The sequence below is a fragment of the Streptopelia decaocto genome (genome assembly GCF_964273445.1).
Source record: "Streptopelia decaocto genome assembly, chromosome: 2".
Lineage (NCBI taxonomy): Eukaryota > Metazoa > Chordata > Aves > Columbiformes > Columbidae > Streptopelia > Streptopelia decaocto.
In genome coordinates, this window is record NC_138655.1 from 122,233,544 (window position 1) to 122,305,632 (window position 72,089).

A 72,089-nucleotide genomic window follows, 5' to 3' on the forward strand; every position below is an offset into this window, starting at 1 on the left:
ATCTATTTACTGACCTAGGCATGAAATGTGTGTCAGGTCTCCTCAGGTCCACAATTACATACTGTCGTGGTTTTAACTGAGGTAGTTTCCATGAAAGACCTTTCCTCCACCCCTTCAGAAAAGCCTGAAAATTTAGAGCTTGTTCCTTCCAAGATAACTTTTTTGCTCACCTCCACAGTGGTGCTCGCAGAAGACACAATGGTGCAGAACAGCAGTAATTGTGGAAAAATACTGGAATACAAGCATTTAAACAATAATGGTGGTTGTTTTCCAGAAGCCTGCTGACTCCAGCAATTTTGCTATAAAGTAACTTTGTGGGTGATGCTGGCTGAACAGTGACCCATTACAGGAAGCTAATAACATCCAGTGAATCCACTTAAATACTGTTATTTTTTTACACTGAAGAGGCCTGTCCTCATACACACACACACTTACAGATTCCAGAGAAGTCTATGTACAGCCAAATACAAAAAGACACCATCTGTCTTTTATCAGATTAACAATAAAAAGTTAAGACAATTGTAACTGCTGTGTGCTGCCAGCATGAGGAAATGCTAGTTCCCCATTGCCACTCCGCAAGTCTGAGGGTGTATCACTGCAGAGCTGGGTGATGCCATTATTTAGAGGTTAAACCCACATTAACCCCTTCAGTACAAAAGCAATTGCCAAAACAATCACTCAGTTCACCCTGTATTGAAACCACATTTATTGCAGAAATGCTGATCCCACGGTAATGGCAAAGCTTCTGGTTTACATAAAGCCCAAAGTGCATTCCTGGATTTGGGAAGGAAGTCTGCTAACAAAGAGCACAAATTCAAGTTCAGTCAGGAATTTTGGCACATCACAATGTGAGAACCCAAGACAGAGACTGATTTTATTATTTTAAAATGGGTTTTTTTTTTTTTCAGCTTTACAATTTGCATCTAGTATGATCCTTCCAACTATCATTTCAGGGTTGCCACAGCTTTTGAAAATAAATAAATGGTTCAAAGAACTGCAGAGCTTGTCTTTTGAAGGAATATCTTTATACGTTACTTCACCCTTCCAAACAGATAGTCTTTTTCCACTTCAGAACTTCAAAATAAAATACAGTCAATTCCACTTTGTTCATTTATTGATCAGCCATTTTTTAAAAAAACCTTGTGTATACACATACATAATTTTCTTTGTGAAAAATCTAATATACCAATCAGTTCATGAATACTGTAAAAACCGTGAGAAAAGACCAAATCTATTCTCACCTATGCACATTATTTCTCAATGAGGTCTACCACTCATAGCAATAGGAAGGAAGAGCTATGAAGGTTATTCAACCACAAAGGTAATATTAAACAACAAATGGCTAAAGAGAGGGGAAAAAATTCTAACATTTTGAGTGTAGTTATGATGTGGTTAGACACATGTTCTTGAAAATTAAACCAGTTATGCATTTTTTTTTTTCTGTTTATAGTACTGCAGAGTCTGATGTCTCAAAATCAAATTGTGTCATTCTGTAGAAAAGTAGTCATGAAATTGGCTCACCCAGATAATTGGCTTCATGAACAGGTCAGAAAGAAAAAAAAGACAAACGCCCTACGGTTTTAAGGGATGAGCTGCCTGTAACCCTGAGCCGTGGTGTGTCTGCTACTGGTGGCAACACAGTTACGTCAAGACGGTTCCCAGATCACCCAAACAGCAGTTTCCCTCCCTTTATACATGGTCTAAAATGATGTGGGACTCCAAGCAAACTGCTTTCTGGGTGGCATTTCCCAGGGATGGTGTTTCCCAAAACACTTGTCGTTAGTGACTGCGCGAAGAAAGAGAGAAGAGGTTGTTTGCTCTGTAACAGCAACCAGGCCTGTAGCTTCTGAAACAGTGTAGTAAAAAGGTGTCTTGATTACTCCTTACTCAGGCCCAATAAGAATATAAAATCCCATATCTCCTTGAGAATCTGAAATAGCTCCAGTATTACCTTAAGTCAACAACTCTTTTCCTTTGCCACTAAATTTAATTAACAGAGTATAGAAAGATTGTCTAGAGAGCTTATTTGTTGCATTCACTTTTTCAGCCAACTTGATACGCCTCAGTATTTTCTGTTGCTAAGAACTCCATTTATAAGAGACTTTGCTGAAAGTGAATGTTAATCTGGCTTAGGTACAGTAATAAAAATTGGTAAACCATGAAATGCAGTGGTGAGCACAAAGCTAATCCTCAAAGGATGAAAGAAAAATAGGTTGTGCTAGGGCTTTTCTTCTTCCTTTTTGTCCAGCTTTGATTTATGAAGAGGACCTGAAAGTTCTGGAGTCTGTTTTCCCTTTCCAATTTTTTCCTTGCTTTTTTACATTAAAAACTTTCAGAACATACCTGAAAGAGCATGGTCTCATAGCCACATCTATGTAAAGAAAATGTAAAATTTTTAATATATACCTAAAAATTTTTAGGCAGTTATGCAGACAGGCATACAAACAGACTCAGTGCAGATGAGGTTTATCAAATATGTTAAATTTCAATTGCCTTTTAAACACAAGTATTGGCAGGTCAGATACTACCACTGTGAGGGCAGATTTGTCTAAAAAGAGGTATTTTCCCAAGTTAAGATGGAGCTATGAAAAAATCTAATGATCAAAAACTCCTTAATTATGAGGCAGAGACTGAAATTGTGAAGGATAAAGATATCCAAACAGGCTGTTAAACATATGGACTTTGTTCTCTGCCCCCCACCCCCCCCATGCTCAGTTTAATCAGTCACTAACAAACAAGCTTTGGATATTGTTGCATCTTTATGAAATCTGCTTGCAGACTGCCCCACCAAACCAGTAGGATGCTCACAATGTGCATTTGAAACCTCAAGGCAGCATGAAGAATAATACAGATGTTTGAATTCCCAAATACTTAACTGCCTCTCCCTTAACAGTAGGGAAAGCTTAAAACCATCTCATTTTTCATTCTGGAGCTTTTGTTGGATTTAGCTGCTGTGTTCGGACTCAGAACCATCTCAAGAAATCTCCTCCAAGGGGCATAACTATCTCCTAGGAGAAAAACACAGCCAAACACACTGCAATGCCAAGAACCTACTTATTAACAAGCGCAGAAGAGAACAGATCCAAGGACACTAGTCACATTTGCACATTTTACAAATAGGACTGTTTCTTATGAGCTGAAAGGCATTACATCATCTGTCTAACCATTTTTCTTTCTAGAAAATCATATTGCTTTCTGTGAGCTGGAAGGAAAACAGAAGGTTGTTCACAAAGGTCTGTAACAGCTTTACACGGTAACCACTGGATTTGAGTAAGGATCTCAGAAACAGGCTGAGCTGCGCCAGTGTCACCCTGTTTTCTGTCACGTCGTGTGCAGCTGGTGCTGGGACCAAGTGGGCACTGAAGGGCTGAGGATGGAGGTGTACTTGGCTCGGGAGGAGCGTGAATCATGGCTTTGAAGCAACCTGTTTCGTGATTAAATAGGGGAAATGAAAACACCCAAAGGAGTTGCTGTTTCATCTGCGTCCATGTGCGTATACATACCTGACACACTCATGCACATGACTAACTGCAGAGAATTACAAGTGAATTCAAGAAATATATGGTTGACCTGCACACACACATACTCATGTATTTATTGGCATGCAAAAAACACCTACTTCATATATTGCCATGGTATGGCATGTATACTCTGCATTTAATGTTTGTTGGTTGGTTTCACTCCTCAAATTAATGGACTTGGGCAAACCAAAACTAAAGATGACAGGGCATTTCCCTGCCATACATGGCACCATGAAGTACTCACACTTCCATTAAGTTGCCATGCCAGTTTTCACTTGAAGAAACAGACAATGATGAAGGGATTTCTTTGTGAAAAACAAGTCTTTAGTCTTGTTTTAATGAAGAACCCATAGGGAAATCCTCATCCTTTTTACCTGAACCACCAGGTGAGCAGTAAGAGTAGCATCAAAGCACCTCAACGTGTCACCTTCCCATAGGTGCCCAGTGAAAAGCTGTCATCCCTTTAGTTAACAGAGTCTTGGCACGACTCAGCACGGAGCGCTTGAACCCTCCCCACAGTGAGGAGACACCAACAGTTTAGTGTGATTTTGCTTTTCCTGGGCCTCATTCCCACTCCACGGATGTGAAACCTCCTTGTCCACACAACAAATGCCCCCTCCTGCCCCACAGGGAGGGCAGTGCAGCACGGTATGCATCCCACTCAATGCGTGAGAGCAACAGTGACATAAAATCAAGCCCACCTCCCCTTCTTCAACAAACACCTGCAGCAGCACCTCAGGGAGAATCAGAGCAGCACAGACTTGTGAACCTTTCCTAGGGAAACTATCCCTGCTTCCTGGCATGAGCAGGGGCTTTCCTTCTTCAGAACTATATATCAATGTTAGCAGCATTAAATAATCTCTGGCAACTTTGACTTCCATGAATTTGTGAAGTCCTACCTTTGAATGTGTTTTTTTTCCTCCACAGTATCCTGTACTTTATAATGAAAATGCATGCTAACAAAAAAATATGAAAAAAAAAGCAAACAAACAAAAACAACAAACAAAACCAAAACACAACACCTGCTGCCTGGTATTCTTTAATCAGAACTGCTCTATTTTCTGTTCAAGAAATGAATATCAGTCCTTCAAGTTACCTTTTGTGTACTACTCCTGTTTTTATGATGCTGTCTTCTGGCTTCTCCTCCCCATGCTTGCGGATGTTTGAAGTCTTCTCCTATGGAAGCAACTTCATATCCTTGATTATCTTTTTGCCTTTCTCTACATCTTCTGTAGTTTGGAGGCTACAGATCTGCTTTTTGGAGGGAGGAGGAGAGCCTGAACTGAATGCAATGTTCTAGATATGGGTTCATCAGAGATTTTATTCAGTGGTTTACCAAGCCGTTCCACCACGCTGTTTGGTTATTTCCCTCCCAATAATTTCTGGTGTTAGTCATCAAAGAGCTCCCAATGTGCCTCCAAGATGTTTTTTTCCTTTTGATTATAGCCAATTCAGAGAACATCCTTGTGTTCACAGCTAAGGATGTGCCATCTGTAGTGCTTTTCAATTATTCACACCAAATCCAACCTTCGTTTTATCATCATCTGCTAACTCAGAAACGTGAGAACCTGCTACATTTCTTCACAGTTAGCTGTAGGCTGGACTGCCCTCAGTAACTGTTTATCATCCACAAATGTTATCAGTTCATTATTAACTGCTTTTTCCAGGTCATCCAGAATTAAGTTGCACAGCATTGGTCCCTTTCTGAGATCTTTGGGACACCGTTTCAGCAACCACCCTCCTTCAAGAAAACAGATAATTTCTTCTTCCTTTTATTTCTTATCTTTTAACCAGTAACTGATCCATAGGATTATTTTTCCCCTTCTCACATGCTAGCCTAGTTTCTTTCAGAATATTTGCCATATCTGTCCACAGCTCCCCCTTAGTACCTGATCAGCTCTTGGCCCTTGCTAAGGAGGGATTCCTGGTTCTGCTTTGCTTAGAAAAAAACGTTCCCATTTGTTTTTGCTTTACATCTAACCTCCCACAATTTACACACTCTTCTATTTTCCTTCTTCAGATTTCAGTCCTACAATTTAAAGACTATGTTTTTAACTCCTGAAATCTCATTTACTCTTGTTTAGCAATGACAGCTTTTCTCCCAGTGTGGAAGTAGAAGGACACCCTTTTAAAATCTATTTAGATTCACTCTGAGACCCTACTGAACATCTAAACATGCGGCCAGACTCCATGATAACTTCAAGCATTTTAACTTCCAGCTGCTCTTTTCACTTTCCCTTCTCTTGCTAGCTTCCTAATGCTTATGATTTGCCTCTTTCAAACTGAAAAGCACTGTGGTGAATATCTGTACTGCACCTCTTTGGTAAAACAGAATTCTCCTCTTTACTTCCTGGGAAGACCAGAACCTACACCACCACATTTTCTATTTGTACACTGTCCCTGAAAATTATGGCAATTGCTGTGCAAAATCTTGCTGTTGAAGACTTATAAAACACAATATACATTATTGGTGAAGATATCTGTATCTAATTCTGTACAAAATCGAGAGCAGAATAAAAGTACAAAGCATGAGCCTGAATGCACACAGCCCAAATGCACCATCACAAATCCTACCCACAGACCATAATAACACTAGAAAATGAGCATAGAAAAATCAGTAATAGTTTTAAGAAAAAAAAAACAAAACAAAACAAAAAAAAAAAGGAGGCTTATCCTTTACCTTTTAGAAACAAAAATTAGGAAGTTTTTTTAAAAAATTAGGCTAGTGAAATGAATCACATCTAACCTACTGAGGCCTAGTTCTACTTTTCGTGAAATATCTTATAGATAAAAAATTAAGAATCACTGTGCTATGCATTTCCCTCTTTACTGTCTATCATATACTACCTCCTGTGAATATGGAAAAATCTATTTCCTTTCATCGTATTTATATACTAAGGTATCACAGCAAAAAATATACCAATTCACCCATTTTTGAGCAAAACTCTTTTAGTAATTAAAATAATTCCTTGAAGTATTATGCAATCAAAATTTTAAAAATGTCATTGACTTCAAAGGGTACCATGTAGGCTTTTCTACAGGCAGTAGTTTTGGACAGAAAGGTGTGCGGTAAACATGATAAAAACAAGTTCTTTCATATGATAAAGGTCTTTATCTTTCTTTTCTGTTTCTTTTTAATTAAACAAAGAGATGCAGTTCAAGTATTTGAGCTGTCACTAATACTAGCACTGTCAAGTCCACAGAGCTGAGGGACAGTGATTTAATTTATTTTCTTTGTCGTCAGCCAAATTCGGCTTGACGAGTTTACATCTATTGGTTATTAGAGTATTACCTTGATTCTCAGATTTTCAACGGGCATGTCAGTACTGGCTTTAAAAGAAGAAAAGCTTTGTGAGGAGAGATGTCTGAGAGAGCATCAATTAAAGAAAACCAGTAGACTTGGAGAACTGATATGAAACCATCCCTCCAGAGCCTTTCTACAGAGTACTGCTTAACTGGGTTTGAATTGGTTTTGGGCAGGATCTAAACACATAAAGAGTCAGAAGCTCAGTTGGGGCAAAACTGTACTAGCTCCAGATCCAGGCTTACAGATCAAGTAATAAAGTGGAAAAATGAAAAAAATAAAGATAAACAAGACTTCACATGTTTTAAGACTGTCCATGTTTTTCTAAATGTTATTTAACTAATTTTGTCCAAATTTTGTGGAGAAAATTCCTGTACTTATTTGTGAATAAACAGCACTGGATTCTTGATTAAGTTAGCACCTCCAGCTCAGTCCCTTCTTTTAGCTAGTCCCCCTTGCTTTTTTCAAAAGTAGCATAGCCAGGATCCAAAATATCGCTTGGGGAACATAGCTGTAGAAAAAAAAAAAAAGACCAATTTTGCACTGAAGGAGATTTAAGAGAAATTAGGAAGATTCTATCAGGAATGAACTTGGCTCAGCCTACACAGAGGCACTACATGTCCCACTCAGTAGGGTTTGTTATATTGCCAGCACAATATAACATTTTATCTGCTCTCTTCAGATTCATGTGTGGATTTAGCCCTACAGCTTTTGGCTCCTGCAGGAGGCCACACAGAGCTCGGGGAGCTGGAGGTGGCACTTTGGCAATGCTGGAAAGTTCACCAAGATAGAGCTCGAAAAAAGGAGGGTATAAAATGCAAACTAAGCAGGATGCGTAATGAACAGCCTCCTTGCCTTAGAAAGTAATTTTTTTTACTTAATGGCAAAGGGAAAAGGCAGAGGGACACACACACACACACACACACACAGAGAGAAATATCAGATAACAGATTTTTTTTGATAGATTGCACCCTTTACAAGCATTAACATTCTTTTAATATGCCCAAAACTGTTCACTGAGATAGGAAAATGTAAATAGCTAAGCTGGTCACAAGAACTGCTACTCAGGCAGGACTTGGCCCACAAAGATAACATAAGATGTTGACTCTATGCACATTTAAAAAAAAAAATAAAATGTTGGGTATTTCTTTTTCCCATTCTCTCACCTGTTTTAGAATAAATTTTAGATATTCTTTTAACAACGTGCTGAAAGAAGTAAAATAAACAAGCTTGTGCCCTCTAAAATATAGAAGAATATCATTGTAACAGAAGTAATGAAAAATCTGATGGGAGATAACAGTTTTTTGAATTTTTTCAGGCTGTCCTTTAACATTTGTTTTTGCAAAACAGTGTTTCATACAGTATTTAATCCACCCTTTTGCAATCCATACTTCAGTGTCTATATGAACCCAGAGACAAGTATTGTTTTATTATAGTAATAAAGGACAAGAGGAATACATTCTTGTGAATTTGTTCCCTTTGAAAGGAGAAAACCATCACATTTTTCAAGACAACGGAGATTTCAAGTATCCATTTCATATTCAAAACTGAATTTAACTGCATGGACTTTGTATTTTCCTAAGCATTTATCCATAAAATCATAAAAAAACCACGCAATAGAATATGCCCAGCCTATACATTCACTTATTTCATTCACCTTTTTAAAAAAGCACCCTAAAAAATAAAGCTACTTTTAGTTACGAACCAATATACAAATTAAAAAGTCTAATTTTATTTAACCATTTTATTTTTCTTTTCCTCTCCACCACTAGTGGTACTCTAGTTTGAACACGACACTAAGTTTGCTGCTGCTTTCTCGCCTTCCTCCCCAGCGCTGGGGACACCTACCTGAAGCTCCTGGGACACAGTAAGGGAGTGTGAGATGAAAACCCACCACGTTACCCCACTTACCTCTCCCTGATGTCCTGCAATGCAGCTCCTTCGTGTTGGCTCCTCCCCAGTGCTGCTGAGATGCCCTCTGGTTTTACCCAGGCCTTGGTCCCTTGCACCCGGAGTCAGGGCACTCTGCTCACCCCACACTGTGCCCCTCGCCCATCACAGCGAGTGGCCCCAAAAATGTGCTACCATCCACCAGCTCTTCACCTGGCACCCCAAGGAGAGAAGTGCCCCTCAGGGACCTTCCACTCCAGGACCTTTCACAGCCACTTCGTCGTTGCTTCTCTCTTCTATCTGATCAAACCCAGTGTGCTCTGGCACTGGACAGGTTTCTGATCAATAAATTACTCTGTTTTACATGGTTCAAATTTAAGCTTTTATTTGTTTTTTAAATTAAAAAAATAAATTTCGTTATTAAATAGTGGAATGGGTCTAAACTAATGTTTACATATTAATTCACTTGCTTTAGGATACCACCAGAGAAATAATTAAAGTATACCACCCGGACAAAACTTTCTGTTAGAAAGCTCAACAGTGGCGTAATTTAGTTAAACAAGGAAAAAACAAAACAAACAAAAAAAACCCAAAAAACAAAAAGTCTTAATGTTTACAATGAACGTTAGAAGTAAACCTCTGGTTTTAGTGTCATCCAAATCTAGTTTCCATCACAAAGGCAGTCATTGTATTCAGAATACTATACCACAGTGCTAATGTCATCAGCTTCGTCTGGTTTCTTTTGCCTGCTTGGCAGGGATTTCAAGTACTCAAGGTGCCTCCTTGCATCCTCCTGATTTTGCCGGACATAATAAACCACGTATGAGATCACCATGGTGAACCAGCCAAACATGGTGACCAGCATGGCGTAGTCAGTAGTCTTTTTAGGAAGGTTGCAGAGGTCAGCATCGTTGGCAGCATTGAGGAACGGTCTCCCAGCGTGTTCATCCAGCACAGAAGTCTTGCAGATGACGTTGTTGGCTGTCTCGTGGTTGGAGGCCATGCTCCTCAACACCTGCTGCAGCGTGCAGTCACAGTGCCAGGGATTGTTTGCAATTCTCGCTCTGGCCTTTAAGTTGTTGAAAGCGTTTTTGTGCACGCTTTGAATCCGGTTGTCAGACAAATCCAGAGTCTGCAAGGTTTCTGCCACCCCTTTAAAGGCGTGTTCGTCTATAAACTCGATCCCATTTTTTGACAAATTGAGGACTCTCAGTTGGTGCAAGTCCTTAAAAATTTCATTGGGGATAGATGTTATCTGATTGGAGTCCAAATAAAGTAAGACTGTTTCTGGAGGAAGATCTCTGGGTATTTCCTTGAGGTTCGCGTTGCTACAGCTGACATTCAGACCTCCAGAGTGAGAACAGAGGCAGCCTTTCGGGCACATACTGGCAGAATGAAAACACAGTATCATGAGGACAAAACTTTGTAAGAGCAGACACATGGAGAGGGAACGAGTTAACCACAGGTCTACCAAATTCATGCTGGGGTGTCAGCATAATCACACGACCATTTCTCATTCAGCCAACAGTGATGGGAAAAGGATCGGCGAAGTCGAAATGTGGCTTCATCTTCTTCGGTGAGATTAGTAAAAACTGACTAACATGCGGGCTTCCTCATGGTCAATAATCTTCTTAGAAGCACACCTACAGAGAGGAAGGAAAACAAATCCCTCTTACCATAAACTCCAATCTCAAGTTTGTTTTCGTTAAAAAAATAATAGAAATAAAATGAAGTCAACATGAAGTGCAACACTAAATAAATGATCTATTATCCCATCAGTGCACCAATGGATTTATTTAGGTAACTCCTATTAGCATTAATCTGAGTTTAGTACATAAATCCTCAGTACAGTTTTATGAGGATAGACTACACTTATTACAAATTGCACAGGTTTGGGCTTTAATACTTTTTAGAGGAGGCACTATTTTGTTTTTATCACAGACTTTTCTAAAACAGCTCTAAAACTAAATTACATTTTCCCTTACTAAAGTAGAAGATGCATTAATAGGAACTAAGAGTTGGACCTCTGGCAACAGTGACAGGTAAGTGAGGAATTTGTAGTGGTCAATGCAAACATCTCAAAATATTTTGTGCTATTTTAAATCCAAATCAAAGTACTTCAGTAGGGAAATATTTTTGCTGTATTAAGAGCAAAAATTAAGTAAACCAAATGCTGTTGAAAGACACCACAAACATCCACCATCTCCTTGTTTGCCTTCCCCTCCTTCTCTTCTGCTTTGAACCACTGGATTTCTTGTACCTCCCAGCATTTTGTGAGACACTGCTGTGAGACCCACAGAAATCATTCCTACTTGCAGTTTTCTTGAAAATTTTCTATGAACACAGAGAAAAAGAAAGAAATGTAACAATTGCCAAAAACCTCACATCCCCCCAACCAAATAAAACTCTCACAAACCTACGTACAAGCCAAACAAAAAAACCTCTTATTCATGGCATGTAATTTGCTAATAGAACATATGAAAAATATTGTTTCTGCTTGTCCCTTCTAAAGTTGGCTTAAAAATAGTAAATATCCAGAAGCTTTTCTATTTTTTCCTTTAATTGGAGCACAAACACAGAAGCCTGAAATGCTGACCCATAAGCTTTCAAAGACAACCTAATTTATTTCTTCCCCTATTATGGTAAACTATGAATTTTCTAACCACAACAGGTCCATTTGTTTTCACATACATGCCCTCTGTCTTTGTAGCAGTTTGGATATTTGCAGCCTCCAGGTTCTATTCACATATAAATTATTTTCTTTTTCCTGAACGCACAGTATCGTCCACTGAACAACAAAATCCCTGCAGGAAGGATACATGTGATTCTACAGGAAAAAGAAGAAATTACATTGCAACCACTTTTGCCTGTAGAACTCACATACTAACTGTAGTTTCTGGCACATCACAGTAATACGGATCAGATGTGTCATGCAGTATTTCAAACCCACAGCTCATGCTTTATTTAACCCTTTTGCTGAGGCGCAGCATGTCGGTAACATCACAGAAAACAAACAAACAAACAAACAAAACCCCAAACATCTGAATAACATGTACATTATGTGTGATTGCTCCATGGCTATGGCTCAGGAGCAGAAAAAGCTCAACACGCTCACTGCAGCTCTGCAAAGAGCAGTAGTGTATCACCACTACTCTTCAACTTATCTGTTGATCAAGAGAGAGATAAGCCCAGGAACCCACACAGAAATTTTACACTTGGACGCCATAACATGGAAATCTTCTAGTGTAAAATTAAAAAGAAAGGAAATTGTTGGCAACAAGATAGTGAAGTTAACCCTGGAATTGTGAACCATTAAGAAGAGAAGTAAACAGAGCACAAAAAGCTTCCTGTGCGGAAATGCAAGTGAGGCAGCATGTCTAGAACAGAGAGTCCTGCAGGATCTCTGTGGAAGAAACAGGGTTTCCATGAGAGAAGCCGGTTGCACTGGGTGCATCCTTGCCATTTCTCCCTGCCACTCTTTGGTCACCACAATGCTTGGCCTTCAGATCAGACAGAATCTCCTACAGAAGGAGACAAGTTACAGAAGTTGTTTCTTCCCAGCCTGCCCAGAAGTGCTAAGCACTTGCTAAAACATGCAGTGCATTTGGAGGCCAAGCTGGAGCTGGCAACCTACTCCTCCCTCCCATGGTGCCGGGTGCTGCTGCAAAGCCTGTCCCTGGAAAAACAGCCACCTATCTTCCCTCCATGTTCACAAGTCTCACTACTGTGCTGCACAAAGAGAGCAGATGAGTGGTCCAGCTCATCACCACAGAATAAGCATCTCATCACTGACGACTACTATACAGTGGCTTTCCACCAATGACACTGGAGTCCTGCCACAGGAACCGATGGACTGGGCTGAAGGAGCAAAGACCTGAAGCAGATGCTTAATTTTGTAGAAGCATAAAAATCACACTGTTCTCACCAGAGTGTGACAATTAAGCCTCATATTTGAGTCATTACAGGCTAAAAAGCGCCTGTCAACCTGAAATTACACCATGGATCCTGCCAAGCCCTCCATAGTGCTGCTATGCCACCAGAGATCACGTGTCAAAGATGCCCCATGCACCAAAACTGATGTGGAACTTCTTCATCACACTGAAGGCAAACAAAGTTCTTTTACTTTAATGTATTAATGTGTTCAGAGTGGAAGAAGAAGGATCATTACAGACTAAGCAGGAAAGTGTTTAATGAAGCAATGCCTTTTCAAAAGAGAAAACTAAGTAAATGGATAAAGAGGGAGAAAAACTCCCAATCTTTTAAGTAGTTAGAAAGTGCAAATACAAGTTTAAAACCATAATTAACAACCCCGTCAACAAAACTTAGCTGAGCAAGAAAAAAGCTCAGCGAATTCTCAGTAAATTAACTGGAAGCAACCCAATGGGACTGAGCATCAGTCAAGGGAAACAGAGCTTTGTTTACTTCTATAATCAGAATATCTGATCCAAGGGATATCTGAGGTTTGGGTTTCACCAACAAACTTACAGCAATAACTTTCTTGACTCACAGGCAGCTTAGTGACTGCAACAAGAGAAAAGAGAACTACGATCCGCACATTTGAAATGCCAAAAGGAAGATTTTTTGCTTTCTGAGCATCTATATAATTTTCTCTGCTTGGAACACAACGAATAAAGAAGGTAACAAAGCTGGAATAAAGACAAGAGATACATACCATGTGGAAACACTAAAAGACTACAGAGAAAGGAATGACAGACTCAGAATTAAAATAAATATATGAATTAATTAGAAAACTGCCAATAAAAAAAAAATTAAAAATAAATTTAAACGTAAATGAAGACACAGGGAAATGACAGCAATACCAGAAGCACAGGTAACAGCATGGTATAAAAAGGCTTTTTTGTGTACATTTCTAAAATAGAAGTACAAACATAGCAAACCTAACATACAAGTCAATATTGCAGGGCAATAAAACTGCAGAGGGAGGATTGCACAAAAGAATTCTTTACAGTCTTGCAACTGAAACTGGTTTTCAAGCTTTCCTCTTCTCATGCTTTCCCAAGATCACTCACTCAGTACAAACAGCACAGGAAAATGTACAAATCTTGAAATCCTCAAGGAAAGCACATTTGCTTTTAATGCACAGTGAGATTTCTTCTGAGCTTCAGGTGTCAGGTATTTGCAGATGTTTCCAGCAAGCAAGGTGTACAGACTGTATCTTAGTACTTGAATGCAATATTACTAAATTAGACATTTTATTAATAACTCCTCCCCACAATAAATTAGTGATGTAAAAAAGCATTTGTGCCTCCAACCACCGATCTGGAAAAAAGAGCCTACAGAAAGTCCACGACAAGACTACTTGCAATATTCATTTATGCTGTTTTGTCTTCAGAGCAAAATATGGGTGGATAGGAAATCCTACAACCATCCCACAGAACAGCATAAATATGACACAGACTGAGACTCTCTGTTGTTTAGGACAAAACTTAGACAACAAAAAATGCATAAAAAAAGAATCAATCACATATATAGTTAAAGATGTCTGACTTAACAAAGAGAAGGGGAAAATCAAGGGGAGTTAAAAGTGGTTTCTACTATGGTGGAGACTTCCAGAGTCCACATGGCAGCTCTTCAGTCATTACCCAAATGCTCACACATGTGTGAGCAGTTCCTCACTGTCCCTCCACACAGCTTCTGACCCCATAAAAAGCAAGAATGGAGCAGCTGCCAGTCCCTTGCACTTGGAGGCCAGCCACCAATCTCAGAGGACTCAAAAGCAGAGACAAAAATCAGCCTTAAGAGGTATTCTGCCTATAGTATTTTAAACACACACCACCCCCTCAGCCATCAGGATCAGCTTGCATCTCCATGAAGATGAATTCAGCGGAGCCACATGTTGGTGACAGTCCTCCTGAAATGTATATCCTCCAAATGGAGGAGAGAGATTCCTTCCTGCTTGTTCACCAGATACCTTCTCCATACAGTGTGTGCCTGGAGTTCAGAAGGGTGCTTCAAAGATCCCTTTCTAGCACTACAAAAATCACCTGTGACAGCCAAATGCTTTTGTTCAAGTCACTCCAGTATCACAACACTTTACTTGGAATTTCACCTGAATTCTCACACACTTTCAGGTGAATTTCCAAACATTTATCTTGAGATCAAGAACGTCACCCTTTTCCTGATGGTTATTCAGCAAGCAAGATCTCATATGATAAAGACAAAACCATGGCCCAATGTATTTAATATAAAAGACTTTATGGGATGATTCCTGTCCTAAATCACAGAAATGAGGGCCACAAATGAAGTCTGCAGAACAGGATCACACAGGTCGATGCCAAAGTAAGAACCCCCGACTCACACACAGCATCATCTCCCATCTTGCTTGTGGTCAGACATTGATGGGAAAAATCAGCAGCAGCTCTCTGCAGTTAGTACCACCCTGGCTTTCACTAGATCACAGACTGTAATGACTCCTCAGTGACAAGAGATGGGAGGGCAGATTTTTTGTTTTTGTTGTTGTTATCACTCGCGAACAAGCAGAAATGAGAAAATGGAGAAAGATATGATCCTAAAAAACATTCTTGTTCCCTAAGGCAAACAGCACAGGCACTGTGCAGAAAGCACTCTTCTAGCAATAACAACTGGTAAATATTGCTGGTATTCTGGAAGATGCTCTTACTTTGGGATGTGATGTCATGCGATGCTGAGAGAAAAAGACTGAAGGTGCTATGGCATCAAGCTGCAGCTGAAGAATGGTCTCCTTTGGGTCGCATTTTGAGTACATGTTTCTTCCCATCATGTTCCTCTTCCTGCTCACTACGCAGTGTTCCCTCTTTTTTCCCTCTTCCTGCCCCATGGACTGATGGGCTGATCACAGCTAGGCTGGTGCAAAAGAACTTGTGGTGTTTGCAATGTTGAAATTTGCCATTTGATATTGGAATAGATTCTTAAATAAATGTGCTTATGTTATACATCATTTTAATGCACTTTTCTCGCTGTATGGGTTTTTTTTTTTTTGCTACTGACTTATTATTTGCTGTTTATTTTATATTTATTTTAGACTATGGAAATGATGCTAGACAAAAAGCAAATCTGAGTGATTTTCTTATTTGAGTTCAAAACGGGTCATAAAGCAGAGGAGACAACCTGCAACATCAACAACGCATTTGGCCCAGGAACTGCTGACGAACATACAGTGCTGTGGTGGTACAAGAAGTTTTGCAAAGGAAACGAGAGCCTTGAAGATGAGGAGTGTAGCAGCTGGCCATCAGGAAGTTGACAACAACCAATTGAGACAATCATCAAAGCTGATCCTCTTACAACTACATCAGAACCTGCCGAAGAACTTGACGTCAACTATTCTACAGTCATTCAGCATTTGAAGCAAACTGGAAAAGTGAAAAAACTCGAGAAGTGGGTGCCTCATGAGCTGACCAAAAATAAATTAAAAAAAGTCAGTGTTCTGAAGCGTCCTCTTATTCTACACAACAACAATGAATCATTTCTCGATCGGATTGTGATGTGCGACAAAAAGTGGATTTTATATGACAACTGGAGATGACCAGCTTAGCAGCTGGACCGAGAAGAACCTCCAAAGCACTTCCTAAAGCCAAGTTTGCACCAAAAAAGGTCATGGCCATTGTTTGGTGGTCTGCTACCGGGCTGATCCACTACAGCTTTCTGAATCCTGGCAAAACCATCTGAGAAGTATGCTCAGCAAATTGATGAGATGCATTGAAAACTGCAATGCCTGCAGCCGGCACTGGTCAACAGAAAGGGCCCAATTCTTCTCCAGCAGATGAAGCGGGACTGCAGTGGTGTCCCAAAAGCATGAGTGATGCTAAAGGCAACTACAGTAGCACTGGGATCCTGGGGTATTTAGTGAGGGCACAGGAGCAAGGCAAGCTTATGGAGTCCAGTATGGGCACAGTATGAAAGTGAGAGCACAGCTGTTAAGTCACCTACAGATTTTTATGTGGCTTCTAGGATCAACAAGTCTGGCTACAAAGGGTTTTTTGCTCCTGATCTCTTATGCATGATCAACTGTGCAGATTCCATAAGCTAAGTTAGGTCTTTGCTGGCATTTGAGCAACAACACCATCCTCTTGTCATGTGCAAGGAGAGCTGCATGGCACAAATGTCTCACTGTGAAGGAAATTCAGTGACAGTAGCTCCATTTTCCCTACCAATAATGTGAGTTACTAGAATAATGTCCTCTTCTGGTCTTCAAAGCTGGATACTGTGACAAAAAACATTGCAACCATTACTCCTGCAATGTCAAAGGGGTCACAGCTAATTAGAGATGCTTGGCATCTGCACGCACAGTTTGTATTTGTGGTTACTGAAGGTGTCATGATTAAAGAGGAATTTCTTGTTATTGTAGCTTATGTGCTCAAATGAGCAAGCAAGAATGGGAAGAGGCAAAAGGAAGCAGCCAACAGATTAACCAGAGGGTGGCCTGTTGGCTGCATCATGATTACACTCAATCTGTCTAGTTTGACACTTATCAACCACCAGAAAAATTGGAAAAAATTATGTACAACCCAGCTTCCCAAGAATGTGCATTTTAGGGTCTGGTGAACAATTCACCTGCTGAGCCATACCATGCTTCTGATGATGTACAGACAGAAAACTTAAATGACTTTGCTGCTAACTTTAGGCATAGTACCTGAAGAAGACGTAATTTGAAAACAGATCCCAAATGGCACTACAGAGTTCCACACTCCGTCAGATCAGAGTCCACCACAAATGTCACTGTTTCTTCAATTAATACCAAAAGTGTCCCCATGAGCAACTGCTGGCCTTCCACATTGGAGATGCACTGCACATGTCAAACTGCCTCCTGTCTTACTCACGTACAGCCCATAGGCCTTCCATATGAATCTATAAACTGATAGTATTTGTGTGTGCAGCTCTACTGCCTTCAAATGAAACTCTCAGCTGCCAATAAGCCTTCAAGAGATTCCTGAAAAACAACTTGACTTTTCAAGCCCAGTCTAAGTAAACTCCTACCCTTTAAAGTAACAACCTTCTTGCGTGCCAGCTTTGGAAGTCTGATACGGAATTAGAAAAGCCCAGGAAATAAATCCTCCTTTGGGGCTCTTTTTTTAGACATCCTTTAGAGCAAACTTGCACTCTGAATAAATATTAAAATTTTATAACTAAAAATCCATTAAAAGGGAATGCTGTAAAAAGATCGTTTTATCTGACTTCCAGAAAATTACTGAAATGTTTTATAGTTCTGAAAGACTTGACATTATTATAACTTCTTTTTTTCCCTAAGACATTGACTATGTTGGTATATAGAAAAGATGCCTATTGATAAACCTAGTCTCCTATTCTCTACTAAAATAGGTCTTAACTCTGCCATACTGAATATTTCTGCTTTAAATTGGATTTAGCAAATTACCCACTGAAACAGAAAATACTCCTCTTTTTACCTGATTGTTTTCCTTGAACTCTTTTTCCTGTTACAGCACACACACCAACCTGCCTTGCTCTTCACATCCATAATATTTTATGTCTTTGTACTCCTTTTTCTTTCGCCATTCTCATAAAATGTGATACACTAGTTTATATATATTAGCTTGTAATTAGTATTGACAAGACAACCATAAGCTGGAGACACAGGTGATGAGGCCACCTAAAAAGTCCAGTTTGCTAAAGGACAAAGGACTGGAAAATTTTACCTGAGTCAAAGAAAAAGATTTGCCACCAGACACCTGCAGACGACTTATGTATGAAGAATGAAAACAGAGAAAATATCCATAGGAAGAACTGTTTCCATACATCTTATCCTTACTCAATCTTATATTACCGGTTGGTACAGACCTTCCAGTAAACTACATGTTGGGTTATCCTGTGCATCTTTGTGCCACGTTTGAGAGAAGCTGCGCCTCTGGAAGCCAAGAGAGTCTGTGCACATTGGGGAAAAAACCTCCATGAAATCCTGCCTGGTTCCTCCAACACCTGCAGGCTCAACCTGACCTCAACTGTTTAAAAACACAAGAAGATTGATGTAGAAATGGCAAGCCTCCTTTTTCTTATTCTAAATCTCTTCCAGGATTTAGATGATGGCTCAAAAGTGACAGTATCAAAATAATAGTAATTATTTTTTTTAAAAAAAAGGTATTTTTATTCACTTCCCTATTTATATATGATAAAATTAAACCACTGAGTGGGTACCAAGCTGGAAAGTGAGGATACCTGTGAGCTGGAGCTGAGAAGAAGCAGCAGTACCCAAAGGAGAACAGAACAGCCGCTCCTGATCCCTGTGCTGTCTGCTTGCTACAGAACAACAAATTTCATGGGCACCAAGTGAATTGCTCCAGACAAACACAATCCTTTAAAACAACATCGTCTGCGTGCGGTCAGTGGGGAAGGCGCCACAGCTCAGGGCAATCTCACTGGTTGCACACACAGACTATGAGTTGGGCAGCTATGTGGCTCCAGCATACTGTCAGGGAATTCGATTTAGCAGACAAAACTGGTCTCCAGTCTCAGCAACCAGGGTACTGGCAAACCTCTGTCTTTCAGGCATCTCTCCCTGGCAGTCATCAAACACGGTACAGCTGCCTGGCTGCTCCACAGCACAGCTACCTTGAAGGTAGGCGGTTAAAATGCGATGAAGCACCAAACCAGAGAGATGCCAAGGGCTGCTTACAAGGTGCCAGGTGATTTAAATTCCCAGAAGAAAGTCTGGCAGTGGAACATTTTCAGGATCTCAGAACACGGCAAGATGAAATCCTAAAGCAGTGAGAAGAGAAATTAATAGAAGCCAACAGCAAATGAGGTGGGAAAAAAGGGGTGCAAAAGATCACTGATTCAATGAATAATTGAAATGTCATGATTAATCAGTGTTAGCCTGAACTCCAATTACATAATGGATTCATTATCTAATAAACACCAAATGTACTCAAACCATAATATTCTCCCCTAAGACAGGACTCAGAATGCCAGTCGACATTTTGTTCCCAAAAACCTTCCAGTATAGACATCCTTCTAACAACTGCTCATGGCAAACCAATTTCACTTGCAGAAGCAAACTGTGTACGTAAAAGTTTGCAGATCTCAAGCTACAAATACCCTCTCTTAACAGTCACAGAGTAAGAAAATGGTTGAGGAGAGCCAAATGAACATTTTAAGCTATAATTACGTTCTGATTGTGAGATCACTGAATGTATCACTCCTTATTACAGATTAACAGCTTACTTAATTATACTGTGTGGGCAAATGAATCAGCACTTTAAGACTAACGGGTTGGGTTCATGTTAAAAAATGTATTTGACTCTTCTTCCTTTTCATCTCAAGTCAGGAATTATTTTATAACTCACAGCTGATAAATAATTGTTTGAAGCAAACAGAAAAATGTTAAAAATTATCTCCTATCTTTCCTATGATGCTTTGCTCTTGGAAGTCTTCTGTGGTAACACATTTATTGGAATGGAATTTGATATGCTTGATGGAAATTAAAGGAACAGGTGTCAGGGATGCTCTTAGACCTCTTTCTTTCAAGCCCTAACAAAGACTGAATATGGTTTTATTCTTCTGCTGTCACCATCACTTGCTTTCTAGAAGATGTACAGTGCTGCCCACTTCTCCCAGTTATCTCCTGCATCCTCTTCATATGACTTAGGACTACAAAAGGCACTTGTGTCTTCCCTGAGCAATATACTGTGCCAGGAAATATAAACAACATTTTGTATGCATATTTGAAAAAGGAAACAAAACATTATATACACTTACACTGCATATGCAGTGGCAACATGAAGTTAAAAATGAAAGGCATAAGATATAAGATAAACACCATCATGTCTTGAACATCATTTATCACTATATTTGCAATAAATTGGCTTGACAATCTACAGAAGAATGAATAAAGGCTGAAGATACACCAGCTACTGCTCAGCAAACGTATCTGCAAAATGGGTTTTTTTTACCGCTATGTAAGAATATGAAGAACCACATTATAGACACTAAAGGGATATGCTCCACTGCAGAAAAATGACTGCCTGTAAAGATTTCTCCAAAGGTGTATCATTTGTTTCTAGATTAATTATTAGTGTGCATTAGAGTAAAAAACATTTTTTGAGTTTGGGATGATATTCTACTGAGTCTAAGTCACATTTTCTGAGACAACATCAACACAAATTCCGTTTGGCAAGAAAACCCTTTCCAGCAGCAGCTGAGTCAATCCTCCATATGATCTATACTAGAAAAAAAAAATATACTCTGAAAGCTTAAAATAATCTGAAGTGGAAATACGTTATCTTCCTTGGGTAAAGAGACCCAGACTAAAGACTTCTAAAGTCTGGTTATGAACTGAATACCTAGGAGCCTTTCACAATTAGGCAATGCTGTAGGTTTTCAGTAAATCTTATGGAATCCAATAGAAAGTGTTTTCAACAGAAAAGGTCAATTTCACAGTATTTGCTGAGCTCTTTTTCTCCCATATTACAAAACAAAGTGATCAAAGTGAAAAAGACAAGTGCTTGGCTGGAGCCATATCTTGACTCTACCCAGTAGCTAATGATGGATGCTCCTTCAACTTGATTCAGCAGTATTGTATCAGAGAAAATGTCTTCTGGATCTCAAGATAATTACACTGATCACCTCAATGATTACCAGCATAATCAGTGACAAGTCTTGCAATTTAATCTTGATAACTGCACCTGGTGACTGCAGATGGTGTCCTTGTCCAACTGAAAATCTCTTTCTTATTTTGCAAAGTGTAAGTCTAATCCCCAGTACTGTGTTATCAGAAACAAATAGACCTTTAAGGTACCACTATGCAAAGATAAGCAAGATTCAGACTACCTAGAGACCTTTCTTCCAGTTTTAAGGACACTTATTTGGTTCTATATAGTGTTATCTTCAGGTTCATTTGAGGTTCATCCAAATGTTCCTGCAACTTGGTAGGCAATGGGAAGAGAGAAGTTGTAATTAGGCTGGGAAAGCTGTGCTGATAATAAAGTCAGCAAGGCAGAAATAAGCATGCAAACCTGCAGGGACCATTCAGCAACGAACATGCTAGCGGCTTTCTAAAGTTGACAACAGTTGCACGACGCAGCCAGCAAGACAGCTGCTGGCAGCAGATACCTGGGCACTAGGGAGTCCTAGAAGAAATAAGATGTGTTACAGACTCCGAAGTAAGACAGGGAAAGAAGGAGGAGAATGAAGCAGAGCACTGACTGGAAATTGTTTCTTTCAGCTGACCCTCTGCCACAGAGCAGGTTCCCAGGAACTACGATGGGTCACCGCAGATGGGAGCATCTCCAGGGTCAGACGCCTCAAAAGGAAATACAGATGTGAGCAGTGGCAGTGCCGCAGTGACAGTTTAGCATCCTTTTTTCACATACTCTTGCTTTTAATTGGGATCCAGATTACTCTGCTGTGTTAAACCATAGGAAACCAAGGCTGTTTCTCTACATGCACAACTGCCCAGTGACAAACACAGAGCAATAATCTATGGCACAAGGAATTTGCAAGGAAAGCAGCCAGGCAGCAGAAGTTACTAATAAAATGAAACAACCTGATTAATATCCACAAGATGAGACCGCAAAGATAAAGAACATACTTCCAGAGCAATTAGTCTGCATGAAAAAATCTGAAAGGGGGAGAAAAAAACCACAAGCTAAATTAGCAACAGGGGAGAGCACTTTAGAATAGAGTACCTCAGCAGTTATTAATTCAGCTCCTTGTGCTTTGAAATATGCTAGTTGTACAATAAAGAGGACCTTTAAGAGGCATGCAAAAGTAGAGTATATGATTTAGAAAAATCCAAGAAAAATAAAATGTGTAATATTTTTATATAAAGGAAATCAATAAAGTTTGAAATTCCCAAATAAAAGTTCTAAACTTAAAAGTGGATGCTCAATACCACAAAGCCACAATCTCCTACTAAAGAAATTAAAATTGTGATGTATTGACACGTTTCAGAAAATAGCAAGACAGCAAGCATGGAATAATTATGAGATCAATAAGCAATTAATCAACTTTAAGAAAACATTCTAGTGACCTTCTGGAATCAAGTGACACACTGAGTTAACTACAAGCCACTTAGGCTTGCCAAATAAACTGGTTGATCAGTGATGCTGGTTTTGCTGTGTCAATGATTATTAAACCTGCACACTGACACTTGCATAGCTGAGAGAGCAAAGAGCACATCTACAACACTGCACACATCTATGCCTCCCGTTTCTGCACCCAACATGTCAAACAAAGGTATCATAAACCTCTACTATATCAAACCACCCACCACTAAAACCAAATCCTCTCTTTTAATATTTTAATCCATGAACAGCTTCAAATAACTGTCATTTCTTTTTCATCAGCGTGCCAGAGAAACTTATCTTTTTTCTTTCAATGAATGCCATAGTACCAGGCTAATAATAGATTTTATTTCTATCTTTTGATATCATTATAGCTCCGAAAGCTGAATATGTGACAGTCTGGAATAGTTAGACACAGGGCTTTTGTACCTCATGAAAAAGAGATTAGCAGGTTCCTATCAGGACTTACTTTTAGCTCTGTTGGCTGCTACTGGCATTAGATGCCAAGGAATAGACTAGCCCAAGTACAACCTCTGCAGCTCTGCTTCAGCTGAGGATCTCCCAAGCAAGCAAAATCTAGCAGCAGAAAGCTTCAATGCCATCTTGTGCTGGCAGCATTTCCCTAATTAAAGAGTTTAAGGCCAGATGGAGCCATTAGATCATCTAATCTGACCCCCTGCCTACCACATGACGTGTCATTTTACCAGTAAACCTCATATTGAGCCCAGTAATTCAGGTCAGATAGAAGCATGTCAGCACTGAGGTGACTGCTGTGTGCCCAAGGTGGTACCTTTTGTACTCACTGTTCTTGTACCAGGAGGTAACAGGATGGCTTCAGCAGGGTCTGAATGCACCCAGAAATCCATCAACATCCACCACAATATAATAGTTAAACTACTCTAGCAGACATATTTGCTCCACCAGGAGCCAGACACTGAGCAAGAGTGTCTGTTTTCAAAAGAAAGACTATACTGAAAGATGATGTTAGACCACTCATCACAAACATTTGCATGTTACCACTTGTCTCCAAATAAGAGTTAAGAAACAGTGGCTATTTTTAATGTGCTAGTGAGTTACACAAGGCCTTCTGCTGCCATTAAAGGACTTTGCAAATTACATGTGTTCCACCTAAGCAACAATCAGCGTTTCCTCCTCTTGAAATCACTGCTCTGGAGCATCCCCAATGCTTCCCAGGAAGTCAGGTAAAACCTTTTTTTTTTTAATAAAAAAAACATGTAGTATTTTTCCAAAGTCATAAAAAGCTCGCTGCAAAAGTTTGTCTTCTGAGGACATACGATCATAGCAAGTTGTTATTACAATTTGATGTAGGATGCTGAAATCCTTTAAAGGCTCTCTGGCCCTTACTCAGCAAAAATATTTAGCCTGGTTGCAACTCAGCAGCTGGGTGAGAGGCGAGCCTTCAGTGTTCAGGGGGCTGAAATAAAAGTTGTTTATCAACAATTGCTAAGTAATAGGAACAGCTCTGAGGAAAAAAAAAATGGATCGGCATTTCTCAGTGGAAATAAACACCAGTCTTTATCAGACATGAAATCTAGCTGTGCTAAAAAAAACAAAAAACAAGGCACAGCTGCTCGATACTGAGTGAGCAGACATTTTCCACTCAGTCGGTCACACTTCCCAAGGAGAAAAGGAAAGAAAGGAAGAGCCAAAAGAAGGTGTTGCAAAGGCTGCCTCCAAGATGAGAACAAATCATTGAGGTCATATTTATTGTAAGGGAAAAGAGGTCTTTATTGGCAGCACTAGAGCACAACAGGAAGAGACCGAAACCCTGTTCAATAAAACCCTTATTTTAAAGACAAGAATACATCAACTCTTTGTGTGTCCCCAAGGAAGTTATACAGCCAAGTTGACTTTGGCGGAGCTAGCTGATACAAAAAGCAGGAGTTGTGAAGAAAAAAAAATAAAATCTTGATTAGGTGGGCAATGATCCAATGAGCAAGACACTGGAGGCTGCAAGTTCACAGCCGAAGAAGCTCAGGTAGAAATAATTTACAGCAAATTAACTTAGGTCATGATAATGAAATTTAAAGACAAGTGGGACATGATTTATTTTACTAAGGCTTGTTGAAAAGTGAAAACCAAGCCGAGGTAACAGGAGAGCTAATTTAACTCTGGTTACAGTTGGTACTGGCACCAAAATAAACTTGACATATTTAGAATGGGAAAGAAAACGTAAGAATAAGATTTTGAAAAAAAATTTTTCACCATACTTCCAAATCATAGCAGGGAGCAGTACAAATCAAGTCCTGTCAATCACTAGTACTTGCTTCCCAATTTTAAAACATCCCAGCACACAGTCCTCAGCGGCTAATGTGGCAGAAATACCTGATGGCAAGCACTGGGAAGGGATGGACAAGAAGTTGTACCAGGGGAGGTTTAGACTGGATATTAGGAAAAAAACTATTTACAGAAAGCGTTGTCAGGCATTGTAACAGGCTGCCCAAGGAAGCAGTAGAGTCACGATCCCTGGAAGTGCTTAAAAGGCGTTTAGATGAGGTTCTCAAGGACATGGTTTAGTGTCAGAGTTAGGTTAGATTATGGTTGGACTTGATGATCCTGAGAGTCTTCTTCCAACCAAAATGATTCTATGGTTCTATATGGTTCTACAAAGACATCAAGAAGCAGGAGAGGGGATGGAAAATCCTCATGGGAAAAGTACTCCCAAGAGGTGCAGTTCCCTCGCAGGTGACCAGAAAGCGACAGCCGCAGCAGGAGGGATGATTTTATCGTTGACGGCTTTGCAAGTTACCTCAACAGGTTATCCAGCAGCAGCCTGGGCTTTGGCTTCGTCTGGCAACAGACGAGGTGCCATTATGTCCTCAGCTGTCCCTCCTGCCACCCACCTGCCTCTCCCTCTTCACGCTGTGAAAAACGGCACGCAAGGGGAAAAAAGAAAGAGACACTTTATAACGGCTGAGTGAAGCAGTTTGCAGGGCGTGGGGGGGAGAGAGAGAGTAATGAAAAAGCGTTAATATTAAAGTAATAAAGCTTGTGGCCATTTTTCAGTCTGAAATGCACACCACCATAAAACAATGCTTAAAGGCACTTGCTTCTGTTCCAAACCACCTGCATGCTTAAGGCACCCCGCTATTAGCACAGAAGTTGTTTACTACCAGCCTCATTTCAGCCTGATTCCAGGAGAGCCATCAAGCTGAAGTTCCTCACTCAGCACAAAAGCCCATGTGGCCTGGGCTTTTCTTTGGTATGCCAAGCACCATCGTGTCGCCTGCAATCACTGCCTGGTCACTAACCCACTCATTTCTAAGAAAATGTATAAAATTCACATTGGAGCAAAAGGATTATGTCACCGGTGTGTGTCACATGTAACGCCCTTCTTCTCCAGTTCCTGAAAGAGCAGCTACTCTCGCTGTGTTGAGCGTAACTATAATGGTGGCATTGTCTGCCGGCACATGTCACTTGTGTTCATATACCGACCCAAAATGGTGTGGGTGGTAGCAGGTAAAACAAGACTACTATTTTGTTTCATGAACCAATTAATTCAAAAACTAAAAAAAAATGGAGAAGCAATGAAATATAATGGTAGAGAAAATAAAGAATGGGAATTATTTTGAAATTAAGACTTTTATTTTAATTTTTCACTTGCTTGACCTTCCCTCTTCCCCCCCAAATAAAGGCATATGAATTCAAAGCTACTCACCTGCTTTTTTTTTCTCTGTCATAAACAAAGATTAGGGTCTAGGGGCTCTTCATAGAGATGGCCCAGATACAAAGAAAGCCTTTGTCTCTCACTGGCGGGACAACTAACTCAAGGACAAAAAGACAGAGGGTAGGAGAGCAGTGATAACCTACAGGAACATTCAAGGCTGTCAGAAAAGCCTGTGGAATTGCAGGAAGAGGAAGGAAGAATGAGAAGCAAAAATTGCTTTCACACCTGTGCTCTCACTGCGAAATGAGGAAGCCAGACGTGGGAGTTTCATATGAGAGACCACACTGGCTCACGAGCTGATGGGTGAAGCCCTTACAACCTGGAGCCCAGTGCAACTGCCAAGCCAGTTCTATAAATTATACAGTCTTTCCAGGAGCTACAAAATGGACCATGAAACGGCCCACCACCAGCAGCATCAGCTTCCTACTGACTAATACAGCAGAAAGAGATGCACTGATTCAGTAAATGACCCATACAGCAGCAGTGTTTTACCCTGTATCTACTACACGTTTTGACTGAGAGTAATGCAAAGCACCCTGATAATTGCCCCCTCCTCTTTTTAAGAATCAATTAATTTCAAAGGAAGCTTTACCTCTTTTACGCATTCAAATCCCACATCTGAATACCAATCAACAGTCCAGGACACCCAAAGAGGTCCAAATGGGGGATGCAACACCCTTATCAAGTCCCAAGTCTACATACAACAAAGAACAGCAAAACAAATAGTACAGCAAACCATATCACTTGAGAGCAGCATTTTCAAATGTCTTTTTCTTCACACTCCCCACCACAGAAAACATTACAATGCTCATTCTCCTTCCCTTAGTTGCCATAGATGCAGTGCCATAGTGCTGCAGCATTGCTAGTCCCATCTCCGTAAGTTGGTTGATATCTGAGCACCTCCTGTTCTCCTGGCTCCTTCCCTTCTTCCTTTCAGTCATCCAAAGGTAGCCTCCAGTTCCACCCTGCCCCCCTTACTGGACATGGAAGTTAAGAGACCAGCTCATGAACAATAAAATGGACTAAACTGTCACAGTGCAGGGGTGCCATACACATTTCAGTGTCACTCATGTTCTGGTCCAGGGAAAGTTTGCCTGCATCCCAAAAGGATGCTCCCTGAAAATGTCAGATTTTCCAGCTCCAGCTGCAAAGAGGAGCCCATCATTGCAAACCTGCATTTCAAACCTCGCAACCTTTGCCAGCCTGAGGAATAGCCCAGTATTAAACTTCAGTCAACACAGTGCTGTCAACTGGTTTTCAAGCTGATCTATGATAGATTAGCTGAATTTGCAAGCAGCCAGCGTTTGCATTGCAACAGACACGTTACTGCACCACCGGGGCACTCACGGTGCTCTGTGCTCAAAAGCGTCTCCCCAGAGTGACAAAAGGAGACACTCATAGCCATGGCATTGATAGTGCCCCTATATTGTCACCATTGTGGAGACCTGCCCTCTACCAACAGGGCTGCCACAGACCTCAGCCTCATGCCTGTGCTGAGTGTGAGGCAATAAATCAAGGTTCTCCTGCCTTTCACAGCCACCAGAGGATGCAGAGAGCATGTGCCAGTGGCCGCGGCACAGCTATGCAATGGCCACCCAGGAGCCTGTGGGCTGGCAGAACATGGTTACTCAGGGCACAAGTCCCAACAAGCCCTAAAAAGTTCTTATGACGGGTCACTTCACCTCCTTCCTTTTCATTGGGATATACAGCTTGCTATTTCTCTTTCCACCAAAAAAAAAAAAAAAAAACCACAACCCACAAAAAACACGTTATCAGGCAAATAACGATTCTCAATTCCTTTGAAGTTGCAACGCTGAAATGTACTTTGGTAGATTCAAACGCCTCTGCAAACAGGGAGAAGTGGGAAATTCAACCATCAGTCCTGGAGGATTCATACAACTTCATCTACACCAAAGCACCATTTCATATTATGAAGTTACTTTTAGGGTTGCATAAACAACTACACTAAGAACAAGTGATTACTTCTCTATCAGTGATTTTAACACTTGCCTTAGTGTGATAATCATTTATTTATAACAAAAGAAATACTAGCCTCTTAGAATCAATGTTAGTAGTAAGATAAAAGAAAAAAATAGCCTATTTATAACCTGCTAATAATTATTTTATATAAAGTTATTAAAATATTCCCGAGGCAAAATTCTAAATTCTACCCTTACTCATTAAAATGTGCATGACTCAAAACTTGATGGTGGATGAAGAGGAAAAGAGAAAAAAATAATCGTACATCTTTCCCTTTATGGTGGCATTCTTTCAGCTAAGTAATTTCTTATTTCTGCTGCATTTTTCATAACACCTGTATCAAAGATGTTACTGACACCTTAATGGATGTTTTAATGTTATTGGAACATATATGTTTTCTTACTAAATTTTACGAGTGTCATTTTTTTAAAATAAGACTTTTAAAAAACTTTACAAACAACCTTTTGAACCCTCTGAGAAAGCAATTTGTGTAAAACATTACACAAGATGAAACATTTCAATCAAAATACAAAATTTAAATAACATCAGCATTTTTCTGTCTTACTAAAAATATGTTATTTTATCTTTAGCAGTCCTTCCACCTGGAGCTTTCAGTCAGGTCTCTCCAAAACAAAGGTGCTTCTTCAGTGCATTGACAGTTACAACCCCTTTGGACAAGTGAACAAAGCGGCCCCATTGGACGCTGCTGGGCTGGGCTTGCCCTCAGGACCTTACTAATGATCTCAAGCAGAGGCTCAGATGGTTGTGGTAAGATTATACGATGTGTTTCTAAGATGAGACACCTGAAGTGGGGTATGTTGTGAATGGTATACCACAAACAAGATACAAACATGGCAACCCTGACTTAACAAGATGCGTTAACAACAAAGATACACTGGGGAAAATAAACTACTGGTTTTTTGTAACAGTGCCAGCAGAAAGCAGCCCAAAAGATGGCACATCTACTCTTGGGAATAATTACTGCGACATCTGTAGTCTCCCACTAGTTTTGAGGCAGTGCCACGGCTCCCACCCAGAGCCATTCTCGCTTGTGTGCAGGATCAGGATTGACCCTGGCAGACCTTCATGAGATGCCAGGCTGAGTCCTCGCTGCTGCGCAACCCCCGAATGCTGCTGGATGTTTAAGGAACCCAAAGAAACTGAAAAGCTTTTTAAAAGTTAGTATTCACTTCAAGCTGATGGAGCAATTCTGGAAGAGTATGATGAACACTGCCAAAGGTGGGTGGCTCCTCAGCTCTGATTCTGCTCAGTGGGGATGTCTAATTTCTCTTTGGAGGACAGAACTGGCTAGCCTATGCTCCCCACTGGCAGCAGATGCTCAACAGAAAGGGGACAATTCATGCTTTGCACCCGCACAAACAGTGGGATTCATAAGCTGCTGCTGGATCAGGAGCTCAGGAGAAACCAGGAGCCAGAATCCTGCCTCCCGCTGACAGTCGCATCCGCACCCTGCGAGGCAGCGGCTCCTGGCGCCCTGGTCCTGATTAGCTCAGGAGCTGTCAGGTTCCTGCTGAGCTGGAAATAGCATCTTCATTTTTTTTTTTTTTCCTTCTCTCCTTTTCCCCATTTGACAACCTCAGGAACGCCTGTAGATTGGGACTGTTACACCCATGCACGCTCAGAACAACCTTGCTCAGGCACAGATGACAGCTCTCGATGACAACGTGGACGTGACTGCAGACTAATCCACCTTGTTGTTCTGACACATTAAAACCATCTCCGAAATCCCTGCACTGCCTGTAGTCACTCCTGTTACATACTTCGGCGCAGCCAGCATTCAGCCAGGCCAACACAGGAGAGAAGCACAAAGAAAAAAAATAATCCACATTTTTGGTAGATTATTACTCCTTTGTGCACTAGAATTTTTCTTTTTCTGTGTAATCATGGAAATATCGTAATAGTTTAGCTTTAAATATAGGTTGATCAACAAACTTTACTTAATACACACATTCTGCAAAGAACTGGTTTGCTTTTAAAGCACATTAAATGTGTCTCTAATAGCTAGAAGGACAGACTACTACCAGAAAAAAAGGCAGTCAATTTAAAAACTCTCTCCTTCTTGCAGATTCTTTTCTCAGAAATCCCCGGCCCCTGCGACCAAAGAGAGAGTCTGGAGCAGTGAAGACTTGCCCTCGACAGAGGAAGATGCAAGTTAAGCAACATTTAAAAAAACTGGGCATACACAAGCCTATGGGTCCTGAGGGAACTGGCTGATGTTAACAGAAGGCCACTCTCAACTATCTTTGAAAGTTCGTGGGGATCAGAGGAGGTTTCGAGGACCGCAAGAAAGCACAAGTCCTATTTTCAAGAAGCAGGATCCAATTTACTACAGGCAGGTCAGCCTCACCTCCAGCCTCTGGGAGGCGATGAGCAAATACACCTGGGAACAATTTCTTTAACATACAAAGTAAAATAAGGTGATGGGAAGTTGTCAGCATAGATTTATGAGCACAGAATTCACATCTGACCAACACGATAGCTTTCTGCAATGAGATGCCTGGCTCATCTCACTGAGATGAGAGAGAAGTGAATGTTATTTATCTTGACATTAACAAAGCTTTTGATGCTGTCTCCCATAACATCCTCATAGACAGACAGATGAAGTGCAGACTAAATAAGTGAATAGGAAGGTTCATACCTGATCGGAAGGAACAACGAAGACAGAACCAGACTCTTCTCAGTGGTGTCCAGCAAAAGGATAAGAGTTGATGGGTACAAATGGAAATACAGGGAATTCCATCTGAACATAAGACTTTTTGTTTTTCTTTTTTTCTGTGAGGTCAGTCAAACCTGGAACAGGTTTCCCAGGGAGGCTGTGGCATCTCCATCCTTTAAGATACTCAAAAGCCTGCTGGACAGGATCCTGAGCAACCTGCTTTGAGCAGGGGGGTTGGATTAAGTGATCTCCAGAGATGCTGTCCACCCCCAGCCATGCTGTGATTACTTCTAAGCAAGTTAAACAAAACATCTGCAAGAACCACAATTCAAGAAAAAAACACTTGAAAGCTGTGTAACTTAAGACATAGATAATTCTAGGCCCAGCAGCACAAAATGTAAGTCCTACTGAAGACATTTTTATTTCCTGTCTGTGTTACACATGATTGTGCAATCTGTCTTGTCTGTAAAGAAAAGACTTCATGAGGTGCTTTACTTGCAACAAGGATTTATAAACACATGCCTCAAACCCAGAATTTGGTTGTAGATATTTGCTATCACTTAGCCAGGGTTAATGAAACATCCTACCATTGAGCAGTTTCCACTATGACTAGGGTGGGTAAACAAGTCCAATTACACACGTTCTATCTTTAAAATACTAATTGTAAGGCACATAGTGTAAAACATAAAATTATGCTGGCTTTCACAACAACAGTGCTTCCTGAGAAATGGCTATATTAGCAAACAAACACTGAAGATACACAATTATTGTATTACTCCGTGACATAATACTCTAAATCAAAATAGCGCTCTTCCTTTTCAACTCATACCAACATCTAAAAGCAAAGGACCAAAACTACAAATATTTATTCATGTATGTCAATGAACTGAAGTCAACAACCTGAATTACTGAATTGACAGCATGACAATATTCAAAATGGATATGCATAAAGTTATTTGGAAACTCTTGAAAGGAGATTTTCAAATGCCAGCAAGTCACACATGCCCAAAATTTTGGTAAATAAATTTGTAAGCACCTAATGAACCAATTAAGTGATTAACTGATTTAAATGCACCAAACACTAACTTGGGTCCCCATTTAAAAAAAAAGGGGGGGAAAAAAAGTTTAAGCCTTTAAAAAAATGCTTTTTGGCACCAAAATGACACTTGAGCTGGCCAAAAAACAAAGGCAAATTTTCATTCTGTTTTCCACATGCAAATTACAGAACAAAACCCCAGAAAATGTAGCTAGAAGGCTTAAAAAAAAAGCAAAACCAAAATGAACTCAACTGTGTCCTCACTTAAGTATCTTGTAAATTGTCCCAATGATTTCAGGAGGAGATGAACTGAGCCGTGGTAGAACAAGCTTTCTAAAATTCCACCTTTTGTTATGAATTTTAAGAAGTCAGTCAAATGAGTTGTAATAGGAAATAAAAGTTTCCATTTACAATTCCTTCTTAGAAAATTTGAGGCCAATTCCCACCCCTCTACAGAAATAGATGCAATGTGTGGCAAGGGAGAAAGAAGAACTCTGCAGGAACAACCCACTAAGGTTTTCCCTGAAGCCTCTTGCTGGGTTTTGTAGCCTTTAAAGGAAAAAATGCTTTTATTCTGCAGGTCTTAGCTTGACAAACAGAGAGGCTCCAGGTCTGCTCGGTATCTGTGATCGCTTTCACTCAGGGATTCTCCATGGCTTTTTCTTCCAGCAGAGCCAGCACGACTATTTTCATCTTCTGGTATCAATCAAACTTTCTATCAGGCTATTTGCTTAACCTAGCAATCCCAGAGGCTCCCGGGATGCCAGACTCTGAAGGCAAGTTCAAGTGAAGCAAGTTGTTTGAGAAGCGAGGCAAACCACCTCTGCTCCACACTTCTGAAGGTCCAGATAATCTACAGGTGAGAAGGGGAGCACTACTGCTGACCAGCTCCTTTTCCAGAGCCACGGAGGGAGTCAGCCGTGGAGATAACCTCCACACCTAAGCCAAGGTGCAACATCATGGGATTATGTAGTTCATGCCTTGAAAAAAAAGGCCCTATCTCAATTTTCAGTTTCACAGTAACAAAAATATCTGTAAAATTCAAGGGCTGATAACACTGATAGAAGACAAATTCCTTTTAAATGCCCTAAACAATCTGGTTTTACATTTCAAGGCAACAAGTTTGATTTCTATTTCTGTTTTATGCTGAAGGGAAGTTTCCTTGAGTACCAAGCCTAAAAAAGGCAGCCCACCACATAGTTGCCTACATTCGTTACCTCTGAGTGCTGGCAATCACTGCTCACTCACTGCTTCTTATGGCTCTTCTCATGGTGGGAAAGGCTGATGGCAAGGAAACAGTTTTGGTTTTTTTTTTCAATTCTTTCTGATCATACAGCTAGATTATTTTAGAAGTTGCTCTTTGTATATTTTCCCCTGGAGTTTCACAACTTTCTCTTAATATTTCTTTCACCCTTCTCCACAAAAATGTTCATTATTTTGTGGTTAGCTCTGTTAATTTTACCAATTGAAGTAGCCCACTTAAAAAGCTATTTCCTAGACAAGCTTTCTATGTTTCTATATGTTAACCTATTTCTCTGTTTGTTTCACTTGTTGTACCTTCATTTTATTTAATTCGATCCATGAAAAAATGGTATACACAAAAATTAATGAGGAAAAGAACCTCAGAGGAAATAATACTAGAAAACTACAAAACCAGAGGGGATGTATGTACATATGCTGAGGAAAAAACAAAAACAAAACCAAAAACAAACCACAATAAAAAGATCTTAAGAAAAAAAAAACAACTAAAGTATCTACCTAAAGGAGCCAATAATGACTTAATTTGATCTTCTAATTTAATCTCATCTGAAATAATTTCTTCAAGTAGCATTCTTTAATTGAACGGTCCTCGCATAAGAAATTCAAATGTCCAGATAACTCATAAAAATACTACTTAATTCGCTCTATCCATGCTTGACTACATAAAGTAAGCAAGATTCAACACTATGGTAAAGAGGAGAAATGAAGTGTAAAAATATTTTCTCTTACATCACCAAATGGAAGTCACATTCATTTAAGTAAATATTTTGCTATATTGATAGAAGCTAAATCCATGTTGTGTGTGGTTTTCTTTTGGTTTGGGTTTTTTGTTTGTTTGTTTTGTTTGGTTGGATTTTTTGTTCTGGGTTTGGGTTTGTTTGTTTGTTTCAAAGCTTTGCTTTAGTTATTGTTTGTAAGATTTTTTAGGTCTGCTTCATATAAAATGACACAAAAAGTTTGTGTTCACGTAATACTATTGGTGAAATGCTGTTTGCTTTTCACAACTTCTTTGTAACAAACATTTTAGCTCTCTCAGAAAGGTAAAGAATATAATTAGCAAACATCTTTGTGTCTGTCTTGTAAGGATACTCATCATACATAGAAACAAATTTCACTAACCTGAGCCAATAAGCTCTAATCATGTGGTAAAACTGATACGCACCAAGAGCTTATGGACTTGCTAATCAGCAGCAAGATACAACAGAATAAACTCTTTGAAAACTATCAGTTTCCCAAACAGCAGCTGCATGGCTTCTCTTTTTCAACAGGGACTTGATGCTTCACGTTCAATCTGTGCACACCATTTTCTCCATCCTCCCTAAATTCTAAACATTTTTCTTACATTTACTTCTTCTGAGATTCAGTAGTGACAGTTTCTTCCTTACACTCCTACATATGTTTTGCACAAGCTGTTAAACAGAATTAGTCCACGCTCCTCTTTCATACCAGTCATCACTGGCCAAAAATTTTTCCGCAGAATCTGGTACACAAGAATCCAACTGACTTCGCAGTTGCAAAACCTCAACAGCAGCCAGACTATTAAACAAAACAGAGAAGGGAAGTGCCTATAAGTGATACCCCAACATGTCATGGGATGGAAAGCTGCTTTTCCAGTGCTCTGAAGGAACCCAATAAACTGACCTTAGAGAAACCCCAGTTCTGACCCTCACCACCCAGCTTCTAACTTGTGCAAACATATCTTGAAAGCCAGACGGAAGAAAGGTTTTGCCGACTATGATCATGTAGACCCTCGAAGTGACCACAAGAAGCGTTTACCAGGTGAAGACAGGTCCCAAGTGGCTGGCAGGGAAGGGGTATGGACACAGCACTTGGAAGACAGGTTGAGTGTGCCCAGTGTAAACTCTTTATGCTGCCTTTATTTGCCACAAGGGTGTCACTTATAAGCAGATAACAGCAGAAATATTGCCTGGTATCACTTGATTGTTGCACTGTGCACAATACAATAATCAAGATTAGTTCAAAAGGACACCACCAGCGAGAGCGCTGGCTGAGACCTTTACCTAAATAAGGAAAGAGATTGTTTACCCTGAGCGTATGCACTCTTGAAATTCCATAAATCTTTACTGCAAATTGTCCCTTACCATTCAAAGCCAGCACAGGAACATTTGAAAAAAAAAAACAAGTTAGAACTACCTAGAGAAATTAAGCCTTGTGGTCTTCACAGACCTAGCAAAGCAGAAAGATTAATGTAAGCAAATCCCACCCCTCCCCCAAAGCCAACACAAAAAGGCAAAATTATACCCTGGCAATTCTTTCAGTTGCACTCCAGTAAGATAGCTTTTAGTAGTAAACAGGAACAACCAGGTTTAAGGTGATATTGTAAACTCAGTGTCCTGGGGTTTTTAAAAATAATCAAATAAAAATACTAGAAGAGACACCAGTAAGAAAAAAGGTGACACTGGAAAACTTGGCAGATTCTGGGAGATAAACTAATTCAAGTCTGAATGTCCTTCCTTCACCATGTGTTTGGACCACATGCCATGAGGAGAATATCAACATGTGCCGTACCTGAAGCCCATGTCACAAACCAGAATAAACTGGATTATAATAAAGAACTAAGCTATTATGCAAGTGCTGATTTCTGCATATGTTTAAATCTGTAGGTCCCCTAACCCTTCCTGCAGGATCCCGAAGGAAAGTGGCTTAATCACCAGTAATGATGGAGTGTGAGGAGCCTATCTAGGCGATACTTAATGCTCTCCTCCATGCTGAGGGTGCAATTCCAGGAATGAAGAGTTAGTCACCATGTCTTCCCTCCACCACCCATCTTTTCATCTACTGCATATGCTGCTGTGCAGAGACAGGTGTTCACACCTACGGGATGCTGCTAAGTCATGTGGGGACATGGCATGCAGGAAGCCACTCTTCTACAGAAAGCTCCTGCAAATACAATGGACATCCCACTAGGATTTCTTTCTTTACATTGATTTCTATAGGATGTGAGATGGATGTTTCTGGTGGTTTCACTATACCTTTTTCCTGAATGAAACCAACACTCTGCTTCTGCACATCGTGACTTTTCTCATGCATGCTAGGGAGGGGCAGGGAGCACCTTCTTACATCTTCTGCATATACTGTGAGGCCCAACAGAGACATAATAAAACCTATAAATGATTTTTTTTTTAATTATTTAGTTACAGCAACCCTTGTGGAATTGTGATTCACCCCGAACGCTGTAAACATTTCTTGTTAGCTCGCTACCAAAGCTCATCTAAGAATCGGGTAAGATCACGTGCAGCCATCCGGTGAAGCAAAGGAATGAGTCATCAGTCTGCAAGCTGAACAACAGACGAAATCAGATTCAGACCCAGGTAAGCACAGGAATGAATGAGACACCAGTTTCCAAATTACACCTCTGGAGAAAGCAGTCTAGGACGGCAACTCATAAACTCATAACTTCCTGGCCTAGCATTAAAAAGCACACAGGGAATCCAGTGGGCAACTTAAAGGAAAGCTCCATGAAATTCAAGGTGAGGGGGGTGAATCTCCCTTAAAAATGTTTCAAACAGCTGAAGGAATTCAATTACAGCAGCATACACCTCTGCAAGTACCTTGGCCAAGTCTTGTGTCCTATGTTCTTATAGATTGGGATAAACATTATGGATTAGGAAAATGTCATTTTTTAATAAACTAAGGTATTTTAATTAATTTATAGTGAACTCTATTAGTTTTACTCCTACTAAGACTAGTACAACCTTCCTCACAGAAGAAAAGAAAAAGACAATAGTGCAAATGCTCTCTCATATTTTATTCAAGCAGTTTCTTCTTTGGGTAAACAAAGATAGCAGTCTCAGAAAATGAAAGTACTTCCCACCAACCAACCTGACAAAAAATACTCAAATTCAGTTTGCAGTTTTGCTGGTCTAAATGCACATAATATAGGTAATTAGTTTAGATTTCTACCAAAGCAACTGAAAGCATAACACATCCCTGGAGATATATAGTCTGATTACTGATGATGAGATAGCACAGCCCCAGCTGCTCAGTATTACACAAAGAAAGAGGTGGGCAGGTTCAGAGAAAGCTGCACATATTGGTTTCACTCCTATTCACAATTTACCCCTACTATTTCACTCACCCACTCGCTCTTCACCAAAGCATGAAATGCCAGTTGCTTAGATTTAAGCTGCTCAATAGTCAGCTAGTGCCATCACAGATTACTAAATAAACTAACAAAATGCCACCATTCCACATAATTACTCCTGAACACTATGCTAGCCAAATGTATTTTCAGACGTTTCACTCTCTTCCCAAACTCTTCTGCCCTGTCATCACTAAACCAGCCGCAGTACCTGCACCAACTTGCACCCGCAGCTCCTGCTCCTTCCCTGCCTCAAGGCAGCAGACCCTTCAAGTGAGGACAGCTGTGGGTACAGTACACACCAGGGCTATCTTCCCCCAAATCTTCGCCTGCACCTATACCTCTCTGAGCATTGCATCCCATTAATCACCCCTTTGGTCACTGCATGCCACACAGATGGCAGTAACTCCTCTCTTGTGAACCCTCTCCATAGCCAGTGCAGGGTTGCCTGAGCTACCTTAGCCCCCAGCAAGAGACAGAAAGACAACGGGAAGGAGATCCTGGGTGCAGGACCTTCATCTTCGCTCTTTGGGAAATTTATCCCCACCCACCTGGCTCAGGTACAAGATTTACAGGTTAAATTTTGGTCACTCTCTTCCTAATACCACTTTATTTGAGCCCAGACATGCTGCAACATACTGTGCACTGACTGCGCCAGTGCACAGGGCAGGGTGAACATGCTGAACACACATGGCTGAGAAAGGTGAGGACCTCATCAAGAAAAATAATACTGAAGATAAATTAAGAGGGAGAGTGCTGAAAATGGCACAGTACAGGATGATATACCATTTTGGCACTTCCAGCATGCACCAGCATGTCACAAAAGGGGAATACTAGCAAATTTTATATTGTTAACTCCAAACCTATGCACCAACAGCTTAACAGGAAGGTAATTTTGAAGGCTATAAAGATTACTTCCCTTTGTCTCCAATCTGGACCTGCTTCTTCAAAGGTCCTTTTTTTAAGGTAGCTCAGCTTCAATCTCTGTTTCATGGCTTCTAATTAACTAATTTCTCATTTTACGTATTTACAGCTTGGGAATTGAAAAAGCAGAAGGATAGGTGATGAGCAGAAGGAACAAAAACTGGCTGTGCAGGATGCCCACTCCAGGAGCTGGACCTCCTCGCCTGTGGGTGGGATGGCAAGCAGCTTGGGGATGTCTCCTTCCTGTTTATGAAAACGCAAGGGGCTGTGAAAGGTTGTTTTGCTGCCAGATTGCGGCTGTATCACACGCACCACGCAGTCACCCTGAGCACCCTACCACACACACAACTAAATTCTGTCAAGCCACTACTGACCACCCCTAGTGCACAGCACATGGCACACTTTAATTTAGCATTAGCAAAATACCAATAGCCCCTGCAGAGACTTGGATATAATTCTACTCCAAAAACATGTTCAAAAGCAAAGGAGCAGCAGTGAATAATAATTACTAATTGTTAGCTCTTGCATCATTTTCATATCTATACCGAATATCTTGGAAAGGATAGCTCCTCTTCCCCAACAGGAATGCCAGAAACAATATTTTTTCTGAAAAGGAAGACAATTCCAGACTGCAGATGTTAAGTCTACATTTTCCTTTCCACATTTCCTAAACTGTTCAGATTCTGGAAGATGAAGAACAATAATTCAGCATGTAAAACTGCAGCTCAAATATTTCCAGCAGCCCAGCAAAATCCTCTTGCACACATTCCTGTGAGTCAAAAGCCCAATCTGCTGCAAGGCACAGCATGTACCTCCTGGCAATAGTGTAGATTTATGTTTCTGGTCTCTGGGAAGTCACTGCTGTGTAAAAGGATATGACTGGCTTTACAGGTCAAGGTAAAATCTATTGCCCTGAAACAGACCAAAAATGTACAAGAGATCCTGCAGCCTAAACACACAGAGCTATCAGAAGGGGTTGAGAGGTAGGATACACCATCACTGATTTATACAGCTTAAATAGCACGGTCGATGCCTTTCTTCTCCATTTGACAACTTCTCTTTTTGCTTTACATTTTCCTTGCTTTCCAGCCCTTTGGAAACCTCACTCATGAGGGAGAATATGTCACATTTCCCCTGGAATGAAATTGGCTTATGACACGTTGTATAATTCAAAAAATACATAATGCATTAATTTGACACACTCCTGTCATCAGGACCTTAATTTCTAACATCTTAATTTCCAGATACAATTAAAAAAAATTATTTTCCTCAGCCACCTAATTTGTTTCAATTAAAAAGGGAGAGTTTCTTCCCACCCAACCCAGAGTTGTTCACATGGGAGATTCCCAAACCTCTGGGAGAAGGTCAGCTTGAGTCTCTTTTTGAACGTACTATATTCTCATCCTAGCAAGTGACTATTAGTGAGCTGCTTTTCTCAGCCAACATTTTGTATTTTAACTCCTACCTTTTATTGACTATTTTTCCCCCTCTTTCTGTGAGTTAGTTTTTCCCCTGCTCTTGTGTTCCCATTAACTCTATTCTTTCACCTCAGTTTTGCTATCTGGACCTATGTGTCCATCTTCTTCTCTACCACCAGGTTACCATGCATGCTACAAGTGATTTCACATTTTGCAAAGGACTATAACAATGATTTCTATGCAATACTCTACAACTCTAGGGGTGTCATCTGACAATTGTTCAAGTAGAACCCCAAAACTTCAGTGGGGCATTTTCTGTAAAATACATGTGCTTCTGCTATATAAACTTCTGCCCTGCTACCTTCTCTAGAATTACAACTGCTTCTCTGTTGATGTAAAATGGCAGGGACAGAGAGAGAGGAGATATCTAGATATACTGAAAATCTTTACAATGTCCTCTGCTGGACAATTAACTGTAGTCTGTGAGTCGAAGAACTGTAAGAGATCCATCTGCTCACAGGCTTTGTGACCTTTCTGGTGAATTTTAGGAGTCATACACCATCTTAGATAAGTTGCCTTTTTATCTTCACAACAGACCTCACCTGGTTAAATATTACATATATCTCACAGAAAGCAGAAGAATTACCTGTAGAGCCAGTATTAAAATGCAACAGACCCTTTTTTTCTGTATTCCATAATGCCGAGCTACCCCTGCAGTGACCTAAGATGTGGGGACAGCTGAGTAGGAAGGGACAGAGACACAGCACTGTCAATGCCACCACAGGCAGGGCTGTCACTGCCTGATGCAGCATCACTGCCTTTCCCTTATCTCTCTCATCACAAATGTTTTGCTCGCTCTGCAACCCCAACTGTACGTATATGTGAATTAAATTACCTGTTGCTATTTTTCTTTCACAGAATGTCCAAAATTCTTATTCCGTGGTTTCAGAGTTTGATGGAAAATAGAATAACGGGAGCAGACCCCAAAACTCATAAACACACCCCAAACCATAAACTGATGTTGCTGACATCAATGTTGCCTCTCTAAATCAGCCCTAAATTAAAATATCAAAAGGAAAGGATGCTTTCCAGAAATAATACATACTGGCGATTATTTTTCATAGCCTTCAATACATAGTCATTTACACTTGAGAAAGACAATTACAAAACATTATTCTGACTCTATGAATCACCAAAACTAAAACAGTGCATGTAATGTAGCAGCATTTTGCACTTCTCTCTGTGACTCTGCAGAGGTATCTGGGAAAAACACAAACCAATATTAATCACTTTAAAGATTCCCTTTCTGTGTCCTCTCCCACTGTTTTTTGTTCAATCCCTTCATGGTCTCACCATGGAAAATCAGAGAACCTTTCACTGTCATGAAGCTGCATACCCTGAACATAAAGAAAAACCAAAGCTTTCCTTTTTGGGCCAAATCCCTTAAATGGGAACATTGCCCATGTGACAGCAGCCTGCCTGAACCTTCTAAGAGGTCAGGAGGCAGGAGTTGATATAGTGATCCTACAGTTCCTGGGTGCAAGGTCAGGAAAGAAAGCAAAGGCAGGTGCTGGTGGCTGCAGAGGACACCTGAGGAGTCACTCTGTGGCACTGCACACATGGGCCAAAGCTGATCCTACTTTTCCTTCCCACATGCCTGGGCAAGCAGCCCAGCTAAATGCAGACAGCACCAGCATGGAGACTACTCTCTGAATGTGCTCTTTATAACATATATGTTGGCCAATTCAACCAAAAATACCCCTCAATTCTGCCCAGTGCCAAACAAATAGAGCTGAAGGGCTACTGCCATGTTGGAGAAAATGGTCCTGACTTGGGCCAGCAGCTCTAAAAGAAACAGAGGAGGAAAGGCTGGAAGATGTGTCTTCACAGGGTCAGAGACTCTTTGCCATGTCTTTGTCTAACAAAGTATGTTTGAGACAGAACTTATTAAAAAAAAAATAATAAAATCCTTTTGCAGATTACATTAGTAAAGCTATGAAGGCTAAAAAACTTCAGATTATAGATTCTACCCTGGCCTACTTCATTACACACCTCGTGTGCAAATTTATTACAGGAAAATGATATCTAATTAAATTATTATGCTTTGACTTTTTTTTGTTAACTTACTTAATTAAAAACTTCTCAATTTATGTAATTTATTATGACATGACCATTGTTAATGAAGCTCACAAAAGGTACTGTTGGGTAAATTAATGTAAAGGAGATGAAGCAGAGCAGAATGAGGGATTATGTTCTCAGACTTCTGAGGCAAAGAAGCCTGAAATAAATGCAAGTTGTGAGCATCTGGAGCAGAGGGTGTATTCATTGTAATTATTTCAGACTGCACGCTGATTGCAAAAGATTAACATAAACAGGAATTGTTATTGCAGATGTTTCTATTTGTGCTAGGAAATCCCTTGAATATAGGAAGCACAGAGTAAAAAATGTGAAGATGCTGTACTACACCATCGTAACTTTCGTTCTATTCTTTTTTTCTGTTCTGGACATACCAGAAGAAACATAAATAAAGCTGTTCATGTTCAGGCCTTGAAGGAGAAACACCACTCCTCTCTGGTAACATAACAAAACATCTAGATGTAACTTCACTGCTCAGCAGTGAGTGTTTTGGCACATTCTCTCCTCCCTCCCAGAAGTGCCTTTATACTGCACAGCACTACATTACCCTCCAGAACCTATGTGGCCTGCAGCTAAAACCATAGTCAGTACAATAAAATTCATAGTCATTAACAGCTTTTAAGATCTTTGCTCCTCCATTCACAACAGCAAATTGTATGCATAAATAATTCACATGTAATTTTGATATTTCCGACTCCCTTTCTATGTTAAACGATGGCAAAATTTCCATTCAATCTGGAAAAAAATATACAAAACTCTTATTTCTGAAAATTTCCTGAAAAACATAAGTAGGTAAAAGTGTCTAATGATAGAACTGGAGGTGTATACAATACGTCTCATCACATCTGCTTCACTTCCTGAGTTTTCATAAATTGCTTTCTTGTCTCAGTAGTATCCAAATGCACAGAAACCGAGAAGGGCTCTTGGCAGGGCTTTTTGCCTCTAACTTCAAGCTGCTAAGGTCTATCACTGCAACAATTTTTAAAATAAGGATTGTACAGCTTCAAGCTCTTCAGTTACTTGTGGACCAGCTGTATGAAGTACCCTCCACACTTGCAGAGATGATTGGTATGAGTCAAAGACGCTGCGGTCAGTACAATATCTGTCGATAGGCTGGACATTATTTCCTATGGTTCTGCATTAAACATGAAACAAAAAGGTCATAAGGCCCTTTCCATACAGCAGCATACATCTCCAGGTATGCTGTATTTCTCAGTCACGAACATCAGGGCAGTCAGCTACACCACCATGGGCCAGATCCCAGAGCTTCACCCCACTGCCTGCAGACCAAGGTGATGCGAGTACCTTCCCTTTACATTCCTCAGCCTTGTGCTTGCTCGGTCCTGGATGGTGCCAGGAATGCATCAGACCTAAACCCAGTTTTCTTGGCCCAGGAAGGACAAGGTTCTCTGCTGCCTGGAACTTGTTAGGTCGCAGGGCCAGTGTCCACTGAGATGGGCCCAGGCCTCTGAGCACCTCCAGTGACCACCCCTGCTAGGAGATGGGCCTGGTTCCTTACCAAAAGAGATCAAGCCATGGAGGAGGATATTTGTGGCTAGTAGTTTGAATGCTGCCAGAAACCAGAAGCCCACAGAGCACGTCTGTCCTGCAGCACAGACACTGCCAGGGCACCTAGTTAAAATGTTTTTAGCAGCAAACTCCACTGACAGCACAGCGCATCTCACACTCCAAATCTGTCCCTCTGTTTCAATGTTACGAAACAGCATCATCAACTGCAGTTTAGGCAGGGCTTTAAAATAAAATGTACTAGCACAAAAACAACAGCCCTGTCTAACATTTACAGAGCGACTTTCAGCGGAGTGGATCTCATGGGATTTCTTAAGTTTTTCCAAGCCAATTGTATAATGCCACAGGTTTCCACAAGTGTAGCTAAGGGCAGAGTCTGGGTCTCTGTATATGATTTCTTCTATTCACTGCCAGTTGCAAGGGGTCAAACACTGACAGAGCACAGAAGCAATTCCACATAACAACATTGCCAAGGATGGAAAGCATGGTCTGTGGCAGAGGGAATTCGCTGCAAGCACAACGCAACTGCTGGGCTGTGAAAAAAAGAGGGAACAAGAAAAAAAAATAAAACAGAAATGCTGTTTCCCCAACACAGAACAGTAGGGTTGCAAGAGAAATTTTACCATACTTGCAGGGGGGAACAGGGGATTTATAGCTACAACTACAAATTCTGCAAATCCTTTCCAAAGGACTGTCCTTGAACGACTGAACCAAGATCCCAATCTCCCTGAACTAACTACATAACAGGGCTCAGCAGGAATGGAATGCATTGTACGACTGTCACTTCCATCATTTTGAGCGGAAACTTGTTTTAGTAGCCTGTCAGATGACAAGGGTAGATATGAATTCAATAGATAATACTTAAGTCCCAGAAATAGTTATTTCAAGCGTTTTTATATTGCAAACTAGGAACAATACCTCAGTTCCCATTTGGTCATATGCTGTGTTCAAATCAGGATGAATAACATCCATTCTTAAGATGTTTTCATTATGATTTTGCAGAAGTCTATCACAAACTGAGACAGCATGAGCATTATGGACGTAAATCTACTATAGCTTACACCCACCTTAATCAAAGCAATTTCAGTGAGCTCAGATTTATGCAGGTTTACCTCAAGTCCTTAAATGTGAGTGATTCTCAAGTAAAAAAAAAAAACAAAACAACAAACACAAACAGAAAACCTACAATACTGATGTTTCCAAAACAAATAGCAACATAATGACTAATAGGAACACCTCTGTACAACTCTGGTCTCAGATCTGAACCTACACACATTCCCATGGCTCTTTCAGCTGATAAGAATCCAGTTCTACCTCCAGCAGACCCATCCATCAGCTCTGGCAGGGGTATGGGAGGACATACCTGCACTGGAAGTCTTTTGCTGCCCTGCTCCATGTAACCCTGAGACCACACAAGACATTAAACTGGTGCATGGAAAGAGTCTTCTGTAGCTGACACCTCTAAGAGAGGGGAAAATGTAACCTTCAAAAAGCAGCAGCAATGAAAGAGAGACAGTAAGATAAAGAGAAAACAGTACAAAGTAACATTCTCATCAGAATCCAAATATTTGCAAGGAAAATTACACAAAGTTTAGTTTTTATTAACTTGTTACACTGCTATGCTATAACAAAACACTTTTCCACCTTTGACTGGGAAATGCAGAGGTGCTATACTTGCTTATGCCTTTAGAAGACTTTTCTAATCTATCACTTGAGAAAATCTTACCTTCTTATTCAGAATGACCATTTTCCCTTGAGAAAGAAAAAGACCTATCTGCGTCCCATTCCAGACCTCCTAAGCTGACTCACATCTTGTAAAACTCTTTTTCTCTGTTGTGCCAACATCTCTAATGGACTTTGTTCTTTAAGCATCACTTTCATTGAGAGAAAAATTAGAACAAGGTTTTAAAAGTTCTGGAGAAGGAAAAGAAAAAATAAATGGCTGGCAAGTTAGAGATTTTAAACCCACATTGCAAAATGCCACATGGGACTCCCCTGTTGCTGAGAACATTGAAATCTAATCTACGTATCCTCCCCTACACCATGCCACTCACTAAGGGAAAATAATTGAGCACTTTTTCTCAGTAAGGTTTTGGAGAAGACCTCCTGAAGTCCTGAATCGCAAGCTTGAAGACCTTATGCAATTAAATTGAAGGCCCATGGCAATTAAAAATAGCCTCAACTCACACTGACAATATTCATGTGAAAAACTCAAATGGCTGTATTTGTGAATGCAGTAAGCATAACTAAGTTTGGAAGCAGCAGGTACTTAAAACTTGTAATCATTCCTTGTTATCATTCCTCTTACACACTGGACCAGGCACCCATCCTATAAAGAAACTTCTCTTTTACAGAACAGCCCAACTCTTCAACAGAAAAGCTTCCAAGAAGATGACTTCTGAGGGAAGCCCATTACTGCTTGTAGCTGTGAGTCCTTCACACAGAAACCCAGAGACAGATCTGTCTGAGATGCTTTCCTGGATGGATAAGGAGCTCCATGACTTGCCCTCTATGCCAGTGTCCATGTCTCAGTCCTGACAAATTCCCATGTCCTGTGCACACCCAAAATGCCCATTTTCTATGGGCCCAGGAAAATGCCTCCATTAGGGCTGCCAAGAAAGTAATTGTAGACTTAGCAAGGATATGCTTTAGCATCACCAGGATATTTTATCTTTTACCTCTCACCAGTGGTACAAATGTTACAGGAAATGTTTCAGCATGTCCTGATCTTTCTGCCCTTTGTATCTTGAGATGAACCACCTTAAACTGGTATTTTACCTGGTACATCCCTGCCAGCTCTTTATAGACGGCATTTCCCTCTCATGCCACCCCCAACCCAACAGGCTCAGACTGAGGAACACCGACCGTGCCACAACTTATAAACTATTGCTGAGAGAGGCTGGAGCTTTTGGTTGGTTGGTTTGGAGTTGTGGTGGTGTTTTGTTTTTTTTGTTTTGTTCTGTTTTGTTTTCTGGATAGGCAAAGAAATCAAGTTGCCACTTCAAATGAACGCAGGGTCAAACTCCTACTGAAAAAGCAAAGGCTTTGACCAGCAAGGGGAACTACACCACAGTGTAAAGATGCAAAGTGAACTTTACAATGTTCTACAGAGCCCCTGAAGTAAAGAGATGTTTCCCAAAGCCATGGTCTGATGTGGCTGTAGGTCCATCCTGCCTGCAAAAGCACAGTTCCTTCTACGGCACAGACACCAAGACGCCCACACCACCGATGCTGCAGGGCAGCAGGGTACCCGACTTTCAGCCCAATTTTGTCTTTGCCTGTTATCACAGTCGTTGAATAGTAATATTCTCTTTATCGCATCTGAGGAACACAGCGTTCCTCTCTAATCTGAAAAAGTACAGGTTATGGCACAGGATGCAGGTTTCAAAAGGTTTACACAGATGGGTGCTTTTTTCCCCCATTCTGGTGTGAAAAAGATGAAAGGATAATATAATTACACTTTTTTTTTTTTAATATTGAATTTGGTTTGGAAGAGAAGACACAGAGCACTTGCTTTTAATTCCCCTTTTCCAGGTTCATTCTTTATTTAGTAAGAACTATAAAAATTCTTTTGAAGTAGTAATATATTCAAGACTAATAAAATCCAAATGCAAAATATTTTCAGAGGCATCTTAGGTACAATTATTAAGTTGTCAAATAAAATTGTCTAGTTTAAGTTATACTGGAGAAGGGACAAAGTTTACAGCTAATTTCTCAGACCGAAATGGAACTGTTTCCAGGAGCAATCCTTCTATCCAAGATGCCGCTAGGTATCTCGAAGAACATTCAGGTACATGGGTCAAAACAGTGAACCTGAGTAGAGCATCAATGTCAGTGAGAAGTTCACCTCTCACCAATCTGCAATTTTAACTACCGTGAACTCTCCACCGCTACAGTCAGCCTACTCCTACTCACATCAACTGCCCACAAGTTCAGTATCTGTAATTAAAAACAAACATGCTTTTTTTTCCAGATGGCAATAGTGAAGTACACTTCCCTGATAGCTGATCTTTAGAAATTAGATTTTTGTCAGCTGTGGTATTTAAGTCACTAAAAAGCTACCTCGTCAGTGTCCTTTACCTGCAACTCTCTGCTCCAAAGCGAAGAAACAACAGTCAGAAAGGCTGAGACTGCAGAGCTCTATTAGTTCCTGCATACACACATCTGCACTCGCAAAAATGTCATTTTTGCTACAGTATAGGTGTTTCTTAAACTCAACTATCTATTTAAAACTTTGCCTTAAATGTTTTAGAAGAAAGGTAATAATAATATTCTTTAAAAAAAAACAAATTGAGGAAATTTGGGATGCACAGCAAATTGAGAAGGCTACTTGGAGTAGCCAAGTGAATGGCAGAACACACATGGTCACAGGATCAGCCCCCCTGCTCCCCACTGCTTTGCATTAATGAAGCGCTACTCTGCAAGCTTGACAGTATTTTAGTCTCCCTTTTCAGAAACCCAAGTGACTAGTCCAGATTAAAAGCTGCACTCCACAGCTTCTAGAATCAGAATTTAAAACAAGCAGTTTTAGCCCATATGAATAAAATTCCTTCGTTAAAACAACAAAGAAGACACAATAACTCCAGTCAACAATACTCCTTTTGAGGAGCCCACAGAAAGCCAGAGCTTACCTGCTCTGAAACTCCACAGCAAGAGGAAAATAAAAGACCTGTGTAACCTGCAGTGTCCTCATTCACCTCATGTTTTTCTAATGATTTCCCAGCTAATTCAAACATCTATAAACTTTTTAAAGCAATTTACTTACCATCAGAGCATGGATCGTCAAGTCATGCATGCCACAGTGTAAAAACCACAGTGCATGGAGCTGACACTGCATGAAGAGAGTTTCTTTCAGGGAAGGCTAGGTTCTTCTCTGGAGAAGGGACAGAGTCTGAATGTTTGCAGTGTGGTGATACAACCACACTTAAAGTCCAAATTGGAATGATGTTTTTATACAAACTAATCCTGAAATTAATGCAAAATATATTTTATTGGATCTGACCTGCAGTCTGATTTTATATCAAGAAAGCTCTCCAGCACGACAGCTTTTTGTGTGTTAAAAATATCCATATTTTTGAGCCAAAATCAGTGGCAGAGGTGTAATACCAAATATCCCTATGGCTAGTTTGCCAGAAACAGCAGTGCAGACAACAAACACTGAATATGAGAGGGTACATCAATTATTGCTGCACAAACCAGATCAAAAGAACAGCACACGGCTGATATGCTCATAGTTGTTCATGCAGCATGACAATGAGAAGGGCTGAGATGGTATTAGACAACACAATAGCATGCATTCAATTTTTACCAGATTCATGCAAATATATATTTTTTTTGCTCAGAACCAAAGAAGTTGCAATGCTACTGACACTGCATAGCTGACTGTTGTTGTTCAATGTGTTAAAAAAAACCTGCTATAATTAAGGAATTGCTTGGCCTCTGTCCATTTTGTTCCACACTGCTGCCTCACACTTGCTTAAAGAGCTGAGAAAAATTGTTGAAAATGTGGCAGATAGTGGAGGAAAAAAAAAATCAACAACACAACACAAACAAACCACAAACATGTTAAGCTTGACTGGTTCAAATTAGGCAGTATTTGTACAGATGGAACACCTGCCGTGACTGGCAAGAAGTCATGTCGCTTTGCAAGAAAAGTTTTTGGATCAAAAGTTATTGAAATACCATTTGTATCCATCAGGATTTTTTTCTGAGCCAAAGATTTAGGTTTCTCACATGTCTAAATCCTGTCATCTCCTACTCTAGCAAAATAAATATTTATGCATGAGAGCTGCCAATAAGCATACCATGTAATTGATGAAAATGATGAGCAGAATATATATACAATGTCTTTTGTCAAAGGGCAAAAACTGTGAAAGATTCTGGAAACAGCAAATGACCAATACATTTTGCTAACAGAAATTATTAACCCTTCAGTGACATCAATCAGCTTAAAACCCAGAATGGGATGAGAAATTTGGCTGGTAGGGCCAGGACATCTCAGCTTGGCAGCCTCAATACATACTTACAGGGAAAGGACTGAGTGCTGTCATCCATGTGCTGCCTTTATGTCAAAGCTGAGATTTTCTTATTATTTGAGTCAGTGTGCTTTGGTTATCTGCAGTGTGCGAGAAGAGACAACTGAAGGTTTAAGAGATACTGTGTTTTGGGAGTTGTTCCACTCTAAGTTCGAAGCTCCTAGAAAACAACAATTTCCCATTTGTATCCCATTTTATAACGTGATGTAGACCATTTTCTTTGAAACAGTTTGGAATCTCTCAGCTTTAAAGAATAGGAGCTATCCTTGCAGCAGCAGAGAGATCAATACCCTTATCTACAGAACAGGACCAGGCACACCCAGAGAACAGCAAAACCCGAAAACAAGCACTTAAAAGCAGTTCTCCTCTGATACATGCCTTCCCTTTTAGTGCTTGTGCAGATTGGGACCAACACGTACTCATGAACAGAAATACTCTATCACAAACTTTGTTAAAAATAGACTGTTCAAAAGTCACCAATTCTCATCTCAATGACTTCTTGTCAACAAAGCTGAAAACAAAGGCAAAAAGGACGTTTAGAAACACTGTCAGAATATTTGAAGGTTGCAATGACATTTGTACTCCGTTAACTGCATTTCATGAGAAAAGAACTAAGGGTCATTTTCTGTTTTGACACTAATAACAACAAATAATGTTTATTAATATGGAGGGACCATGATAAGTTCTAAAGAGCACTTGCAGCACATCTACGAAAACAAACAAACAAACACCACCAAGCCCTAGCCAGACTTGCTATAAAGACTGACCCCTGGATTTAATAACTCCCAGTTTTGTGAACAGTCTCCTGCCTTTGCTGATTTTTGCTCTTCTGGAACTCCTACATTTTTATGTATCGATTCAAGATTTTTTTCTTGGCAAGTACCATTTTTGCCTACATGGAGGAAAGTATAACAGAGCACCACCATTTCAAAATAAAACTTCAGACTGAAGTGTCAGAAAAGGTGTGTTGTTTTTTAAGGTAAGAGTGTCTTGAAAAGAGTACACAAATATTTCTATGTGAAGAATTAAAATTAAAAATAATATAAATGGAAGCCTGACTAGATTGTGCCAACTTTCATTACCCAATACAAAATAAAAATGGTTTTAAAAGGTCAAGAATTAAAACACTGGTAGCTTAAACTTGTTTTGGTTTTAATGTTCATAAGTCGAAGTTTCATCAATAAGATATATAACCACCATTGTTTGCTTAACCACATACGCCCTAGCAAGCAACTTCAGATAAAATTTTTGTTGTAGATGCGCTTCTAAGAGGAAGAACTACTTGCCTCTGTTCTTAAAGGAGGAGGAGTACTTGCTTGAACTGAACACCATACACCCAGCGCTTTTGTTTGTTTTTTAATTATAATCCCTTTACAATAGCAAACAGCATAGATTCATTTGAATGTCCAAAGACTTCACCCTTTTGCTGCAAATTATTCACATGCACACAAAAATGTATGCTAAGTATTACAAAAATAATTCGCATTAAGCAAATTCTGCCAAAGCAATACACATATGTAATCTACATACGGGAAATAACCCTCACATGCTTTTCACATGTCCCACTAACTCTACATATAAGCATATTAAATACTCAGTCATTCAGGAAGTCTAATGAAATGTTGAACACTCACAATCTTTACATACAAAGCATGTTTAGTTAGCACAGTTGCAAAAGAACGTAACCCTGTTTTGGTAAACTGCAAAAAAATTCTCCCTTTAATATCAATGCTATTATTTGTTGGAGGAATTGGTAACTTTCACTGCAGCTTTGACAGAAGATAAAATAATAATGTCATTAAAACTAACAGCATCCACAACGTATACCTCTTAAGACAGTCTGTCGCTAGGGCATGTTACCTTCAAAAAGAGATGTCCTGCTAACCAAGGTTAGGCATCCAAAAGATGAAGCACAAACATGAAGTGACCCCCAGGAGAACATTCCCTGTCAGACTTCCACAATTTGAGTAAAATACAGGTTGTTCTGTAAGCGGTGCAATACACTGATCTTACAGATATTTTCCACCTGAAAACTCTACGGAAATTTTAAATCCATCCTCTGTCCCTTTGATCCTTCCTGTCCACCTTCTACTTTCCTTATGCAGCTTCCCTTTCCCAACTTTCTGTTTATTCTGTTTGTCTCTCCTTTTACTACCACTTTATAACCAGACTTTTCATTTATTGTTCCTTAAATAATTAAATAGTCTCCATTTGCTTTCCTGCTTCCAAGCCAGAAGAGCATCTCATTTATGTGCTAGCACTCACTTCTAGCATCTTTCACTTTTCTTTTATTATCAGATCTTTATGGTACTATTTGGCAGGCAGAGATCAACTTTTTTCTTCTTGTCAAAGGGTAAGTTGGCAGCTTTATGAAATTGTTGTTAATGTAGGACATAACTAATTTCAAACACACACTAACTAGTTGAACTGACCCTGAAAAGCAGAGGTAAACCTTAATCAAATACATCAAGATCTGCAGTGCTAATTTTCATCTCTATTTAAGTAAAAAATTCCAATTATCCAGTTGAACTTATCTCTGAAAGCCTTTTACCAACCCACATTTACTCAAGAGGCATTTTTATTTCCTTTCTATCTGTTGAGTCGAGACACAAAAAGCCACGTTAAACCTCTCAGAAGGGCTTCTAGCCCCACTGAAATCAGCCAAATCATCTTTTCCAAGTCCCATGGCAAGCCCGTGGCACAGCAGGGAGCGGAGCTGGAGGGCTTCGGTGCAACCCCATCGACCCCTTCATCATTTGGGAAGTCAAACTACCCAGTTCAGCCAGTACCTTTCTCCTGGTTGTCATTTACTCTTCCCCTGTTTCGAGGGCATCTGGCTGCCGTCATCTGTTCCCATTTTCTCTCACTTTTTCATCCCTATAAACATTCACATCTTCTAAAGAGAGATTCAGCTACCATTGCTTTTTCCTTGCTGATGGAAAGCAGAACTCAAGAGGTGTGCCGATCCTTACAGTAAAAGGCTTTCCCCATGTCCAGTGTTGGTCACTGCATAAAGAAGCTAATTTAAAAAAAATAAAGTCTGCTTGCCAAAGGTACTCATTAGAGCATTTAAATATCCAGGGGGAGAGGAATCAAAGTCACTTCCTCATTCAGTAGCAGTAAGCATTGTGTTTATTCTTCAAAATTCAAACCTCCATGTAAAAAAAGCCAGCACCAGCTACAAATGCTGCTTTGTCTACACGGGTAAGCAACACAAGTCATTGATGGCACATATGGATGCAGACACCACCTACCCACAGAAATCTTCATGAAGCAGCAGCATACATCTTTAGCTGCTGTGAAACAATGAGATCCTCCTCTGTAGCGGGTTTGGCAATTGTTTATCTAAACCATGAGCTCTGATGAAGCCACGAGTAAAACCAATACCCCATCATCGTGCTTTTTCCCCGAGATCTGCCCACGTGCCCGCTGTACATCCAGACTGACAAACTGCACCAGAACGCCAGAAGCACAGAAACTACTTTATGAAAAGAGCTGGATTAAAACTAGAAGCAGAAATTTAAATTCACCAGAACAACTCCAAATTTGATGCTACTTCACCCATAGCACATTGGATTTACAAGCAGAAGGCACACCTTGTTCATGCATGTATTTATAAGACTGCAATCCATTTAAAAATACTTATTGAATGTGCTGAGAAGTTCCTACCATTCTTATTGCTTGTAGTTTCTGCAGACATATTGACATTTTGTTCATATCAGCACTGAAGTGCTCTAGCAAAACTCCGCTTTCTGCAGGTTACTTTTAGTAAGTAAAATAAAAGGCTTGGACAAACAAGCCCAGGAAAGTGCTACATATTCCATGAACTCAAATAATTTATTCTTGGCTCAGAATACCATCATGGTAAAATAAGGTTCTATTCTGTTTCTAAATGTCATAGCTCCATAAGAGTTTTCTCTAAATTCACTAACGAATTTTATTGGATGAAGCGAAATTATTATTTTGCTAGCCACAGAACACTAATTAAATCTGCATTCTCAAGTAAGGGTTGATCCAAAGACCATGCCTACACATTACAACAATGTAAATCTTGTAAATGCAATATTCTGCTCTGAGAAAAAGTACCCCCCTTAGTCCATCTTCTGATTAACTGAAATGGTACCAACAAAAATATCTACACATATTCCTGCTTGCTTAGACTATTCATTTCATTAAAAAGTTTAAAATCTTCCTGCCAGTGAGCCATGTATACCTTATGTTACTCATATAAATATATTCCCAGTGAGGTGACAGCAAATACCTTTAAAAGCAAGATTCAGAAGTGCCTTATTATTTAACTGAACATCTAGAGGTGGTTTTATAATACAGCAGTACATCTTCTTTGGGTTTAGACACTCAAGTTAGCACTTCTGAGTAAGGCTGAATTTTATAAATTTCAGTTCTACTGCTGGCAGGTTATTTCTTGAGCTGACATATCATGCGTTTGCTCTGAAGTTACTCTAATGCAGCTCCAGTGTGAGCAGGAAGAGATTCCTATCTCCTAAAAGATTTGAAATATGGACCTTGTTAAGCACAAGGAAGAGAGAAATCACAAATGTATCCTTAAATTAAGTCTTGCTATTCTGCTTATCTGTAGCAAAGCTCTAATGGACTTTACTAGCACAGGACTGGATCCAGATCAGGAACTTGTATGCCTATTAAATGATACTTTGTTTTCGATTAATCTCTCATTTAAGGCAAAACACATTGATTCTTGATAGTTGCAGATACACCCCTTTATCTCATTGACTCAGGCCCTGATCTCCCAGATGCCGAGCAGCTTCAGCTCACCCCAAGGCAATGGAAAACTACAATCACCCAGAGGAGCTCATCTTAGTTGGACTGAAGTTGGTGCCAATTTTACAGCAGATCACAGGGAAAGCAAGATCCAGGTTCAGTGACCCAATCAACAATAGCCAAAAAATGTGAGAGGTCTGAACTTAACCTCAAGTTCTTCTCCTACCAAAGTCAAAGTGCTCTGGTTAGTGCCAACAGGTGCATCCCCACATTGTTCCGTATGCTAGAACTGACAACAGGCCCTATGCTGCTATCTTGAGTTGTCAGAATATTACCTGTAGGAGTAATCCCATAGAAACCCATGGCAACTTGCACAAGTAAGGGCTGTAGAATCAGCTAAGCAATCACACTGATATAATTAATTCCAAGCAATTTTATTATTTAGAAACTAACCTTGAAAAATTTGACTCTGAACATGGCAAAGGTTTTACAAATTAATTCATTCTACATCTTAAATATTTTCTCTCCCTCTAAATCAAACGAGAAGCCCATTGTGTGCCTGTCCGTTTTAATTAAATTACTAAGAATAATATCAATGGGTAAGCCATATGAACGCTGTGGTGCTCTATATCAAAGCCTTCAAGCTACTGCTTTCAGTAGGGCATGACACACACCTTGCAATTTAAAAGTACACATTATTAGACAGATTACCACAAGAAGAAATTGTTGTTTTTCAGCATTCAGAACAGGCAGAGTTTTCAGCTCTAAACATACTCATTCTCCTCTCCTTGTCAATTTCGTAACACTTTCTCATGGTTATTATTTTTTTAAATAAGTACAATCATCTCAAAAGCATTAGCTTATTTGTCATTTTCATATATATGTAAATACCTCTGAGCTCAGTTCTTTGAAAGGAGCACTAAATGCTGTTTGCCTGGTTCTCATTCTGACTTCTAAAGTGGTTAGTTTATTCATGCTTTTCAAGTTATTTGTCTGTTTTTATTCTGTAATCACACAATTTCTGCTGTCTAGGGATATTCAGGAAGACTGACTGGGCGATAAGCAGCACCCTGAATCTCTTCGCGATTTTCTAACAGATACTCTTAAAATCTTCTAATTTCTGAAGGCAGAAGCCAAGAGGGAAAGAAAAATTCCCATTGACACCTCCGAGGCAGCTTCCAAATTTTTTGAGAGGGGAAATTTTGGACGCCGTAGATCGCCAGAAAGGCGAAAGAAGAGCCCGCAGTTCCCAGAGCTCAAGGGATACCACACACACAGAGTACCCAGGACCCGCTCACTGCCAGCGATCATGACATTTCTGTGAGGGCTCTAAGGTCGGCGCCGTGCCCTGCTCGGGCCGCCCGGCCACCGCGGAGCCTCCGCCGCCGCGGGACCCCCGGCTAGGGCCGCGGGGCGGGCGGATCCCGCCAAGACGGAGCCCGCCCAGCTCGGCTCGGGGGGTTGCCCTTGGCATCCGGGGAGCCCCAGCGCCCCCCGCTACGGTCCTGCCCGGTGCTTTACCGGGCGGCGGGGGAGGTGCAGCTCACCTGGGCACAGCAGGCACCGCCGCTGCCCCTGCAGCCCGGCTGCCGCCCGCTGCCCATTTGTTGCTCGCGTTCAGAGGGAGCCTTCTCCTCCCCATCACCGCCACCGCCGCCTGCTCCGTGGCAACTGGTCCTGGTAGGTCTCAAAGTGGAAAAATCCCACGGCAACACAGACGGCGTCTTCCCACGGCTCCCCGCCTCCGCCTCCCCCTTCCCCGCCAGCCCCGCGCCCCGCTCCGCGCCCCGGGCGCCGCCTGCATGCTGATCAGCGCGACCTCCGGCAGCCCGCGCCGCACACGGCCCGGGAGCGCAGCGGCCAGGCGCCTCAAAAACACAGACATATGGGGGGCGCTTTTTTCCCTCCCTATTTTCTGATGCTGCTCCACCAGGGGATCGGGGGGATGTGGGTCTCAAATCTCTCGCTTCCTCCCGAGCAAGGTGGTTGACAGCCCCCTCCTCGCAGCCTCCGCCCCTTGATTCCCTCCCCACCCCCCAGCTGCCTTGGCGGAGCCCCAGCCTCGTCGCCCCCCTACATTCACGGGGCGCTGGGGGCTCGCAGCACGGGCCGGAGGAGGGAGTATCTCCGCAGGTTCTCGCCGATCTGCGCTGGGCAAGGTGTCACGGCACAGCGGTAGACCCTCAGCAGCAACGCTGACCGCCTACCTCCCTCCTTCCCCGTCGAGTTTCCTCCCGGCGCTACCGCCCCTCCCCAGCACGACCGCGGAGCCCCGCAACTCACATCGCGGAGCGGCGCCTCCCGCAAAACTTCGCGGCGTGCCGCTGCCGGCGGCTCGGCTCGGCTCAGCTCAGCTGAGCTCTGCTCGGCGCGGCTCGGCCGGCGCCCCAGCGGCGCAACAGGCAGCGCAGCCTCACCTGGCGCGGAGCCGCCGCGCCATGGGAGCGACGGGCGGAGCCTGCCGGCGGCGCGGCCGGGGCAGCGGGGCCCGGGGGCACCCACCGCCAGCCCGCCCGCCCTGCTGCCTCCCCCGGACGCGGGCCGGGCGGCTCTGCCTGCCGCGCCGCCGCTCCCTCCTGCCCCTGCGCTGCGGCTGCAGGCAGGCAGGGAAGGAAGGAGGGAGGAGAGAGCGGGGCGGGGAGGGAGGGAAGGAGGAGACTCCCCTCTCGCTCCCACAGCACAGCGGGGAGCTGCCCCCTCCGGGAGAGTGATGCTGCCCGTACCTCCCCGGCACAGATTTTGGCTCTCACCCCTGGCTCTAGGGGCAGAGCCAGGAGCCGCCCCGGCAGAGGCTGGTGCGCGGGAATATGCGCAGCCGCCCGCGCCGGGGGCCGAGGGAGACCCCTGCCCGCCGGCCCCGGTCAGAGGGTGATCCTGCTCTCCCCAGGTTGCCCAGCAAAACATGAGTAAGATAATTGTTACGCCAATCTGAACTAAAAGGTATTAGTGCCAGTGTATACTACTTGATTTGGCAAAGTTGCTACTGCACAGGTTTTGCTACAATAGGTTGAACTTACTTTGCACCCAACCAACCCTTTGAACTGGTCTTGAGTAGAACCCGTTATTCAGCTCCTGCTTTGGGTTTACCTTGATTCTTGCCAGGGTGACATTCATCTCTAACTCTGAGAGTTGCTTCTGTGAAATGTGCTACGTTGCAGCAGTTGCATGGACTGTCAAAATACAGGCTGGAAGGAGCATCCCCAGTTGGTTGCCTCTCTCACTCAGACATGCTTTCTCTATTGTGCACTTTTCTACTCTGGCTCTGCAAAGTAAACTTTTCGCTTACCTTGTGCAGCAAAGGTTTCTCTTGCCTGTCTTCAGTTCAAAGCACCTCGATAGAAGGGTTTTAGAAAGATTATCTCCATATAGGCCATTGTTAAAAAGAAACTGGCGGGTCAGAAGGACCACTGCTATGGCCACAGATAGGTGGTCTTTTTCAGGTCAGGGGGAGCAAGAAGGAAAACCACACAATTTATAGGCTGCTAAATGCCATTCTCCATCATTAAACTTCAGTCCTGGGAGTTTCTACCCAAGGAAATGCTTACCTCTCTGAGTAATCTGTCTGAATCATATTAGCAAGATAATTTAGCACCAGGCCTTTGTATTATATCAAAACCTATTTTTTTTTCTCCTAAGAATATTTGCAAGTTGGCTCATGAACACTTTTATGTATGCTTATCGTTTTACATCTTTATTAGTATAAAGGGAAATAGTGAATATGAAGAAGCTTGATAAAAATGACTTTCGTCAGTTCCTTACACATTCCTCATACTGACTGACTCAACCCAGCTTTGAAGACATAATCAGTTAAAACATGAAAACTTAGTACATGAGCATGCATTCCTGTTTACAATGTGTTGGATCATGTCACAAAGTCAGTGACCAGAGGAGGCCATTACTAGACTGCCAGCCCTTCATTATTTGCAATGGGAAATGATTTTCGGGCTTTGTGAGCTGTTTTCCTTTAGCTGAAACTGACTCATTATTTTAAGGCAGTAGAAAAATATCAGTCATTGCTGAGAACCCAACACCTAATATGCAGGAGCCATTTCTTCAAATTCAGCTTGTATTTATATTTTCACTGTTCTGTATATAGGTATCTGACACTCAGGGTGGATGAACCTGTTTGCTCACGCTCACGATACTAATATTCATATGACAAACATTGCAAACCTCCCTGGAGTGACTTGGTTCTGTTAAATATTTTTTTAATGAAAAAGAATATTATCAGATCTGCTTTTCATTTGGCTCAACAGTAAAAGAAAAAAAACCTACTTTGATTAGATGAAAATGGATGTCTTCTACGTGGTAATTTCCCTTTAAAACTGAGCCTCTAGTTTTGCTTTGTGGAATGAAGCATTTGCATAGTTAAATATCATAACAATATAAGGGAAGACTGATCTTAGCCTTCATGACTTAACTTAGTGCATTAGCCATGATGCTATTCATCCTATTGATTTAAGTGTGATTGCTTGTGTTAAGGAAAAAAAAAATCTCACAAAACACAGAACTATTTATTTTTGTTATTGAAATTACAGCTTGTAAAAAGTTTTTTGGCCAGCTGCACACAAGTATCCAGTTTGCAGGTTTAGATTCGAAGACTCACTCCTGAGAACAGCCAAGCATCTATAACTGAAGTTGAAATTAATGGGTGTTTAATATATCTTTGAAAAGGAGAATAAAGTATTTTTTTCTGGGGAAAATTACTGTGAAGGGATGCACAGCTACTTGCTGTTAAAAATGCCACAGATTTTTAAGAACTGAAATACAGCTAATGTTGTGCCCCCAACTCAGTTGGCTGTGTGTGCAGTAGAAAAAATAGATTATTCTAGGTGGAAGAGACTTAGCTCCATGAACAAACCCACTAGCAGTTGTGATCATTAGCTTATTGGCATCGCATGACCATTTTGCATAAGTAGAAGTGAAGGGATTAGCCCTCTGTTAGGAAGGAGTATAAAGGATAAGGTCATTTGGCTGCCCTCAGATAAGAAAGGAACTGCTAATACTTGCTGACTTCTACACCTAGTTATGAAAATTAGGGAGCATAAAATAGTAGGTGATACCAGATAGTTTTTAAGTTTACCTCATAAAATAATTTTGGTAAGGTTTTATAAATATTTCAGGGGCCAGTACTACCAACCTTTACACAAGCTATTTTTTCTAATGCAAAAAAACGCTACATAATTCAGCAAGACTGTTTGTAAGGGTTATTAATATAAATAAGATTTTACAGGATTGGATCCTTAAAAGTTAATAAACATCAAGGTAGTATTTCAATGGCTTAATTAAAGAATCATCTGGTACCATCTATTCCTTTAAGCTTCCCAGATATTGATAACTTTGTACAAAAATCAGCAAGGAATAACACTTTTTTTCCAGTGTGGAGAAAAATAGAGTGACCTTCTCCTTATCCATTACCTAATATTCCTTTTACTAGAGGATCAATTTTTATCATAGCCAACAATGGTAGGAAATTCATGTTCTAGATGTAGGTACATTAAAGAACTAAATCTCACAATGGTCATACCTCTAGCGGCATGTGCTTATGAGTTTAGAGGGAGTATTTCTTCTGTTCATGGGACAGAGTGTCATTTTTTTTGTAGATGACAGTGCAAAGACATGTCAGCAGCACATTCTCCTTGGGATTACTCAGTGCTCAATGGGAGGACACATGAAGGGCCAAGAGCAGTAATTTGCATTGAGTCACAAAAGCAGCAAAAAGCATGAAATTTTGCATCCTGGGAATACTAAAAGCAACAAAAACTATGGTGTTCATGCTGTAGTCATATTCCTAAATTGGCTACCAGCTTCTGCTGTCTCTCTAGGCTTGATGGTGCCAACAGTCTTCATGTTCCTCTCAGCCCATAGGTACTGCCTCTGCATGTACAGGATGAGCTTTTACCCCAGGAAGATTAATAATGGAGAAAAGCCATCTTTGCAGACGACCAATACAAATCTTCTGTGTCTCTTAATCTCACTTAAACCCTGTGCTAGCAATGTGCAGACTATCTTGATCTCTAAGCACCAATACTCTCACAAGAGTTTCAAGACTGGGCCTTAAACACTCTTCAAGAAGTACCAGTAGCTTCTGTTTTCCTCTATTTGGCAGGTTCTTTCATTTTGAAAGATCTTGCTGGTTTTGCAGGTAGTCCCTTTTCTACATAGCGAAGACTTGCACTGTATTATAGAAGAGAGTTTCTGTTTTAAATTACAGAAAATCCTTAGGCTGTCAATAATTCATTAGCTCTGAAAGAGAAACAGCGGTTGTAAATAAGCTCAACTAGTTCAGCTCGTACTCCACCAAGCTCTGATTTAGAGAAAAATATAGAGAAGTATGTTTTTCTGCTATGTGCCATCCATTACTTGCAATCTGTGTTTGGGGCTGCTCACAAAATAGCGTGCATTCCTGGGATACTTAAATATTGAAAAAGAAGAAGAGAATAAATATATTTAATGCTAGTCAAAACAGGTTAGTGTAAATTAGGTCTTGTCAGACACACTTGTTGTGGAATTTTTTGTTATTTAGAAGATTTATCTGAAAGATTACAGGTCTGCATGAGAAAAGCAGCTGTATTAATAGGACATACTTGGATTTCTGCAAGACCGTTGACTTAATACCACATGACATTTTGATTTCAAGTCTTTCATTATATGGAATTAACAGCATTCCAGGTCATGAGATAAAATCTTTATTTGAAAGGCTTGCATAAGACACAATGTATTTTAGCAGAGTAAATAAAGATGATGTATTACTTCTGCAGTGATTTGATTGGCTAAATGATCACTGTCCAACAAGCAACACACTAAATTCACTTTACTACAGTCAAATGCAAATTAATGCCTCTGGGAACAAAAATCCTGCAGGAATGGACACTATCTCAAAGAGCAGAGACTCAGAGAATGATAAAAACCGGTTACCCTAGATAATCATCCCTAACAAGACATCTCAGTGCAATGCTGTGGAAAGGTCTTGGCATAGTCCTTGCTTGTTTCCAAAATATCAAGTGCAATTCTGATGCCTGCATTTTAAAGAAGATAAGAAAATATTGGAGAAAGCCCAAATACTTTGCGAGTCAAGCACAAGTCTTGAGATGGGAGGCTTAAAGAGCTGGACATATCCCACTTACTGAAGAAAAGGTTGAGAGGATACAGGGAAATTATAACAGATACCAGTGAGCTTTTTCACTCCTGCTGACAAAAGCACAACTAAATCCAGTGACTGGAAGTTTAAGGTTAGGTGTAATCAACCTTGAAATCAGATGCAATTTCCTAGCAGTAAAGGTAATTAAACTCTGTAAAAGCTTATGAAGGGAGGTGGTGCACTCACCGTTGCTTGATCTTGCCCTAAAAACTGGCTGTCATTCTTAAATATGGGCTTTACTTCAGCTTCTGGGAAAACTTCTAATGGACAGAGCAGCCTCAAACAGGAAGAGGAGGAGGGTCACATCAGGCTAGATCCCCTGGTGATCTGTCTAGCCCTACATCCACCAGAATGACACATTTGTGCGACTTCTTCCATTATGGCTGAAACAAGATGGGTTGAATTACACCCTGCGCACTCAGACATTTGCAGGTTGGCATTAAGGTAATGAGCATAATCAAATCCCATACTTGAGGGCTTCAGTGGCTGCTTACAGCTGTGAGGAAAAATTCCTTCTCCACTCCTCCCAGAGGATATTTGGCCTCATATATTCTGTACCAGAAGTTTTTGCCTTCCCTTGAAGCATCTATTATTTATTTTGCTGTAGCCAGTAAGAGAGCAAAACCTACGCAGAAAATAATCTTAGACATGTGATGGTCTGAATTAAACCAAGACCAGGAGCAGGAGAGGTTTTTCTAGCTCAGATTGGCAAGGATGGTGGATTTTTTGCATGGATTGTTTCTATGATTGTCTGGGTGTGTCACACCTAATCAGTTCTCAAGTATTGCAGGGATCTGGGTACTGCTTTAGACACATAACAGTTTGGTTTCTCAAGGACTAAAATACTATGGGCTAATTAAAATAATTGTCTCAGCCTTGAGGTACGTGTACAACAATGGTGTGGTTGCAGGTACAAGTGGCCCCATCCGGAAAACCATTACTGAATAAACATTAATTAACTGTTCCTCTATGTAGACTAACATAACTAGTGATAACTCATTTTTAACTTCTTACCCAGAGAGTCATGGAAAGGAATGAAAGAGAACCAATTCAAATTGGTGCAACAGAACAGAAAACACACGTATGTGTATCATACTATCATAGATGCACATCTCCATGATTTATTGCCTCTGAATAATGTACTCATAAAAAGAGAGTGTTATATTAACCACTAGTAAGTGTAACAAATAATGTGACACTGCAAATTATCCATGAACAAAATGAATAAACCACAGTATTATGGATCCCAAAATGTTTGCACCTGGCAGCCTACACAAGCACACAAAGTATAGCTTCATATAATCACAGATTCACAGAATGTTAGGGATTGGAATGCTTATAATCACAAAACTGTGGATACTTTTTGTTGCTGGAGAGTAAGAGAAAAGGACATATTATAGCCTCAGCTCATCAAGATATTCTTCTCAGCTTAGATTTATCACAGGTTTCTCTTAAACTACAGTTTTATTTAAGAAATGGGCTTGTGTCATTGAGTGTATGTACAGACTGCAAATGAGGTTTTCCAAACAAATCCTCTGTTGCATAATTCTTGCTGTCATTTTTTGACAGCTAGGTGGAAAAAAAGGTTTGCATAAAGAATTATTGCTTATGATGGAACATATAAGAAGCAACCAGCCTATCTCAGAAGCACTTTGCAGGTTGTCTGGGCAGAAAATGAGAAACTTCAGTGGATTTATTGTGTTCCTGAAGAAGAAGAAAAAGAGATTTTACAAAAGTAATCCAGCAACAACTAATAATAACATAAAAGGTATTCATTCCAGACATCTGAGACTTGGACACCTGAGACACTGTTCAGAGGATATTGAAGATATTTCTTAATTTAGGTACAATGTCATGAGCACTTACGGGAACTTGATTGTTCTTGAAGAACAGGAAGAACCCAGGCTCTGTCATCTTGGGTCTTTCGCAATAATCACCTTGACTGATTAGGTTTTAGGTTGAGTTTTTTTAATTATGTCTATTATTGTCATATAGAAAACAGCCAAATTCATTGGGATATTGGGCATATTCACTACAAATGCATATTTTGCCATACATTTACATGATATTTTACATTAATAGAAAGAGAAGTATGATGTGCCCCAGAGAAGCTGCCAGCCTAAGATCCTGATCCTGCAGGTATTTACACATCTGCTTAATATTCTATGCTGAGAGTATTGTCATTGACTTCAACTGAACTCTTTATAGGATTTAAGGTGAGCTATGTGCCTAAGTCTTTTGCTGACTGACACTTATAACAATACCTAAGGAAAAACCAGTATAACAAAATATATCAGTTAAATGATCCTTCATGCTTAGGCACTTAGTTTCCAGTGAGATAGAATGGGAAGGTACATTCCATTTACTTTCAAAGTAAATCTTGCTCACAAGATGGAAAATGCTATATAAAAGTTGTTATACTATAAGATTTTTTTTTTTCTTTTTCTCTCCCTGCAGACAGTTTGTTAAATAAGTGTACTTTCATCTTCCATGAAGCTGTCTTGCAAGACAAGTATGTTATGCACAAATATGTTAAGGTGTAATCATAGGTAGTACAGGGTAATGACGTGATCTGTAGTAACGTATATATGCGTCTCCTATGTTTGAAGATCTCCTTCTGTTCCCATGTATCAGATATCATATGCCCCTTGTTATTACTGTTCTTCAGTACTCATCATCAGGGAGGACCTCACAAACTAAGCTCTGAAGATAAGCTGATGGAGATTTAACATACTCTGGGATTCTCATAGCTATTCTTCAACATTCTCTTTTTCAGGACAATTCCACAGCTGACAGTCCAATGTGAACCCTGTTGAATAAAGCTTTGCCAGTGCAACCTGGATGGAGAAGCACCATGAAAGAACTGGAAGTCCTTGGCAAATGAAAAGCACAAACACTGTCTCTGTGTTTTTCAGGAAGTGGGACAAGCATGAGTTTCTGCAAGGAAGCCCACCAGAGGGTTTTTTTTCGTTACAAGGCACTAAGTTTAGGCAAATTGCCAAAGTTGAAGTTACTGACTCTCGATAGATGTGTAGTGATCCAAAAAAAACAACTGTAAAACAAAAGAATGGGATCAAGTAGGCAAAAACATTTGGAGCATAATTGCCTCTTTTCTTCTGGCTGTCAATAAAATCGGACTTCATTTTGCTATTTTTTAACTATTAAGTGCACAAATTCTAACTAGAGTTTTACTTAACTATTGTGCTGAAAGGCACTAAAGGCTGTCATTCAGACAGTGTTTAAGCTGAAGAAACATTAAACCCCACTTAAAATCAGTGGTCTGCCAAGAACTCTTTCAGGCTTGGTGGAGTACCTGAAAATGTTAGGCAAAACTTATCACTAACTGGAGGGGAGTAATTGCTCCAGGTACCTGAAAGGCCAGAACGAATTCATTATGGGTGCAGGGTTTTTTCTGGATGCAGGGAGCGAGCCTAATCATAGGGTTTGTTGCTGGAAGGACCAAATGGCCCAAGTTATCTCTCTCTCTGAAAAACAGCTGGATCTTAAACTCTCTTTATTTTGCTATTATGTTTTAAGGAAGCCAATTATCCTGTGGCATATTCATTTAAATTCATTTAAATTGTAAATAAGTAAACAGGATTAGACCAAGGATTTGGCCCTACTTGTCTGCTTGGAGAAAGGAATGAGACAAGGTCCCCAAGTAATACTGCTGCCAGCTAACGGCTTGGTTCTCTAAGAGAACAGTTTTGTGATGATAGTCATATTAAAAGTGCCTGAAATCATTAGAATTAATTTTACAATGGTCTCTGGGAAGCAGCTGAGCAGGGACTTAGAGGAAGAGAATGAGAGAGGGGGAAAAGTGAGGACATTAAAATGGACTGATTAATAAAATATGAATACACAAAAAGCTGTGCAGCTGGGGTTTTACACTAGCATTTAAAAATAGCAATACATATTATTCTGCCTCTGGACCTATAGCACTTTAAATCTTTTAGAAACATATTCAAATTACTCAAAGAGGGACCATTTTGAAAAGCTCCCTAGTTACGCATTATAATTAAAAAGAGGTTCATTGTAAATCTTTCTGTCTAATTCAACAGTATTATCTGCTTACAGACAACCCTCAGAGGGCAAAGTTGCAGCCTTAATCTGGTAAAATTATTGTCCAGTGATGATGCATTGTTTGTGCTTACAGTGATGCAGCATGAACACAGTAAAGACAGATCTTTTCTGTGGAGGCTACAGTGTCAGGAGAATAACATCAACTACATCGTTGTTTATACTAATGAGACATTTCTGAAATAGCACTATTTGTCTAAAATTGAGGACAGATAAATTTCAAAAGTCAAGGAGAACAAGTAAGGAAAGAATCAGCTGTACTTCAATTTTCCATTTTAGGACAAATATAATTCTCTAGATGATACAGAAGCATTACAAAAATAAGTATAAACAGGTATTTGAGAGAGATGAGTGGTTGAAAACATTTGGTTGGTAATATCTCTGTATGCATATGATTTCAGAAGATCATGATCTTAGAAATAATATGATTCAGTAAAAAACAGGGTGGAAAGAAATCCTTTAATTCATCTGTAACTGAATACTGGGGGAAAAAAAAAAAGAAAATAATTGAATTTGATGATCTTATTAGTCATCACTGAGGCAAGACATGTATCTGTCTCTGACCTACAAAGAAGCAGATTTTTTAAGCAGCATACCACCGTTCCCTATTGGGCATGCAGAACTGCACTGCGTTTTGGAATAGCATCCACCCTGGTGCAAAGACCTGACACGGGCCTATGCAATTTTCTTCTGTTTAAGCCTTCAAGGCAGAGCTGAAGTGAGATCTTGATCTTTTATTCACCCTAAAGTCAAGGAGTGATTTTCATGCTATTCTTTTTTTTTTCTTGTCCCTTATATTCTCATGCAAGAAGGTGCAGGACAACACTTCCTAAACATGCTGTGGAATCTCCTCATGGAGAGGTTATGTGTGCAAATATTGTACTCGCTTTTGAGGGTGAATCAAAATGTGGCCCCTGTTACCGCAGAACAGTAATGAAAGAACATATTCGGTTTTATGAGATATGCATAGGCCCTTTCATGCTTCTTAGAGTTTAGTTTGAATTGTTGCTTTCATTATGAACCTGTTAGTTCAGGGTTTTAACAGAGCCAAGCAGCTCTGCTTCGGGCTACTATTTGGCACACAACAACACCAGTACAAGAGTAATGGTTTATTTGGACAGTTTAATAAAATTCAATATCTCAATTGTTGCCAGGCTCAAAGACAAGCAAAACTGCATGTGGAGGTTTTCAGATTTACAAACTGTATTCAGATTGTACAAGGCGTCTTTGCCTTTAAAAACTAACTACATAAAAAGATGAGAGTTCCTAATTTGAGATAATTGCCTTGCCAAATTAGGCGAAAAACGTATTCCAATATTGTCTGACATACTAATGGGTAAAAATAATGTTCAGAGATAGCATAATAAACAATTGAAAGTCCATGGAATTTGGTTTTAAATATCTGTTGATGATTGAATTGCAACAATGTGAGTCATCTGACATGGCAGGATATAATAATGAATTGTACACTGTGCTTCTTTTTAAGGTGTTTTGAGATATGTCAAAGAACATATGCTTCACACCTAAGTACCTGTAGTTCTTATTGATTAAGAAAGATATAATTCAGTAACAAAGCAAACATTTTTTGGTCATTACAGATCTTCAAAGAACAAATCTTCTACAGTAGTAATTAAGCCTAAAATTATTTCAAGAAAGAGGAGGACTGGAAATGCATTTTTCTCTTTTCTCTTTTCTTTTTTTTCTCTCTTTCTTTTCTTTTCTTTTCTTTTCTTTTCTTTTCTTTTCTTTTCTTTTCTTTTCTTTTCTTTTCTTTTCTTTTCTTTTCTTTTCTTTTTTTCTTCTTTCTCTTCTCTTCTTTTTTTCTTTTCTTTCTTTTCTTTTTTCTTCTTTTGGCAGTTATTCCCTACATTTTCAGACCTGAGAATGAAGTATATTGGAAGCTGTAATGCTAAAACCCTTGCAACTTAGAGTTTCAGTTTAGAGGTTTTGAACCAAATGGCTGGATGACTCGGGGAAACTGGTAGTAGACTATAGGCATGTTCAGAGTCAGTTTGGATCCCAGGTGACCAAACGGGCCTTGCAGGGGAATCTCCAGCCTTGGCTCTAAGTGGCCCCTTCCCCACATTCCAAGTGAGTGGTCACAGCTTGGGGCTATTGCTCCCGTGCCATAAGCAGAGGTCAAGCTAGCTACTTGAAAGCTGAAGTGGTTGCATCTACATGAGCTACAGCCACTGTGAAGAACCCTGTACTCTCACCGATGCCCAAGGTCTAGCATGTCCTGCTTGCTGCCCCTAAGTCATGAGGGGCTGTTCATCCATGGGGACAGCGGGCACAGAGGGACAAGGTTGTCTTTCTGAAATGTGATGATGACTTGTCAAAATCAGGATTATGTTGGAGCAAAAGAATGTAGCAGGGCTGCATGTTTTCCTCCTCTTTGGAAGAAATAGAGAACTAGAAAGTTATCATAGTGCCACTGACTTCAGGAAAGGTATGAGAGCCTATACCAGTATCTGCGACTGATAGCTTTCATAAGCATCAAAACGCACAAAAACGCTGCACTTGTGTTTTAGAGGAAAATTCTGTATTTAAAAAAGTGGCATGTTTTGTGAAACAGCGCCATTTCTGCTGGCTGCATACCTTTGCTGAAGATTGCTGGCAGGGCTGTACCGCATCATGCGTGGACACTCATTCTGTTCTCACATCCCCACAAACAACACGTAGGATGAAGGAAAAACAACTGCTCCAGCTCTACTTTTTTCACAGCTCAACTTTTTCAGAATGTATCTACCTTCAAATATCTTTGGCATTCACAAACAGGCTCCTTTACAAATGCCTGGCAATTACACTCATACCTATTTTTAGTGTTGTCTAACACACTTCAAAAAACAGCAAAGAATGCAAAACACCAGGACTACCATGTGTCACTTTCTTTAAAAAAACAACACTTGAGTTGCCATGTCTTACTACTTTACTGCTTGTAAGATGAGTGTTGTCATCCCTGAGTTTTTTCCAGGCACTGATTCTAGTAAAATTTAGTCTCTCAAACTATATTTATTTCCATTTCCTGGGAATGGAAAACCAAGAAATGGTGGGACAAGAAAACACACTGTTGGCCAGAAGATGGAATATTTGAGAAATGTTAGCTCTGTGATACACTTGTGTGGAACAAGTGTATGACCTGGGAAGCAATACCTTGTGCTGTAATGTCTTACACAACATGAAGCCTAAAAAGACTGCTGAAAGAGTGTGACACTGCACCACAATTTAACAAGGATTATTACATTTTGACTATTTCTCCTGTAGGGATGGAGACTTCCCATATTTAACACACATGTTGTGCTCTCTGTGAATTTCTTGATAATTATAAATATAGTTTCACAGATACCCTGAAAAGTGCTTGTAGGTTGATCATCAATATTGTTTTTGTATATAGTATATTTTCAAAACCTACATTTGAGTATAATCAGCACAAGCAAAGAAAGAGTTAGAATTTCCTGTGGCCACCTCAGTCTTTTTTGGCCCTGTTAAATTATATATTGGGATAGTCCAGACAGTCTTCCCCTCTAAGTGAGCACAGAATGAGGAACAGCTGTTCTGCATCTGTGGAAATTCATGTGATTTTGATCATATGAGAGAAGAGGACTAACTAGGAAATGAAAATGAGTCTGTAATGCAGAGGAGGTACTTAGAAGGAAATCCTTAATTTTCATGCTATCCAGGATGATAACAGACCTTGGCCATCATTTGCAGCTGTTTTGGGATATATCACAATGAACAGAGATTAGCTGTTATTGTTCAGTGTCTGCTTCAGTGTCCCGAGTATCCTATAAAATTCTGAGCTTTACCTAATTGGGCTAGAAAGAGAAACTAACCAATAAATCTATTTTTATTATGATTATGTTATACCGGTCTGGGAGTAAATGAATGTTAAATACAATGTCTGGGAATACTAGCTAATCTTCTTCCAATCATAAGAGCAGGTGTTAAGAAACAGACTGGGGTATAGAATTGTTGTTCAAAGAGATTCTTTTTCTTACTCTTATAGCAATTAGAATAGCCACTCATTATTAGTCATTAGTGCAACCCATCGCCACCAGGGCCAGAGGTTGCCAGTGTAGCTGAAGCAATACTGAGCCACTTCGTTACACAGAGCAGCAATTGAAAATGCATTATACCAATGCTCGACAACCAGTGTTGGTTTCTGATAAGCTTCCTGATGGGACTAAAAGGGTCAGCTTTAACCTGCTATGCCCTAAACAGTTTGGGATTTGAGAAATGCCCTTCACTTCCATGTCCTAGTGCCCCTGGGGAGACCAGCAGAGATTCAGTGTACCCTCTTTGTAAAGGGAGGAGCTGGCTGAAATCCACTCTAGTAGGATTAGATCTTGCTCTCAGCCATGAGCTTTCTTAATGTTTGAGGCATTCTGCTCTGCACTCACTTTCCCTCTTGCAGTTAAGGCAGGGTGGGCTGTAGGATGTGCATTTATGGGCAGCTTTCTTCTATACTTACCCTGTCAGTTTTTATTACCAATGTTGGGATAGGTGCTTTGGCATATATTTGAAACTGGACATGTAGAGATGTATTTTCAAACTGTGAAATCTAAATGATAACCGGGCGTGATTAGGAGAAAGAATGAGGACTGCAGAACAAAAAACAACCAACTAAACAAACAAACAGAAAAACAGCTGCTCTTTAGTAGACTTCTTGTCTCTGTCCTCAGTGATCCAAACCAAATCACCAGGCAGGAGACCTACACTGTGGAGAGCTGTGCTGGCACATAGGCAGCTGTATGGTGAGGGGCCTGGCATCCAGGCAATTGATCTCTCCTTGCTACCTACTGCATCCACAAACTGGCCTGGGTCCAAATGTGGAAGGAACAGATTCGCTCTCAAAATCTGAACCAACAGAAGCCTGTGGTCTAGCAACAACCTTAGCCAACATTACACCATGTACTCATGACAGAGGCACAACTCTCCATTTTTGGCTTGGTCACTGTCCTGTTTGATACGTCTCTTCAAAGGCAAATACATGTTCTGGCTAAATTAGTCAGTTGCAGGTGGCCTGGGATCATCTTTGCACCATCCCTCACTCTTTTCTCCACAATAACTTGTTGTGGGAAGGGTTCTGTAAGACACTATTACTATTTATAAATAGCACCATAAGTAGAACAGATACAGGGACATCAGCTACATAAGGAGACATCCTGAACAACCATTTTAGGTTTATAGCAGAGAAGGAAGAAGGTTTTGAAAAATTTTTGTTACTGAATATTGGGATCTCTCTATTCCAAAGACTAATCATGGCATACTATAGCACAAGCCTTCCTTGGAAATGCTGCTTAGAAGACAGCTGAGGATGGATGCCTCTCTGTGCACACCCTTATAATAGCTGCATACATAAGAATAAACACATCACAGCTTGGATACTTACATTTAAATTCACTGACCTTGTATTTCTAGAAAAATGAGTGAGGGAAGAAATTGTGTGGCTTCCAATATCGAGCTTTAAAGACCACTGTTTTCCAATGATGACATTATTGTGAATGTTTTAACGCTAATATAAGGAAAGTTGCCTGATAGTATTCTAAGCTAAACTGTGAGGAAAAGAGGTATATTAATCCCTAACATTGGTGGCTGCCAGCTCCATTCTATATGTTCAGTAAATTATTGCACAAAACATTTAATCTTAAAAGAGGCAGGCTGAGGGCAATTAATTGTTTAAATAATTTATTTTATAATATATAGTCAAATTTAGAATATATATTTCATAATAGATATGCAAAGCTCAGAATTAGAATTCACTGTTCTGTCTTAACTGTATATAACTCTGTGGATTTGTTTTTTTCAGGGCTGCCCTAATTATCATGTGCTTTTTCTATTTCCATACACCTATTATAGAAATAATAACTGACAAGGAAAAGCCCCCAATACTCATCCTCTCAGAATTGTCAGAATTTATGGGCTGATGCTAAGCCAGTACTAGTTTTGTAAAACTTCAGGCATATTTTCAGATGTGGTAGAAACACCTACACAGATGAAGTAAAATATGTTAATAACCTGAAAAAGTAGGCATATCAAATGGGTTTTGTCTTGCTTGATCTATTTAAAATGTAACGGTTCAGTAGCAGTTCAGCCATTAAACTTTATTTTTTGCAAGGTGTAAGAATAAAGAGATAAAATTTCGGTTTGAACCCCACAAAAACCTCTCATTCGTAATATAAATAGGTTCTCTGAGTGAGAATCTTTGCAGAGAGTGACTGTTAGAAACAATCACTCATTAAAATGGGGTCATGAAACACAAACCTTCAGAGAAAGCATCGGTATGCTTCACTCTTGCAACAACCTCCCAGGAAACCACACTGCTCAGAGTAGTTATGTCTGAAATGGTATCTGTTCACAGGCTTCAGATCAGTGAGGAGGAACTCTAGTACCTTCTCTTTTTTTTTTTTCTTTCCCAGCCCTATCTGGCTGCCACCGTGCCTGAGCTGTCAAGGAGCAAATGCTCTGACTTCATCTTGCGTGCTCGTTCCTCTGGATTCTGACAACACTTCTCAGGTTCTCAGACGTGTCAACCCCATTGTAGTGATTCCTGCTACAGTGGAGGCACTGAGGAATTGCAGGTGGAGATACATGTTAAAATTGCCATTCTCATTCATCAGA

The 72,089-nt window shown here is 40.4% G+C and overlaps 1 protein-coding gene across 4 annotated transcripts; it reads right to left on the minus strand.

The window, feature by feature from the left end:
- Nucleotides 1-9,073: 9,073 nt before the first annotated feature.
- On the minus strand, nt 9,074-56,893 carry LRRC3B (leucine rich repeat containing 3B). 4 transcript variants are annotated; one of them, XM_082047166.1, is made up of 2 exons: nt 56,665-56,893; nt 9,074-10,358 (listed from the first exon to the last, which is right to left on the minus strand). In XM_082047166.1, exon 2 carries the CDS (start codon nt 10,193-10,195, stop codon nt 9,416-9,418), a length of 780 nt encoding a protein of 259 aa, XP_081903292.1. In that variant the 5' UTR covers nt 10,196-10,358; nt 56,665-56,893; the 3' UTR covers nt 9,074-9,415. The 4 variants fall into 4 exon arrangements, with proteins under 4 accessions (XP_081903292.1, XP_081903290.1, XP_081903291.1 ...); XM_082047164.1 differs by having other exon boundaries at nt 56,531-56,893; XM_082047165.1 differs by lacking the exon at nt 56,665-56,893 and adding an exon at nt 55,795-55,924.
- Nucleotides 56,894-72,089: the final 15,196 nt, after the last annotated feature.

What these genes read in the sequence shown, in the direction of transcription:
- LRRC3B (XM_082047166.1), bottom strand. Translation starts at nt 10,195, where the DNA reads ATGAATTTGGTAGACCTGTGGTTAACTCGTTCCCTCTCCATGTGTCTG.